Source organism: Gorilla gorilla, chromosome 9 (genome assembly GCF_029281585.2).
Source record: "Gorilla gorilla gorilla isolate KB3781 chromosome 9, NHGRI_mGorGor1-v2.1_pri, whole genome shotgun sequence".
Lineage (NCBI taxonomy): Eukaryota > Metazoa > Chordata > Mammalia > Primates > Hominidae > Gorilla > Gorilla gorilla.
Window position 1 is genome coordinate 61886163 of NC_073233.2, and position 72089 is coordinate 61958251.

At 37.0% G+C, this 72089-nt stretch overlaps 1 protein-coding gene and 2 pseudogenes across 1 annotated transcript; 1 reads left to right on the top strand and 2 right to left on the bottom strand.

The window, feature by feature from the left end:
• Positions 1 to 3671: 3671 nt before the first annotated feature.
• Positions 3672 to 43829, bottom strand: LOC115936225 (putative N-acetylated-alpha-linked acidic dipeptidase). Its single transcript, XM_063693704.1, is given in 16 exon segments — positions 3672 to 3839; positions 3842 to 3908; positions 5600 to 5692; positions 10744 to 10825; positions 11126 to 11390; positions 13602 to 13692; positions 14822 to 14913; positions 21903 to 21970; positions 26405 to 26468; positions 28435 to 28517; positions 30598 to 30717; positions 32174 to 32259; positions 33141 to 33239; positions 40403 to 40496; positions 42928 to 43114; positions 43722 to 43829. Coding segments are annotated over 16 exon segments (1725 nt in total). The 3' UTR covers positions 3672 to 3713.
• A 462-nt stretch (positions 43830 to 44291) lies between these two features.
• LOC101137394 (olfactory receptor 7E24-like) lies at positions 44292 to 46362 on the bottom strand (annotated as a pseudogene).
• A 24178-nt stretch (positions 46363 to 70540) lies between these two features.
• The window catches only part of LOC109023089 (tripartite motif-containing protein 51-like), a 6206-nt pseudogene continuing 4657 nt past the window's right edge, over positions 70541 to 72089 (top strand).

The following is a 72089-nucleotide window of genomic DNA, read 5'->3' on the forward strand; positions in this document are numbered from 1 at the left end:
ACACCAATAATAGACAAACAGAGAGCCAAATCATGAGTAAACTCCCATTCACAATTGCTACAAAGAGAATAAAATACCTGGGAATGCAACTTACAAGGGATGTGAAGGACCTCTTCAAGGAAAACTACAAACCACTGCTCATGGAAGTAAGAGAGGACACAAACAAATGGAAAAAACATCCCATGCTCATGGATAGGAAGACTCAATATTATGAAAATGGTCATACTGCCCAAAGTAATTTATAGATTCAGTGCTATCTCCATCAAGCTACCATTTACTTTCTTAATAACAGAAAGCTTTAATAATTTGCCCATAGCCATACTGTAAGTAAGTGGGAGAACTAGGGTTGGACCCCAGGCAGTCTGTCTCTAAAAACTCTGTTCCTGGTCAGGAGAGGTGGCTCTCACCTGTAATCCCAGCACTTTGGGAAGTGGAGGCAGGTGGATCACCTGAGGACAGGAGTTCGAGATCAGCCTGGCCAACCTAGTGAAAGCCCATCTCTACTAAAAATACAAAAAAATTAGCTGGGCATGGTGGCAGGTGCCTGTAATTCCAGCTACTCAGGAGGCTGAGGCAGGAGAATTACTTAAACCCAGGAGGCGGAGGTTGCAGTGAGCCAAGATCACACCAATGCACTCCAGCCTGGGTGACAGAGCAAGACCCTGTCTCAAAACAAAAACAAAAACAAAAACAAAAACAACTGTGTTCCTGTCATTGCACTACCTCTTATGAATGACAGTGACATTAAATATGTTGCCAAAGTATGTTCCTAAGCCACCAAATTACATATAATATTTTGGGGAGATGCTTATTGCATGCTTGCAGAACTGATTGAAAGTTGACAAAGCTTTCAAGTATTATGTAGGTGTTGGCCCATTTTTTAGAATAATAATATTCACCTTATCCTACATCTACAGTATTGTCCAACTCTCTAACACTGACATGACAGAAAGCCTGTTAGCATGCTCAGCCAAACCCTGTAACAAAGGCATTGTGGAAATCCTAGTGTGCAGTGCAGCTTTTATTTTCAAAGCACAGAATGTCTCAGAAAGTCTCATATGCACGCTACTCTGATTACTCACAAAATGAGTGTCATCTATGGACTCTCCATACTGGTAGAGATTGAAGTGAAAATAAAAAACAAGACTCAGTCTCTAAGGAGCCTATGGTCTAGTAAGGAATATAAGGGAAGGGGCAGTCATTCTGGAGGTATTCCTAGAAGAGATGACATGTAAGCTGAGACCTGAAGGATGAGGGTAGTCTTATCTTTTCTGGGGATAAAGGCTACATGGCAACTGTTGTCATGAGAAAAGATTTTGGGACCTGGCATGGTGGCTCCTGCCTGTAATCCCACCACTTTGGGAGGCCAAAGAAGGTTGATACCTTGAGCCGGAGAGTTATTGACCAGCCTCGGATACATGGTAAAACCTCATCTCTACCAAAAATATAAAAATTAGCCAGGCATGGTGGTGCACACCTGTAATCTCAGCTACTTGGGAGTCTGATGCTGAAGGATCGCCTGAGCCCAGGAAGCAGAGGTTACGTTGAGCTGGGATTGTGCCACTGACCCCAGCCTGGGTGACAGAGCGAGACTCTGTATTAAAAAAAAAAAAAAAAAGCTCATCTTTTGCTGGGTTGATGCCATTCTAATCCATCTAGGCCAGAATGCTTTCTGAAATGCAAATATGCTCGTATCCCTATCCTGCTTAACCTTATTATGGGCTTTTGATAAACTACAGGAAAGTACTTACACTCCTCTGGATGTCTTCTACGCCCTTTGTGATGTATTTAGTGCTCAATGTATGTATTGTTCTTCCCAGAAATCCCTTGAATTCTAGAAACACTGAGTTCCTTGTATTTCTTTAACATGCCACAATCTTCCGTACTTGTTTTTTATCTTGAATAACATGATTACTTTGCCAGTGGGAATACAAATAAATAAAATCACTTTGAAACAGGTTGGCATTGTAAAATTGAAGATGCACAAATTTTACAACACAGACATTCAACCTATAGGTAGATACTGTCAGGAAAGAGAATCTCTTGAATATTTGCATTAGGATACATGTTCACAGAAGCAAAATATAGAAAACATTCCAAATATACATCAGCAAAAAATGAATAAATACATTTTATTATTCACCAGTTATCCAAATTTGGGTTATCCACTCCAAACTCCCACTTGATTGTCGTCATAAATAGATCTGGGCCCATTAAATAGTTCTTCTTTGTCACATGTTAATGATGTTAAACTTTGTGAGTAGAAGGCATTGGAGAGATGTTCCAAGAAGGTGCTTTTCAATCTGCTTTCTGTGTGCACCCTTGGCAAACTCTGGCAATGCAAATGACATCTCCAGCATCTGACACGGAGGGCATACAGAGCTACACCAGTGCCCAGATTCTGGCCCAGCGGCCAAGAGCTTCTCCTGAAATTGTCCTTTGCCGAATTTGTAGTAGAGCCCCTCTGGCTTGACATTTCTTCATAAACAGCTTTACACAGTGGCCCAGAAGACAAGTTTCTGGGGAGTTCTGAAGTGTCAATTTGAAGCAGATTCTTCAAGGGCAACACTACAGCGACTTCTTAACATTGAGCGAGGCCACAATATGAGGGGACTCTTCATTGGCTGCTCCAAATTCACCATGGAGACAAGAGCAATTCCTTATATCTGCTCATCACATATTTTTGAGACTTCTCTTTACATATTACTAGACAATATTTCATTGTTCCAATGCTGTAACAATTAATTATTCTTTATATTAACTTTCCCTATTCACATTACTGTATGTTTTCTCTGTCTTGGTGGACCCTGAATCCTACCCTCATGTGAATGAATGCTCTATATCAGCAAAATACGGCAAACTACAGCCACAGTGATAATATATTTGAACCCTTAAAAGTCAATGAAAAACATCAAGTCCCTGAAAATTACACATGGTATGATTGTCTTTATAAAAATTTCAAAAATACATAATGCCAAAACATGTAAAGGATACAGCCATGTGTGATAAAATTATAAATAATGATAGAGGAAAGATAAATAAACATAAAATTCAAGAAAATGCAAAAGCATAACTGTCATTAGTACATGTGGCATCCAAAGATATTAGAAATGTTATTTTCTTCATATGGCTATTAGGTTCACAAATGTTCATTTAATTACTATACATATATGTTATACTATAGCCTTTTATATAAATAAAAAATAATTATTTCTTATGCTATAGAGTGATAACATTTACTAAAAGTGTGATTTGATCCATTTCCCAAATAGTGTGCTGAGATAGTGATCCTCTCAGCCCAGGGTAGCCAGGCAGGCCGTGAGGCCTCTGGCTTGGGATAATCTTGTGCATATTCCCCAGTGTGCTCTCTGACATACTGATGTTTTCTTCTATGTGAAGTGGCATGAATAGATTACACTTGATTCCCTGATAATGCCAGATGAGAGTTTTACTGTATTAGGCCATTCTCCTTAGATTTAATATTGAGTTAAATTTTTCCACTTCAGAATAACCTCTTATAATTATGAAATTTATGTTTAATCCATAGGGAGAAGATAAACGATATAAACACACCCATATATAAACACTCAACTATATATAATATTCAACTTTATTTCAAATATACCAATTTTAAAATTTATCAATATACCCATTATGATTCTTTCTGAGTGACATACCACACAAATTCAATACAGATTCTCTGAAGAATCCTCTTAGGCTACTTCACTCAAAGTCTCTGCAGCTGCCTGCACTGTGAAGGCTGCAACAGAAATCTGTCTCTTCACTTCTCCTCAGGCCTTGGAAGGGTCCACTTTGCTTTCAATATCAAACAGAGCATCCTGGGATAAATTCCTGGGAATAACTCCCCTGCATACTTGTTGTGGCTGCTTGGAGCATAGATGACATGCCTGTTGATAAAATCGTTTGCTGTTTATTAGGTGCCCAAATGATATACAAGAGAAACACAAGAGCACTCTGCAATTCCTGGATTGCATATTCCTATAACAATTTGAAAAAGCCACTTGTCAACTGAACTTTCAAGTTCAATCATCTCTGAAGATTATTATATGAAATCTATAGTAATTAATTATATTTTTATTTCAAACAAATAAATTAAAGTGGTTCAGTGCTACAAAACTAGCAATGATGATAGTAACCACAGCAATCATTCTTGGTATTTAATGTTTACTTACAATTTTTCTGATGTTTAGAAATAAACTCTACACAGTTGATATTAGTATTTCACAGAGGAGGAAACTGAGGTCTGAGAGATCAAGTAACTAAATGATTTGTCTCAAGGCACATGACAAGTAACTGCTGATTTTTTAATATATCATGCTACCCCCTACATTATAGCACAATTGTAATCATTACAGTCTTGTTTGTGATCAGCCAACCCTCTATTGTGTTTTTTTTTGTCTTTTTTTAAAAAGTCACACTACCATGTTAGAATACTTAATATAGAGTTTGAAGAATCATCAAAAACAATTTTGTAATGTTCCATGTGACCAAGGCAGAAAATGTTTTATAGAATGGGCTAAGACAGTTCATGTAATAGCCCACAGAAGAGAAGGATAAACTCCATAGTAAAGATGTAAATAAGGCCAGAAGCAGTAGCTCATGCCTGTAATCCCATATATTAGGGAGGCCAAGGTGGGAGGATTGCTTGAGGCCAGGAGTTCTAGACGAGCCTGCGCAACATAGGGACACCCTGTCGCTACAAATGAAAGTACAAATATTAGCTGGGCATGGTGGCATGTGACTGTAGTCCTAGCTTCTTTGGAGGCTGCTGCAGGAAGATTGCTTGAGCCCAAAAGTCTGAGGCTGCAGTGAGCTACAATTGCACAACTGAACTCTAGCCTGGGAGACAGAGTGGGACCCTGTCTCTTAGGAAAAAAAGGGGGGGTGGGGGATGGATAAAAATATGCTGCCATTGGTGATCTGATCCAGTCAACCTGCTTGGAAGATGCTCTTACTCCCAAGCCAGACCCTTTGATAATCCCTAGAAAGAAAGGTAGGGCCATTTCTGGCTGTCCAGTGATCTATCTCATTCTGCAATATTTAGAAAATCAACCTGGGGACAGTCAATATTTGGCAGAAAAAAATCCAACTGTCAGGATTTAGGAGGAAATAAAATATCTAAATATCAACATTAGGGAAAAGAATAAATAAATACATATTTATTATATACATTATATGTAGAGAGATGTTTGGGTCGTGTGTATACATAAGTAAAAATATATTTAAAATAGAAAAGGAGCTAAAATTATACACACAAGAATATAACAATGGTTTTACATTTTTCTGGTAAAATTGGGGAGATTTTTATTTTCTGTCATGGCTTTCTGGATCTTCTATATTTTCTAAAATAAATTTATATTCTTTTATAATCAGAACAAAAATACTCAAAATAAAGATATGCAAAAATCATATTACATTATATGAAGAAACAATACAACTATCACTTACTACATATATTTTGAAATTTTCTATTTGCTTGCAAGAAATCAACTATAATATTTTTTCCACAGTGAAAAAAATAAAAATAATTAGAAGAAAAAGTGATATTACAGAAAGGAGTCATATTTTCTTTTCTTACCTATAAAAAGGCCTGTCTGGTAACCCTAATGGATCAATAAATGATCTTTCCAGAAACATGAATTGATCATTCATCATTCTTAATAATATTGGGCTGAGAAAGAAAATGAATATAATTATAACTTCATTAAAATATGTTTCTACCCAGAAAATAAAAATTTAAGAACAAAACTGAATTTAGTTATCTCCGGGGATTGGTTTCAGGACCACCCTCTACACCAAAATTTGTGCATACCCAAGTCCTGCAAGGAGGACACATGTATGTGAAAAGTTGGCCCTCCTCCTCTGTGGAATTTTTTTTTATTATTATACTTTAAGTTTGAGGGTACATGTGCACAACGTGCAGGTTTGTTACACATGTATACATGTGCCATGTTGGTGTGCTGCACCCGTTATCTCACTCATAGGTGGGAACTGAACAATGAGAACACTTGGACACAGATTGGGGAACATCACACACCAGGGCCTGTCATGGGGTGGGGTGAGGGGGGAAGGATAGCATTGGGAGATATACTTAATGTAAATGACAAGTCCTCTGTGGAATTAACAGGGTGAAAATGAACAAACTACCAAACAAATTAAATTGATCTCTCGGTATAATGATCCAGATTTAAGTCTAAAAGTTACTTAAAATTATATCGTTTCAAGTGATTTTCAGAATGGTTTAAGTACAGCGTTCTTGGAGCCTGATATGACTTTCTGGATTAACTTGGTCTGCCTCAGTGAGGAAATGTAGCCGTGTATGTGGAATCTGAAGCCACATCTGATCTCCTTTGGGTTATCTGCCCCCAGTATAACTCTTACCACATGCTTAATCCCCCTTTCACATCTTAGTCTTCATATGGTTAAGACAATGAGATAGGCAATTATATAAAATGGAAAATGTTTATGGAACACACGGCTAGTAGTCGAAATGGAATGTAACAGTTTTTTTTAAGTTTCTATAATTCTCTCACTTTATATTTTTCATTAGTTTCTCATTAGCTACATCTGAGGTTCTCAGATTCAAGCTTGTAGAGTGAGCATCATTCTGTAATAAAAGTTCTAATATATCAAAGCTAAAAGAAAGATGACTGTTGAGATTTTTTCCACATAAATGAATTTACTCACTTAAAATACTTTTGTTCTAGATTTATGTCCATCCTACTTTTAGATATTTTTAATGAAATCATTTTATGTATGCAATGCTAATATTTTCAAATGTAAGCTTGAAAATAAAAGATTTAATTTGGCAAAATAAAAAGTTTTCCATATTTAAAAATAACAAGAATAGTCGGCCCTCCATATATGTGGGTTTTAGTCCTTCAATACTGTATTTTATTTTGTTTTCTTAAGAGATGGAGTCTTGCTCTGTTGCCCAGGCTGGAGTGCAGTGGCTTAATCATAGCTCAGTATAGCCTCAAACACCTGAGCTCAAGCAATTCCTCTGCCTCAGCTTCCTGAGTACCTGGGATTACAGTGAATAATACTGCATTTTCCATCTGTGTTTGCTTGCTAATGTGGAATCTATGGATAGAGAGGGCTCACTGTATTAACTGAAAAAAAATCGTATATAAGTGGACCTGTGCAGTTCAAATCACTGTTGTTCAAATGTCAATTGTAAATTTTAACATTCTGTAATATGCAAATTAAGAACAATAACATACATAGCTATGACATCTTTAAAATCTTATAAAATACTATACTGCTCAGGCTTATAAAAGCACAGAAACAGTTGTATGTGCAAATAGAAAAAATAATAGTGATTTTTATTTACATTGGCATAATTAAGTGATCAACCCAGATATACAAATATAGGCAAGATTTTCTTCACCTTAGGTATCCTAGCAATCTACTCACTGAAGTAATACCAATATTAAAATAAGATGACTTGCTAATGTTTAGTAAGATGCCTGGCAAATTATAAATATTTACCAAGTGATAACTAACAATATTCCTTTTATTTTTAAAGCTAAACCTATTATGAACACAAGAGATGATGATTACTTAAGTCTTTCAACAATATTTGGATACCTCCTATTTATCAAACACTCCCTGCTTTTACAAAATTTACATTCTAAAAGGAGTGTTGGGGTTGTTATTATAATAAGAATGATTCGATATAATTGAAAGTTTATCAGCAAGCTCTGAATACTTCAACAATGAGTCACTGAATTTAATATACCAATTATTTCACAATTTAACTGAGAAAAATCATTACAATAAGAAAGCATGAATCATCTTATTCATTAATTTACCTCTTGCTTTTCATAATTTAGTTTTACTAGAAGTTAGCATTTAGTGATCATTTCCTATGCGCCAATTACTGTTCTGAATGTTTATACAAAATGTGATTTTTAATTTTCGAGCAATTCCGCAAGTTGGGTAGGGTAACAGCCCCATTTTGTAGATGAGATAACAAAGGATCATGAGTTAAATAACTTGCCTAAATTCACACTAGAAAGTTTTAGAGTGAAATAGGAGATTGATATTGTTCTTTCAATGCACCTTGCCGACAAAAGGAAAATAGGAACAACTTAAACTCCCATAATTTGGATTTGAGCTATTTTTAACATTTATGTATTTGGCATCATGAATTCAGATTCTGTGATAGTATCAAGGTAAATGAAACACAGAATACCTGTTAGCAACTCCGATAAACAGTTGAGACAATCGAATGAAGGATAATTTCAATAAGAAGCTATGGGTTTTGGAATCAAATTCACAAAGCATTGCTACAAGTACAAAAACTCATGTGGCCACACACACGTAAATGCGCGCGTGCACGTGCGCACGCACACACACACACACATTCTCTTTCTCTGTATCCTGTGTTAACGTCTTGTATTCTTTGATGGGGCAAGAAGTGATACAAGAAAAGCAGGATAAAGTCATGTCTCTTCCTTAGATTTCAAAGTTTTGGTGGAGAAATTCAACATTCAGTTTAATTTACTTAGTCAGAATTTACTATTATTATGTGCAAAGCACTGCTCAGGTGTTTCAGAATTTGTAAATATCATATAGGGAACAGAGTGGATCTTTACTATCACTTAGAGAAAATAAAACAAATATAGAAATACTAAAGGGGAAGCTGAGTGTGCTAAACAATAAGTGTCCTAAACAAACCACAATTCAAACCATGAGGCATTTTGTCAGAGGGAGAAAACATTTTTTCTTTTAAATACAAAAAGAAAACCAGTTTTATAGAATACATGGTGTTTGGGATCTCCTTAAAATGTGTTTATTATTGTTGACTTTTTTACCCACATATAAAAATTATAAAGAATTGAAAAGAATAGGAAAACAATTCTTCCAATATTCCCTGAGGATAGCACAATTATTATAATAATTCATTAATTCCCTTTAAGTTTTTCCTGTATTTGTTAAATAAAAATTAATCAAATTATATTTACAATTTTACAACTTTTTTGCTTACTTCATATCTTATTCTAAGTATCTTCTATTATGTTGTATTTCTAATAATCCATTGTAAGGATTATAAAATGTTCAAATTAGTGAATATCAAATTTTTTAGTAATTTCTCTTCTCTTAAGCATTAGGTTATTTTGAATTACTTGCTATTATAATTTTATACTTCAAATCTTTCTCCAGGCAGCCTTTCTTTTCCAAAATTGAGACTTTTTCCTAAGAAATAATCCAAGAAATGGAAATACTATGTCAAAGCACAGGACTCTGTGACAGCTCTTGAACACATTAGCAATATGTATCTATCTTTTTCAAAAAGGCTAAAATAATTCATAATGCTATCAGAAAAGCATGGAGAGCATATGCTTCAGTGTACCAGCTACAGCAATGGGCAAACCAAGGTTTAAATTGTTATTAATGTGTTATAAAAATAACATCACATTACTTTCATTTGCACTTCTGAATTATGCCTTAGTGAACTGCAATATTTTGCTATGTTTCTTTACAGGTTTATCTTTGACAACATTTTTAAAATTATTTGTCTTGTTTCTTACCGATATTTTCAGCTGGTTCTTTTGGACTGTTTAAATTAATTTTCAAGAAATATTTTTATAATGTATATATTACTCTCCATTTTTGCTAGAAAATACGTTTTCAAATTTCTTAATTTTTCTTGTGAATATTAATTTTCGTATTCTGAACAATTTCAAATGGTCTCATCTAATTGCATCATTTCCCCATTGCTTTTAAACTTGGCATCTTTCAAGAAATTTCCATTTTTACTAAATAATTCTTCACACCTGTTGTTTATGTTAGTATACAGTGTGAAGTGCGATTCTGAATTTACTTTTATAGCAGGTACTAACATAGTTTATATAATATTATGGTTGAGTAATCTTTCCCCATTAATTTTTGCTGTATCATTTATTACTAATACTTCCTTATAGATCGCCAAGGCTATTTCTACATCATCTACTGTAATCATTTTATGTGTCCTTACATCAGCTCCTGGGGATTTGATATTTATATCATGATACTATATTTAATACACAAATCTGTGCCCTCAAAATTATACTTTAAAAAATTACCTTAGTATTCTCACCAAGTATTTTTCCTTCCATCTTAAAATTTTGTTCAAATTGTGTTGTACTTGTGTAATCTTACACGGAATTAATCCTAAATGTTTAACATTTCCAAAATTAATGGCTTCACAATATTTGCTATTCTGGATAAACAGAATTTTGCCAGATGGAAGTGGAAATAAGGAGCTCTATGTGGAGGTAATGACAAAAACACAAGAGGTAGAAAGAAATCATGCTTTGAAAAATAAATAGTCTGGCTGAGTTATGATGTACAGATACTGAAAAAGCAAGAAATAAAACTGGAAACAGCTGGGGTCACACAGTATAGGACCTTCAATGTTAAGGAGAGTATTTTGTAACCAATCAAATGGCAAGAGGGAGGGACTGACATTTCTGAGCAGCACAATTGCCACTCAGAATGTCGAAAGTAGGTCTTTTGAGATAGGGCAGTCTTACATAGAAGTGCTAGAGTGGAAAGACAGAAAACAGCAGGAAACGACACTTGTATACCTATGTAACAAACCTGCAAGTTCTGCCCATGTATCCAGGAACTTAAAGTAAAACAAATTTAAAAAAAAGAAAACAGCAAGAAATTCCCAAAGCTAGTTCAGCAACAGTGATGTTATCACACACACATGCACATATATGTAGAACATACTTGCTTTTGTCAAAGTCCTGGAGTCTCTCACTGAACTTGGAAGAAATTTCTGTAAAATTCTTTACTGCAGAAAAAAGTGAATCTGAAATAGAAATTGGGATCATCAAATGCTTAAAGAACATAATTTCTAATGGCACTGCTCTATAGTTCAAGAAAAGGAACAATATAGAAGCCATCATCTTTTGTGTTTTACAAGGTATTTATATTTCTATATTATAAGATGTGAGCATCCATAAAATGGAAAATACATTTATAGACATAAACAGAATATTGGATCACTTGAAATAGCAATAAATAATAAATGACCTAAGATAGCCCATTATATTTAGGAGATTAATAGAACCATACAGATGAGGAATTTGAAAAAGGAAGGGTAACGTACCAAATGATACACTGTATGTCTTCATTTCCTGTGGATGTTTCATAGAAATATTGTAGATTTTGTCAGCATACTTTCTTAAAACTACAGCATAATATTGACAATCAAAAGGGAGCACTATGGAATTGCCTAGCTCAAACACCATCCCTCCTCGAACCTGGGCCACAGTGAGGTGATATTTAAACATTGGATCATAAAACTTTTCCACCAACTCATATGTTTCATAGACACTGTGATACAGTGGATAGCCGCTGAATTTGTTTGTTTCCTACAGAAAAAATAACAAAACATATCTCTTATAGGATAGCCTACAAAAAAATGATTAGCACCATATTTACTATTAGTATTAGTAAGATTGGTCAGTGATGGATCAAGGAAAGTACTTAAGCATCTCAATAAGCTACATCCTAAATGGCTAATATTATGATACATAAACACACTCCAGGCTTGTATCAATTAAAATATGTGTATATGATATAACACATATTATTTAAAAATTATTTGAAAGGGACCAAACTGGCTTGCCTCTAAGAATGCAGAAGATTGCATTCTTAGATTCATGTTTTAAGAATCTGAAAAAAAAGACAAGACAATCTTGCATTTGGATAAAAATAAGAAGACGAATTGTTAAAGGCAAGTACATAAGTATTACACAATATTATATAGGAGAAGACACTAAATTGCTTAATCACTAAAATTCCATGGGTAAATGATTGTCTGACAAGCAGTGTGCTGAAGGCTGGAGAGTCTGAGTGGTGAGGGGTGCAGTAGCGGATCCAAAATCTCACTAAGGAGAGAGAAGGGAGGCCCAGACAGGTGTCAGGAAAACCAAAAGTATAGGTAGAAGGAAGGACTTTTCAAACTGTGAATTGCTGGTTTATCACTTTTGATCATCTTAAGATGCTTATTTTTATTATTAATATAAAAGAACATTTTATGTACTGATGTGTTGAAGAGACTGGGATTCTGGAATTACCCTGCCAGGGTTTGAATCTAGGCTTCAGGACTTACTACCAAAAACTTTAGGTGGTCATTTGACTTTTCTTTGTTGTAATTTTTTCGTAGTAAAATGTAGACAATATTAATATTTATCCTCACTATCACCTCCTACATAACTCTGCCTAACTTCCTACCTCACAGACAGGAGACTGAAGACTTTCCATCTGGGAAGAACAGCCCATGAGGAAAGGCTTACAGAAACTTAATGTCAACTCTAAATAACCAAATGTCTTTTCTGTATTTGGAGTTGAGCTCTATCTCTTATTATTGCAATATTCTTATTGGAATAGTTTTGAATGAACTCTTTCTTACCATTTTTTATAACTGTGAGAATGATTTTTCTTTATAACATAAAATTTAAAATTGAAAAAGTATCAGGATTAAAATATTACTTATAAATATGGATGTATCATAAAAGTTGACAAAGGTTTCATCTGATGAACAGAAATCAGGGGTGGTATGAATATGAAATGGAAATAAGAAACAACTGTTTTTAATTATAAACCAGTGTTCTCATAAAACTACTTGACATTTTATAAACTATGTACCCAATTTACTTTGAAGAAAATGAAAACCATATATATATATATATATAATCAACAACAAAAGAAAGGGAATCATGACTTTTACACTTACACAGTGTATTATACTGATATGATTTGACTCTGTGTCCCCACCCAAATCTCATCTTGAATTATGATAATTCCCACGTGTCATGGGAGAGACTTTGTGGGAGGTAATTGAATCATGGGGGACGAGTTTTCCTGCACTGCTCTCGTGATAGTGAATAAGTCTCATGCGAGCTGATGGTTTTATAAAGGGAAGTTCCCCCTGTATATGCTCTCTTGCCTGCTTCCAGGTAAGATGTAACTTTGCTCCTCATTCACCTTCAGCCACGATTGTGATGCCTCCCCAGCCATATGAAACTGTGAGTCAATTAAACATATTTCCCTTGTAAATGACCCAGTCTCGGGTATGTCTTTATTAGGAGCAGGAAAACAGACTAATATATATACCATTTTTCATTTGTTTAATGACTTGTTATTTGTTTAATAATTGGAGATACAGTAAGAGATGGAAATCCAAATACACTCATTCATTTTGAATGATAATGGGGAGATACTGACTAATTTTGAATAAGGAGGAGGGTGAAATCAAAGACAATTCCTACATTTCCAACTTAAATGACTGAGTGAATGCAATGCCACCAAATGAAACAGAAAATATGTTTAAAGGAGTACACGGAAGTTCACATTTGCAGGCATGAGTATTGATACCAACTGACACTTGAATTTAGGGTTGGAATACCAGATACAGGAGTTATCCTATGTAGTAGTGATATTGTCAACCACTGAGACTTCTCCCTCTGCTTTCAAATTTCTCTATTCCTCTAATGCTTGAGTCACTTTTTGGAGTCAGAATTATTTGTTTAGTTAAAACATATTCATAAATAATCTTGGATAATTTGAGATTCACTTACCCAATTTTTAGTATACCGTTCTCTGCCTGAAGCAATTCCAAGTTGTTGGAAGAACACCTCAAAATCATTTCCAGATCCCAATTTGCTTATCCTTGTAGAGATAAAACAACAGAATTATTTCAAAGTAATTTGTTCATTAAGCACAGATTACATGTCCATTAAACTAAACTCCATTCTTACTATTATAAATGTAATTATAAACATACAGCTTTAGACATGCAGCAAAAACATGAAAAGAATATTAATTTTGATCACAAAATATCTCCTTCTATGAGACTATTTCGTGTAGGAATGACTATTTTATGTCACATTTTGTTAAAGGTTTCTGAAATTGGAAAACATTTTCCTTAAGATTATTTCATTCCATTTATCATCTTTATTTGTTGTACATAATAGAGTGAAAAGCAAATATTTTTCAGATAATTTGGACATAAATTTTGCCCTTAATAATATAAATAGTGCTGTTGACATTGATAAACTCAGAGCACTGAGATATTTATTCTTCTTCCCTTGCTTGTGAAGATACAACCAACGTTGAAATGATGCTTTCATTTTTATTGCAATAAGCGAAATATTTGTTAACTATATGATATTCAGAAAAAGGATAATTACAAGGTGATGAGGTGGCAGAAAAATGAGGAAAATTACTTTTCACCATTATCTCTAACATGGGTTGGGTATCCCTAATCCAAAAATCCAAAATCTGTATCAAAACATTCCATGCACCCCCAAAATAAATACACCTACTACGTACTCACAAAAATTAAAGATTAGAACATTTTTAAAAATGCTGCAAAATCCAAAAGTTTTTAAGCACCTACATGACACTGAAAGGAAATGCTAACTGAAGCATTTCAGATTAGGGATGTTCAACCAGTAAGTATAATGCAAATATTCCAAAATCTTAAAAAAATCCAAAGTCCAAAACACTTCTCATCCAACACATTTTGTATTAGAAATGACCAATCTTTATAATCTGTTGAAGTGTTCCATATGTATATATTACATATTCTAAAGAGAAATCACATTTTGATATCCTGCAGATTTAACTACAAAACACACAGTAATATTTTATTTGTGAACCAAAGTAATGCTTTTCTTTATCAGATTTTAGACCATTTTGAAACTTAATTTTTCACTTAATGATTAAAAGAAAATATGCTTTTATTTTCAAAACAATCCCACACTGAATTCAGTGGAAACTTCATTCATTTGTTTACCTGGGCATGCCACTGAACTCTGGGGAAGGACTTTTTTTAGTCCAACTTTCATAAAGAGATTTGCCTTCAAAGCCTTCATCAGGGCTTTTCAGCTACACAAATTAAAAGAAAAAAAGAGAATACTTACAAATCAGATATATTAAAAACTAGATGTCCATTAACCAGAAGTGAGTAATTAAGCCACAATTTAGCAAAAACAAGGGATGCTATCCATACATTAGCAGTCATCAAGAATTATAAGTTTCTGGCCGGGCGCGGTGGCTCACGCCTGTAATCCCAGCACTTTGGGAGGCCGAGGCGGGCGGATCACGAGGTCAGGAGATTGAGACCATCCTGGCTAACACGGTGAAACCCCGTCTCTACTAAAAATACAAAAAATTAGCCGGGCGTGGTAGTGGGCGCCTGTAGTCCCAGCTACTCGGGAGGCTGAGGCAGGAGAATGGCATGAACCCAGGAGGCGGAGCTTTCAGTGAGCCGAGATCGCGCCACTGCACTCCAGCCTGGGAGACAAAGCAAGACTCCGTCTCAAAAAAAAAAAAAAAAAAAAAAAAGAATTATAAGTTTCTGACAAGTGGGAAAATATTCATGTGATTATATATAGGTGAACTATATTATAAAAATAAATGTATGAAGTGCATAGCATAAACAGGCTACACCAAATTCATACCAAGCCATTGTCTTTAGATGAATGGCATAGCGTATGATCTTTTTGTCTATTTTTCTGAATTAAAAGATACTACAGTCAAAACTATTTCTCATCTCACAACAAAGAAAATAAAAAGAAGCAAGCTGGTTAAGGGGAAGGATTCAATTTAATATTGTTTCTTGCCAGTAGGGTTGCCAAAGTCATTCAATAATATACAGTAAACCGCAATGTCTGTTCTTGTACCAGTATCATGCTGTTTTGGTTACTGTAGCCTCATAGTATAGTTTGATGTCTCCAGCTTTGTTCTTTTTGCTTAGGATTGCCTTGGTTATATGGGCTCTTTTATGGATCCATATGAATTTTAAAACAGATTTTTCAAATTCTGTGAAGAATGCCAATAATAGTTTAATAGGAATAGCACTGAATCTATAAATTACTTTGGGCAATATGGCCATTTTATTGATATTGATTCTTCCTATCCATGAGCATGGAATGTTTTTCCATTTGAATATGTCATCTCTGATTTCTTAGAGCAGTGGTTTGTAGTTCTCCTTGTAGAGATCTTTCACCTCCTGAGTTAGCTGTATTCATAGGTATTTTATTCATTTTGTGGTAATTGTGAATGAGTGTTAATTTGTGACTTGGCTCTTGGCTTGTCTGTTGTTAGTGTATAGGAATGCTAGCAATTTTTGCACATTGATTTTGTATCCTCAGACTGCTACAGTTGCTTATCAGCTTAAGGAGCTTTTGGGCTTTGACAATGGAATTTCCTAGATACAGAATCATGTCATCTGCAAACAGGGATAGTTTGACCTCCTCTCTTTTTATTTGAATGAGCTTTATTTTTTTGTCTTGCCTGATTACCCTGGCCAGCACTTCCAATACTATGTTGAATAGGAGTGATTAGAGAAGAATCCTTATTTTGTGTCGGTTTTGAAAAGGACTGCTTGTAGCTTTGGCCCATTCAGTACGATGTTGGCTGTGGGTTTGTCATATATGGCTCTTATTATTTTGAGGTTTGCTCCTTCAATACCTAGTTTATTGATAGTTTTTAACATGAGATATTCAATGTTATTGAAAGGTTTTTTCTGCATTTATTGAGATAATCATGTGGTTTTTGTTTCTAGTTCTGCCTATGTGATTAACTGCATTTATTGATTTGAATATGTTGAATCAACCTTGCATCCCTGGGATGAAGCCTACTTGATTGTGGTGGATAAGCTTTCTAATGTGCTGCTGGATTCTGTTTGCCAGTATTTTATTGAGGATTTTTGCATCATTGTTCATCATAGATACTGGCCTGAATTTTTGTTGCTGTTGTATCTCTGCCAAGTTTTGGTATTGGGATGATGCTGGCCTCATAGAATTAGTTAGGGAGGAGACTCTCCTCCTAATTATTTGGAAATAGTTTCAATAGAAATAGTACCAGCCCTTCTTTGTACCTTTGGTAGAATTAAGCTGTGAATCCATTTGGTCCTCGGCTTTTTTTGGTTGGTAAGCTATTTATTACTGCCTCAGTTTCAGAACTCATGATTGGCCTGTTCAGGGATTCAATTTCTTTCTGGTTCAGCCTTCAGAAGGTGTATGTTTCCAGGAATTTATCCTTTTTTTTCTTTTTCCTTTTTTTTTTTCTGTTTTTGTTTTGTTTTGTTTTTTGATGAAGTCTTGCACTGTCGCCTGGGCTAGAGTGCAATTGCGCGATCTCTGCTCATTGCAACCTCATTCACGCAATTCTCCTGCTTCAGCCTCCTGAGCAGCTGGGATTACAGGCACCTGCCACCACACCCAGCTAATTTCCATTTCTTCTAGACTCTTTAGTTTATGTGCATAGAGGTGTTTATAATGTTCTCTGATGTTTGTATTTCTGTGGGGTCAGTGGGAATATTCCCCCTTATCATTTCTGTTGGTGTTTATTTGAATCTTATCACTTTTCTTCTTTATTAGTCTAGCTAGCACTCTATATTTTATTAATTTTTTTTCAAAAAATCAGCTCCTGGATTCGTTAATATTTTGAAGGGCTTTTCATGTCTCCAACACCTTCAGTTCAGCTGTGGTCTTGGTTATTTCGTGTCTTCCGCTAGCTTTGGGGTTTGCTTGCTTTTGTTCTCTAGTATATTTAGTTTTGACACTAGGCTGTTAACTTGAGATCTTTCTAATTTTTTTTCTTTTTTTTTTGAGATGGAGTCTCTCTCTGTTGTTCCGGCTGGAGTGCAGTGACGTGATCTCAGCTCACTGCAACCTCCACCTCCCGGGTTCAAGTGATTCTCCTGCCTCAGCCTCCCGAGTAGTTGGGACTACAGGCACCCGCCACCACGTCTGGCTAATTTTTTGTATTATTAGTAGAGACGGGGTTTCACTGTGTTTGCCAGGATGGTCTCGATCTCCTGACCTTGTGATCTGCCCTCCTCGGCCTCCCAAAGTGCTGGGATTACAGGTGTGAGCCACCACACCTGGCCAGATATTTCTAACTTTTAATGTGGGCATCTAGTGCTATAAATTTCCCTTTTAATTCTGCCTTAGCTGTGTCCCAGAGATTCTGGTGTGTCATATCTTAGTTCTCACTAGTTTCAAAGAACTTCTTGATTCCTGCTTTTATCTCATTATATACCCACAAGTCATTCAGGAGCAGGTTACTCAATTTCCATGGAATTGCATAGTTTTGAGTGAATTTCTTACTCTTGATTTTGAATTTGCATGGCAGTACAAGAGACGTTTTTAATTTCATTTCTTTTGCTTTTGCTGAGGAGTGTTTTACTTCCAATTATGTGATCAATTTTAGAGTAAGTGCCATGGGCTGATGAGAAGAATGTCTATTCTGTTGTTTCTGGGTGGAGAATTTTGTAGATATGTATCAGGTCCATTTGATCCAGTACTCAGTTTAGGCCATGAATATCTTTGTTATTTTATGTCTTGAAAATTAATTAATATTTTCAATAGGCTGTTAAAGTCTACCACTATTATTGTGTAGGAGTCTAAGTCTCTTTGAAGGTCTCTAAGAACTTGCCTTATGAATCTGGGTGCTCCTGTGTTATGTGCATATATATTTAGGACAGTAAGCTCTTCTTGTTGAATTGAATCCTTTACCATTATGTGATGCCCTTCTTTGTCTTTTTATTATCTTTGTTGGTTTAAAGTCTGTTTTGTCAGAAACTAGAATTGCAACTCCTGCATTTTTCTGTTTTCTATTTGCTTGGTAGACTTTCCTTCATCTATTTATTTTGACTTATGTGTGTCATTGCATATGAGAAGGGTCTCTTGAAGACAGGATACCAATAGGTCCTGGTTCTTTATCCAGCTTGCCACTCTATGTATTTTAATTGGTGTATTTAGCCCATTTACATATAAGATTAGAATTGAAATGTGTGGATTTGATCCTGTCATCATGATGTTAGCTGGTTATTCTGCAGACTTATGTGATTGCTTTCTAGTATCACTGGTCTGTGTACTTCAGTGTGTTTTTGTCGTGGCTGGTGACAGTCTTTCCTGTCCATATTTAGTACTTCTGTCAATAACTCTTGTTAAGACATGTCTGGTGGTAACAAATTCCCTCAGCATTTACTTGTCTTGAAAGAATCTTATTTCTCCTTCACGTATAAAGCTTAATGTGGTCGGATATGAAATTCTGGATTGGAATTTCTTTTTTCTAAGAATGTTGGTCATTGGCCCCCAATCTCTTCTGGCTTGCAGGGTTTTAGCTGAGAGGTCCACTGTCAGGCTAATGGGCTTCCCTTTGTAGGTAACCTGGCCTTTCCCTCTAGCTGCCTTTAACATTTTTTCTCTCATTTTGTCCTTGGAGAATCTGATGAGTATGTGTCTTGGGGATGATCTTCTCAAGTAGTATCTTACTGAGGTTCTCTGCATTTCCTGAATTTGAATGTTGGCCTATCTAGCTATGTTGGGAAAGTTCTCATGGATTATATCCTGGAATATGTTTTCCAAGCTGGTTCCATTCTTCCTATCTCTTTCAAGTACACCAATCAGTCATAGATTCAGTCTCTTTACATACTCACATATTTCTTGGTGGTTTTGTTCATTCCTTTTTCTCGATTCTTGTCTGCCTGTATTATTTCAGAAAGACAGTCTTCAACTCTAAGATTCTTTCCTTTACTTGGTCTATACTGCTATTAATACTTGTGACTGCATTGTGAAGTTGCTGTAGTATTTTTCAGCTCTATTCTTCTCTAAACTGGCTCATTTTACTGTCAGTTCCTGCAATGTTTTAACATGATTTTTAGCTTCCTAGAATTGGGTTACAACACACTCCTTTATCTCAGTAAACTTTGTCCCTATCCATATTATGAATTCTACTTCTGTCATTTCAGGCATCTCAGCCTCAACCCGGTTCCGAAACCTTGCTGGAGAAGTGATGCAGTCATTTGGAGGAAAGAGGGCACTGTGGCATTTTGAGTTTTCAATGTTCTTGTACTGATCCTTTCTCATCTTTGTGGGCTTATCTGCCTTCAATCTTTGAGATTGGTGACCTTTGAGTGGAGCTCGTCCTTTTTTTTCTTTTCTTTTCTTTTTTTTTTTTAAAACAGTCTAGCCACTTTTCTGCAGGGCTGCTGTGTTGTGCTGGGGGGTCGACTCCAATCACTAGTTGCCTCAGATTTTACAGTACCTGGAGGAATCATCAGAGATGGCTGTGAAACAGTAAAGAATGCAGCCTGCTTCTTACTGTGGGACCTCCATCCAAGGGAGTTATAGACATGTTGCCAGCCTGAACAGACCTGTAGGAGGTGGCTGGAGACCCCACTAGGAGGTCTTACCCAGACAGGAGGAAAAGGATCAGGGACCCAGTTTAAAAAGTAGTCTGGCCACGTTTTTGTAGAGCAACTGTGCTGTGGTGAGGGTCCACTTCAGCCCTCGGTTGTCTTGGACACTCTGAAGTCTGAAACCTGGGATGGCTAAGTCACCCAAACAGCAAAGATGGTGGTTTGCCCCTCCTTCTGGCAGCTCCATCCCAGGGTGTCCTAAAACTTCTGTTAGCCAGAGAACACCAGTGGGGGTAGCCAGAAACCCTAATTGGGAGGCTCCACCCATTGATGAGGAACGTAGTTGGGGATCTGCTTTATAAGGAAATCTGGCCACGTTTTTGTGGGGCCACTGTGCTGTGCTGGGGTACTGCTTCCACCCCCAGTCATCTTGGGCTCTCCAAAGCCTAAAGGTGGGAATGGCTAAGCCACCCAAACAGCAAAGATGGCAGCCCACCCCTCCACCCCCACCTCCCTGCCCCCCACCACCACCCAAGAGCTCTTTCCCAGATAGGCACAACACTGCTACCAGTGGCTGGCTGGAAATCCAAGCCAGTGGGTCTTATCCTGTGAAGTGCTGTGGAAGTGGGGCCTGCAGACCATCACTGCTCAGGCCCTTGAATTCGGCCTCTTTTTTATGGGTATGTATGGGGGTCTAACCTCCTGCTGTGCTGGAGTTGCAGTTACTTTTGCCAAGAAGCCTGGAAAGCTGGTGTATCTAAAGCTCCTGTGTCTCCGTGCATGCCTGAGTGGCTGTTCTGCTAAGACTCCATGTAGCTGTGTATCAGACTGAAGGCCCTGGTGGAGTGGGTTCACGAGGGTATCTGCTGACCTAAGGGTTGCAAAGATTCATGGAAAAAGCATGGTTTCCTGGGGTTGCACATTCCCTCATCATTGTCCTGGGTGGGGGAGGTTCCCTTGACTCTGTGTCATTCCCAGGTGGGCCGTCGTCCTGCCTTGCTTTTCTCCATTCTCCTTGGGTTGGGTTGTTTCCTTGATTAGTCCCAATGTGAGTATCTGCTCGTTTCAGTTGAAGGTGCTGTATTTACTTGCCCCTTCAATTTCTCTTTGTGAGAGCCACACACCATAGTTGCTTCCAGTCAGTCATCTTGGTCACTCCTCCATTCCATTCTTTTGAAACCAAAGGTTAATGGCATTTAAATTTTATGTATAATCCCTATCTGAAAAAATGTAATTGTGATCTCATCTAGACTCTGTCCCTGGAAGCCAGCCCCTGGTATTCTTATGAATATTCTTCCTCAATCAATTAGAACATTTAATGATTCCTGTGTTCTGAATTAATTGGTATCACTATACTGAAGAATATAAACAATTTTTTTAGTTAAGGAGTTGAGCCATAGGACCAAGTCTTGGTTCGGCTACCGTACAAGTTGTGTGTGACTTTGGTGGCCAATGTTCTTTGAGCTCAGTTTCACTGTTTTAAGAATGGAGATGGTAGACATGATGCTACTAATGGGCTACCTCACAGTGGTGTGGTGAGAAATGAGGCAATCTGTGTAAACAGTTTCCTAGATGTGATGGTCTGTGAAGATGTGATGTCATATATGTTATATGAAAAGAAGACAAGAAGTTATAAAACACCACCAATGTTTAACACAATAATACCTCAAGAAAACATCATTTGTAGAACTTGGGTTTTCTTAAATTATGTGTAATTATATACCTCTTTTGTTAGGTTGTATACCAAGCTGTACATCAGCGGTGTACAATCAACTCTCAGAGTGTAGTTTCCTGAAAAATAAGAAAAGAATAGATTTTAAAATTTAATTTCTTTCTGTTATTATTTTCTTCAAAGACCACTGCTAAATTCCTACCAGAATGATTGTTTTAAAACCTGATTTCAACTGTAACTCTCCAATGGCTTCCCAACTAACTGTAAAGTCCATCATCCTCACCATGGCCCACACTGCCATATATGAAACCCTAGGTCACCTTTCAAAATCTGCATTTTACATTCTGCCCAACAATACTCCCTCAGCATCTTTGCACACACTGTCCTTCCAGCCTGGAACAGTATTCTGCATTATATCTGCATGACTTACTCCTCCTCCTCTGGTCTAATGTCATGTTTTTCTGAGAGATTTCCCCGATCACCCTACCTAAAATAGCACTCTCTTACCCCCTAATTTTAGCCACTCTCTCTTTTAACCTTGGCTTATGTTTCTCCATATTACTCATCTATTTAACATAAAACATATTAAGTACTTGTCTTTTTATTATTGGCCCTCCCACTAGACGATAAGTCCCCTGGGATAAGATGTACTCTCTTGTTTGCTGCCATACCCCAGTGCTTAGAACAATCCTAGAATTTGGCATTTAACCAATCAATATTTGTTGTGACAATGAATTTGTGAACCAGGTGCTCTTCTTAGAGTTTCAGTCCCCATTCCTCAGGAGGGGGCTGGTGGTTGTGACAATCAAGTGAAGCACCCAGGAGAGGTGTTCTTGGGAAGCCAAGACAGCACAGGGAGGGGCTGCTGACTCAGGAGCAGTTTTGGGGGAGGGAAGTCAAGACAACTTCACAAACTTGGAGAAGGGACTCTTGAACTGGGTTTTCTAGAACCAGGACACAGCTGGGGGGAAAAATGGTATTTTCAGCTAAAGGCATAGCCTGTGCGAATGCCCAGAAATGTGAAAGCACATGAAACACTCAGAGGATGGCAACTAGCTTTTATCCCGAAGCCTCAGATCCATGTTTGAGAACAGCAAAAGTTGAGGCTTTTAAAATAGTGACACCACAACAGAATTGTTTATGGAACTTAAAGATTTGATTTTAGATTCTAAAATTAATCTGGAAGAATAAATATGTACAAACAGCCAATGTAATTTTTAAAACAGAAGTGCTTATAAGAGTGGAAATTGGGGAGTGGAGTAGTTTGGCAGCATTTATTACAATTTAATTGCCCACATCTGAAGACCAAATAAATATACTTGTAGCTCTCTACCCTCTCCTCACATTATACCAAAAAAGCATGCAAATAAAATAATATTAACCACAACAAACTGAAGCAATCTGTCCAGCAGCTAGAAAATTGATACAGAATTTGTCCTATTGAATACAGTGTAGATTTTTGTTGTCTGGTGGTAGTGTTTGTTTTTTAAGTGAAACAGAGATATGTGCTGATATGGAAAGTTTTTCATAATGTGTTGCCGAATGAAAAAGGCAAGTTGTAGAACCATTTAGCTGTAATATGATACCAAATACCTGTATAAGGTGGTGAGAGACAGTAGAGTGTAGTGGTTAGAAGGGTAAAGTTGGAACAGACCAGTCTGATTTGAGTCTAAGCTCAACCCTTCACTAGCTGTGTGGTCTTGGGAAAGTTACTTAACCTCTCTGAGTGTCAGTTTCTTCTTTTATACAAAAGGGATAATAAAAATATTTACCTACTTATCTCAGAGGGTTATTGTGAGTACTGAATAATTTTTTTACGTGTAAAGCAACTGAGATAGCACCCACTACGCTCTTGGTGCTTTGTGAAGCTAAATTCTATATATTAATGCCAACATGATGGAAACACCCAAAACTGAGGACAGTAATACCTTTGGAGAGAGGACTAAGTTTGAGAGTAGTTTGCATTGGGGAGTTTTGCTTTATTTGTAAATTTTACATTTTAACATTAGAAATTTCAGAATCTATGATTATTTGTATTATTTGAGAAAGAAACATTAATACAATGTAAAAATATAAAACAAGTGAGATGAATCGTGTCCCAATCATATAGTACCTCCTGTCCTTTGTTCTCGATTTTGAAAATTATAGAGACACAATGAAGCAATTTCAAGCCAGGGATGACAAAAGTAGCAAAGCTTAATGAGTTTTTAAAATACATTAAAATATCAAATCTTAAAAAACTATGGCCAAGTATGGTGTCACACACCTGTTTTCCCAGCTACTTGGGAGGCTGACGGGGGGAGGATCAGTTGAGCTCAGGAGTTTGAAACTATCCTGGACAATACTACAAGATCTCATTTCAAAACAACAATAACAACAACAACAACAACAACAACAACAAAAGCAGAAAAAAACTATCAATAAAGAGAAGGTTATTCTACGTTTCAAGAAAATATATTTGGAGTATTTATTCTGGGTGGGCATATAATATACATATATATACATATATATATTTCACCTTATTATGTGTTTTAAGTAGGTGTAATGATACTAATCAAAGTTAACTTTTTTTGACATTTACTCTGTGCAAGGCACAGGTCTGGGAGATTTGCAAATGTAACTTTTTTTGCCCTTACAGGAGCCTTTGAGATAGGAGCTCTTAGAAGTTATATTTAGAAGTGAGAAAACTGAGGCACAGAAAGTAAATAGCTTGGGTCACACAAATAGGAAGTTGCAGGGCCAGGAATGAATCCAGGCATCTGACGCCAAAGGTCAAGCTCTTAGCCACTACCCTAAGAGAAGGAGAAAAGAATAACCAAATGCACTGTGTAAACTAACTTTCAGAACGGTGTAGCTCAGAGGCATTGACAAAGAAGAAAAGGAAGGTTGGGAGCTGTGGCTCAGACCCGTAATCCTAGCATTTTGGGAGAACAATGTGGATAGACAGCTTGAGCCCAGGAGTTTCAGACCAACCTGGGTAATATGGTCAAACGTCATCTCCACTAAAAATACAAAAATTAGCTGGACGTCTAGCGTTTGCCTGTAGTCCCAGCTACCAAGGAGGCTGAGGTTGGAGGATCACTTGAGCCTGGGAAATCAAGACTAGTGAGCCATGATCGCTCCACGCACTCCAACCTGGGCTGCGGAGTGAGACCCTGACTCAAAACAAACGAGCAGACAAACAAAAAAACAGAAGAAGAACAGAAACAGAAAAAACAAACAAACAAAAAACAGAAAAAGAACAGAAACAAAAACACACACACAAAAAAAAAAAAACAGAAAAAGAAAAAGAAAATGCCAACGTGACTCCATCAAGGTCTCATGTTCCGAGTGTTGACATGGCAAATTTACTAATACACTAAAGAAAATATTCTAAAAAATTCCCCTTTCATTCATTTAGTCCTTTTTTTTTTTTTTTTTGCAACCGTACCACAAATATTTATTGAATAAGACATTAGGAATCTAGGAGTGAATAAGCAAGATACTGTCTGTTCCTTGTTAAAGAATACAGTCCATTACTTGTAAAACAAATAATTACTTAATAATGACAGTGATGAGTGCCATGAAGACATGTCTTCCCTGAAAAAGTAACATTTCAAAGGAGGGTCTAAGGATAAGGATTAAACACATAAAGAGGTGTTGAAGCGCAATCTGAGTGTAGAGAAAAGGAGTGCAATGGCTGGGATGTTGCATATGGTCAAGATATAGATATATTAGTGGAGCTGGATTGTAGTGACAATGGACTCTTTCATTTTCATGAAAATCAATCTGCGATTTCCTTTAGTTTGGTCCTTTGCTTATTAAACGTATTTCCATTATTCAAAGTCAGCCTCAAATGCCTATCCCCTTTCTCAAGCCTTTCCTGAAGTTTCTATTATTCTTTCCTCTGAACTCCCAGAGTGGTTTTATCCTACCCTTTCTAAAGTACCTGCATACATTATAATTCAAGATTGATTTAGTATATTATCTATACTGAGTGCGCCACCACACCCGGCTAATTTTTGCATTTGTAATAGCTATGGGGTTTCACCATGTTGGCCAGGCTGGTTTCGAAATCCTGACCTGAAGTGATCCACCCACTTCAGCCTCCCAAAGTGCTGCGATTACAGGCGTGAGCCACCACACCCCACAAATGATACTTTTTTTCTACACCATTCTAAATTATAGAACTCTTTAGGTCCCTGAGTTAATCATTCAACAGATACTTACTAAATTCCTGCTGTATATAAAAAGAAATCTGCCAGATGAAGCTAATCAAAGAATGCTGCTTTTCTGAATTAGTACTCTATACTTCAAAGCAAAAAAAAGTAAGAAAAGAAAGAAAAGAAAAGAGAAAAGAAAACAAAAGGAAAGGAAAGAAGAAAAGAAACACCTGCTCACCTAGGGCTCACCCAACTCTCAACTAGGTTCACACACTGCTTCCTGTCAGAGGTTGCAGTAGATTCCCTAACCACACGTTAATACATAGCCTTCCTTGTTAGTGCGTAATTTATTAACTAGAGTGCTGCTCCTAGTTTAATCACATCTTTTCTTATGAGACCAACGATATTCACCTTCTATAGACGAGTCAGCATTAATATAAGCCACGCCACACTCTTGAAGGAGTCTTGAATTCTCCTATAATAAAAAGGAAAACTATAAATATAAAGTTATAACCCACTCCCCCTCCCCCACAAAATGCACATCTACATTTAATGTATGTAGATTTCTAATTGAGCTGACCCATATTAATGACAAATTTGACATAATAAATTCTCATAAAAGAGCTGCTTTGAAAGAATTTCAATAAAGATTACTGGTAGGAAACAACAAGCAAAACTTGTTAAAAGCTAATATTTAAGATGAAATTGTCCATATACTTATGGTAAGTGGAAAATGAGTTAATTTCTTAACCATACTGTAGTTTATCCTTCTAAAAGTTGTCTTAGCAAACATGAATGACCTAAGAGACTTTTCAGTGAAAATCTTCCTATAAACATCTCATTATTTAAGCAGAGAATCTTGTCTGATTCATATGGAATGAAGGTATTTTAAGTGTATGAAATTTTAAGTTAAATTTCATATTATGAAAAATAAGTGAAATTAAATCATCTCCTGACCATGAAGTCAGGCTCTCCTGTAGGATGGTACCATCTCCTGGTCAATAGTGATAATTGCACACTTTTAGAACAAAGCGTAGCGAAGTTTTTTTGAGATATCAGTGTGAATTCTGAGTCTCTAAAATACGTAATTTCCTAAGCATTGTGACTATAAGATAAAAAATGAAAAAAAATACAACTGTAAGTGAAAAAAATAATTTGAAAGACACAAATTACACCATCAAAATATTAGGTTCTTCCAGATAGTGGCAAAATTCTTTCTTATAAAACTTTGACTAAGTCTACAGGAGCACCATTTTTTTTTCAAAGAAAATTAAAGTCCACAGGGTTTCACATAATATTTGGAGTATGAAAGGAGCCAATAAATATTTACAGCATGACTGGAAATTAATGGAATAAACATTGACTTTGCATATATTTACTTTATAGCTAACGTTTCTGTTATATAAAGCCAACAATACATGCAGGTAAAATTACTTTTCAAATGGCTTAGTAAATATTCTGTGGCTAAGTAAATATTCTTAGTAAATATTCTTAGTAAAGTTTCTGCCTTACTTTTAGCATAATTTAACATAGAGCAGGTCATTATGAATTAAGAAAGATAAATGAAAAGTATACCTTATGGCCAGGCGTGGTGACGCACGCCTGTATTCCTAGCACTTTGGGAGGCCGAGGCAGGCATATCACTTAAGCTCAGGAGTTTGAGGCCAGCCTGGCCAACACAGCAAAACCCTGTCTCTATTGAACATAAAAAATTAGCCAGGTGTGGTGGCACATGCCTGTAATCCCAGCTACTCAGGAGCCTAGGGCAGGAGAATTGCTTGAACCTGGGATGCTGATGCTGCAGTGAGCAGAAATCACGTCACTGTACTCCAGCCTGGGCAACAGAGCGAGACTCTGTATAGTTAGCTTTAGGAGATATTTTGGAAAGCGTAATAGAATCATGATAGCAATCAAACATGATACAGGAGAATTTGGCTTCATTGTCAGGAAATAGAGACAATTTAACTTCATATTTTTCATGAATTTGAAATAGCTTAATTCCCTTTGAATCAGACAAGATTCTCCATTTAAATGACATGTTTATGGGAAGATAGTCACTGAAAAGTCTGTTAGGTCATTCATGTTTGGTAAGACAATATTTTGAAGAATAAACTACAATATGATTAAGAAACTAACTCCTTGTTTTGATGTTTGGTTTCTAGCATATCTACTTATTTACTCTCATACTCCCAGGAAATAAAGATAAATTAATTTTGACAATTGACATTAAGTGGCTCTAAAAGGTTCAAACAAAACTTAGTGTCTTAGCAACAGAGATTTTTATTGCTGATTTTTGAACAAGAATATGTTACTTCAGATTTTGGGGAAAAAACTTTGAATACTTTCTCATTATATTCACTTCTTATTTTTATGTGCTTGGCAAATAAGTCCTGGCCACTTTATTTTATAAAAATTTATATTATAGCAAATTACCAACTAACCTCTGCCCACTCAGCAGAACCAACAAGACCAAATTCTTCTGCATCCCAGCTTGCAAACAAAATTGTTCTTCTAGGTCTCCACCCTAAAATGTATGTGTATATATAAATGATAGAAAAAAAAGTCATAATATACCCAGGACACTACAAAGACCAGATTGGAAAAAAAAAAAAAAGTCATTGATGGTTTGGGAAGGGCAAATTGTAGTAAAAAATCTTTACTTATGTAACTTTCTTTTGTAAGATTTTAAAGTTGTCAATACAAAATAGCACAATTACATAGAAAAGGGGGGAAATGTGACAGTAAAAATCTTGCAAGATCATAAAACATTCTAATAGGTTTATAATGATTCGCTGTGCATAGGAAGTCATTGGTGGTCTGCAACTGCCTAGAACAAAGAAAGAAATTTCTAGATGCATTTGGTATTCTGAAAGCAGATATAACTGAAAGAAAATCCTTTAGAACTCTTTCCTGTTGTTCTGACATCAAATGAACAATTGTTCAATATCAGCTGGTCCGTATGATTTCACACCATTCTCTGCCAGAATTAATCAGCAAGGGCTCAGTTAGCAACAGCAATGTTTGCTGTTGCTGAAAACCACATAATTCAACAGAGGGGTGATGTGTCTCTGAGGTTATAAACACTGACCTTGGAGTTAAGGCAAGATCTTGTTTCAAACCCTGGTTCTCTCACTAGCAGCATGACTGAGGGAAAGTTATTCAAACCTACTAAACTTCCACTTCTTCAACTGTATACAAGGAACAAGACAGTAAAGATGAAGGACACCACTTGATTGTGGGAGGATTAAATGGAATAATGTTTAGAAAGCACTGAGTAGGTGCCCCCAAAATTGCGAGTAGTCATCATCTTAGTAAATATTCATGTGTGCTTAAGAATGGGTATACTATAGCTGTTAACTTGAGTCTTTTGTTTTTGTCAATAGTATTATTCAAATTTCCTATTATTATTCATCAGCATTCCATTTCTTTGGCATATTCTATAATTGTCACAGTGATGTTTTGTATAGTTACCACAGGAATTTCCTAGAAAAATCATGAAACATTTTTGTAATAAAATTAAACACTACCTACTTCATGAATTATGTAAATTTAGGTCTCCATTGTTTGTTTTCTTCAAATATAAGATAGCTGTGTAGAAAAAAGAACTGAGCGCCTTTACATTTTATTTTAAATAGAGACATCATGGTTTTGAGGACTGGTAGTGAGAAATTTGAGTTTGAGCCCTGATTCTGTTATGCTGCCACATGCTAGCTACATAATCCTGGGGAAATTACTTGATTCTCTAAACCTTGGTTAACTTATCTGTAACATGAGAAGATAAGTAATTATGTCTTCTCCCTAGTTGCTATGACTTCAAAGGGGATAGGACATATAAAAACAGTTTCTCAAAAAAAAAGTAAATACTAAGCAAACAACATACATTATTGTTTTTATTGTTGATAAAAATATATAGAGTACATTTTACAGCCCCAGACACCTTGTTTGCAGGGTCAATAAAGAGAATGAACTTCCTGCTCTCAATGTGTAATTATTATTTTAGAAAGCAAACATTTGAACTAAATTTTACTTTGGCTTTCATATGAAGATTCTAAAATGGCTAAAGTGGTGATGTTACGAGTGTAAACCTAATTTTTGTGAGAGCACACCAGGGCTCAGGATGTGAGAACACAGATTCCAAACTTTTGACAGAATCCCATTACACCTAAGACCAGTATTTCTCTGAATAGAGCATCTATCTCCTTAATTACTTTGTACACGTAATCTGAGGTCTGGGGTTAGAAGAGACGGAGGAACATCTGCTTACAGTCTCTGACTAGGAAGCTTTGGCTTATAATCTAATTTCAGTGTGTTTTCTCTAGTGATGTAACCCACCTTCATCTTCTTAGTTGCCAAGAACAACCATTAACAGTATAATTCCTTTATTTCAGATTATCACTTCATACAAAAATATCAATAATATATGTGTTATATAAATAAATGCAAAAATAAATAAACAATATAATTAACCAACCAACACTGAAAATTGTACTGGTATTTTTACCAAACACATGTAATGGTTGAGGTAGTATTTTTATACTCCCTTTACGGAAGACTAAACTGAGACTCAGATAGGTTGTTTTTTTTTTGCTGTTTGCTTGTATTACCTTCCTTTTTCAGTGTTCCAAAGCTCCTCACAATTTCATGAACAACAGCTTCTCCACTCTGAGGGTCAATACTACCAAACACCCATGAGTCCCGGTGACCTCCCAGAATGACATATCTGTCTAGAAAGCATAGATACAAGATTATTTGTCATTTCAGGTCAATAAAAGAAAAAATTGCAAACAACTCAATAGCATCTAAATACAAAGCACTCATGACTCAAAAAAAAAAAGAAGGCTTGTTTCCCCAAGATTTGTAAAAATATGTTATTTCTGATTTTAATATGTTTCTTCTATCTGAGAAAGCATAAATGTGATAAAGCAAATATATATTTCAATGTATTACTATAATTATAAGTACTACATTAAGTAATTAAGAAAGTTTAAGGTTATTCTTATTCACATTTTTTGTAATTCTCTATTACTCCTCTCTTACCTAACTTACCACTTTCTAATATATTCAGAGTAAGAGAACATAGTGGCCACATAGGAAGTTCTCCAATTCCTATTATTTCTATTCAGTTTTTAAGGTACAGCTCAAATATTTTCTCCCTCCATTCAGTTTTTAAGGTACAGCTCAAATATTTTCTCCCTCTATTCAGTTTTTAAGGTACAGCTCAAATATTTTCTCCCTCTATGCAGTTTTTAAAGTACAGCTCAAGTATTTTCTATAGAAGAGGGAATTTCTTTGCCTACCTAGCTCTCAGGAGTGATAAAGCATTGATCACCCTTAAGCATATGGCTCCCTTCACAAACTGTCAGTTTTTTGTCTCGGGTCTGTGTCTTCTTTTATCTCCCCATTTCCAATGCTTATCATGGAACTGGCACAAAATAGGTACTCGGTGTTATTCAATAGTAGCCACTTATATATTGTTTAGTACTCTTTAGAATATGCAAACAACAAGGATATCAATATTCTTGATCTAAAATAAATCACTAGCTGCTTGTAAGAAACGTGCAATTAATATGTTTAATATGCATTTAATAGTATCTGTTTTGGTAAGAAATACAGAACCAAATAGTTCATAAGAAACTGAGCCTTCATGAACTAAGACTATGTATAAAATGTATTAATCAGTAGATCATCTGAACTTCTATGGAAATCATATGTCCATATATTTTATCAGTGGCTTTAGTGGTAGAAAATAAAACTATGCAAAGGATTCATTAATACAAGATTATCTTAATTTTCTAAGAGTGTGATATTTTATATAGATGTTTATAGTTATCATGAAGATATTTCTCTATGCAAAAATATCATAAAAAAATTCAGAAAACTTGGAAGAAAACACATCTTTCCCTACCCTGCTTCCCTTGATCCTTTAATTGAGGCCTGCACAATTTATCATTCACCTTGGTCATCTGCCCAGCCTAGCACCAAACATTCACTTTTCTTCACCACCTGTACCACAATACAAAATTATTTCATACTTATTTCCTTTGTTTTTAGGTGAGTTCCACTGATTTTCTTCGTTTGTTTGTTTGTTTGTTTTGATTCACTTCGCACTCCCAGAGCTTGGTAGTATCCAGCACATAACAGCTACTTGATCAATATTTGCTAAGCAAACGATTCCTTTACCTGGTTCCACTGCTCCTCTGAGAGTACCTATCACATTGTAAATTCTCCTCACTTCATTGGTAGAGTGGATGTGCATCTTGACTTTTCTAATGCAAAAATAAAACACATTCTTTAAAAAAAAAAACTGGTTAACAGATTAACACTATAAGGGTTAAGGGAATTTTCCCCTCTGCCTTTGAAGGTTCAAGTCTGGTAAAATAAACTGAAAATTGATTAACAGGCGAAAAGGCATACAAACTTACTAACACACCAGTGTATACAGGAGCCAAACAAAATGTGAGACTCAAACAAAGGCCAAATGGCTGAAGTTTAACTAGCACCCTCTTCATAGAGGAGGGGGAAGTGGGGGAGTGCAGGTGGTTTTGAGGGGTGGTAAATGGTTTTCAAGAGAGTTAAATGGGCCCAAAGAGCAGGCAACAGTTTATAAATAATTCTCTTTGGAACTTGAATGGAACTAGAGAACAGTCAACAGCTTGTGACAAAGCCTGTGCAGATAAAGTGATTGCCTCAGCCTTCCTTCCCACTACATGAGTTCAATCTTCCCTGGTTAATAAAATTTAAGGGAGGGGAAGGAAAGTCATTGTCTTCCTTCTGCAGGAGCTTCAGATAAGGGAACTTCAGAGAGAAACTTACACTCTGCTCTTGTGGGGTGAAGTAGGAGGTCAGAATTATTGATTCTGAAGCTGCATCTAAGGACTTTTATCCTTTAGTTCAAAGTGCTCAGCATGTCAAAACACCACACTTTGGGTTATTCATTTTCTGAGTTCCAACAACACTCATAATTTTTAAATCTTCAATCTTGTTTAAAGATTTCTAATTGTTCACAGGCAAAAATTACACTGGTTCTAACTTGCACTTTTGTTTCCTGCTGGTATTACATAAATTTTACTTTTTCTGTCATCCTCTATAGTATTTTTTTCTTTAAGGCTTCCCCTTAAAGGAGTTAAAATTAAAATAATCTCTTAACTGTATAGAAAAGTTTCCAGTAAAGCCAGGTCCAACATTGCAGGGCACTTTGAGACTTCCTCTCCAGCTGCTATCTGGTGGTGCTGAGCCACCCATTTTTCTGTTGGACACAAAAACACATTATTAGCCACAAAAAAACCTTGAAGTAATGCATTAAGATGTTAATGGATTCACTTTATTGAGCATCTGCTCATAATATCTTTAATGAGTGCAAAGTGCTTTGAATATAATACGTCATTTAAACCTTACCATAATTCTGAGGAATTGCTACCTCCACTTCACAGATGGGGCACAGGAGGCTTAGATAACATGCCCAAAGTCATGCAACTAGTAAATGGTATAATTAAGATTCAAATTATTGGTAAGAATTTGATCTGCCTTACCAGTATCTAGTAGTAAATCTAAAAGTGCTTTCCAGAGCATGTGCTGAAGAAAGAGCTTGATGTCTAACTCTCTGAAATTTTCCATTCTTATTTGTCTCACTGGTATATAGTTATTTTTTACAAAGTACTTTCATACACACCTACTAAGAAGACAGGAGGATCAAAAGAAAGGATTTCATTGCAGAAGCTCCTAAAAGCTTCACGCTATTTTTTAAAATTCAGAAATAAAGATTCAGGCAGACCACCCAGTATATGCCATGGTCCCTGGTTATCTTTCAGCAGGTGACTGAGAAAGAAAACATGGTAATGTTTATGAAATGGTGGGGTTCTTGTAGTTTCACTTCAACATATCTGCCTTTACTGTATTAAGATGATGGATAAACTTATTCTTGATATGGGCATGTAAAACAATATACTTTTACTGAACAGCTACAGAGAGACAAATGTGTTTCCAGACAAACTTAAGAGACTGAGTGTTCAAACTGAATAATCTCGACCTTAATTGTAACTATATTTTTATGAAAATCCAGCTGTAAGACAAAAACAGACTTCTTTGGGCCTACCACGGGCATTTTGTTCCTGTTAAATGAGTATTCCAAACCTTAAACCCAGCTCCACTTAAATAATGGCCTGGAAAAATAAATGTCATTATCTGATATTATACTGAGATGTTTAGTTATGAAATCAAAAGTGGAGAATTTCAATCTGTCCTGTAAGGCTTTCTCTGTGGTCACGCACCCTCATGCACTCCAGGCTGTGCGGCGCAGCATGCTCTGTAGTGTCCTGTTTTCTTCTGTGCCTGTACACGGGTGCTTGTTCCCTGTCTACCTGTTTGAGGAAATATGAGTAGCTCAACTTAACCTAGAATCTACTGCACATGCAATAAGGAAACAATCAGTAAGACCACTTTCTCATGGAAAATTCATTAGAATTAACATCTCGTTTTAAAATGCTCTATCAAAGTGTAAATAATTCCTCTCTTTTTTCCCTTTCTCACTAAGGAGTTTGTATATTAAACAGAATTTCAAGTAATGTATTATAAAATTTATTTAAACTACTTACAATAAAATGCTACATATAAAGCATTAAGCAACATGAAGAGGCATTTTAGATTGGTAGAAAGCATAATACATAGTCAAAAGAGCAGAGTATTAAATAAACAGAAAATTTGCAAAAGGCAAGTAAAGAATATAAAATATTGATACAGGAGGTAGAAAGAAATTTAGTAAGCAGATAATGGGGGCAACAGAGTCCTCAGCAGAGCTTCCCTCCTAACAAAAAGCAGCCTAAGAAATTATTATTATTTTTTCTAACAAAAAGCAGCCTGAAAAATCGAGCTGCAAACATAGATTAGCAAGCTGAAAGTGCGGGGGAATGCTGGCAGCTGTGCCAATAGAAAAGGGCTACCTGGAGCTGGGCACAGTGGCTCACGCCTGTAATCCCAGCACTTTGGGAGGGCGAGGCAAGCGGATCACCTGAGGTCGGGAGTTTGAGATCAGCGTGACCAACATGGAGAAAACCCGTCTCTACTAAAAAAAAAAAAAAAATGCAAAAAATGAGCCGGGCATGGTGGCACATGCCTGTAATCCCAGCTATTTGGGAGGCTGAGGCAGGAGAATCACTTGACCCTGGGAGGTAGAGATTGCAGTGAGGCAAGATCACGTCATTGCACTCCAGCCTGGGAAAAAAAAGCAAAGCTCAGTCTCAAAAAAAAAAAAAAAAAAAGAAAAAAAAAGAAAAAGAAAGGCTACCTGGGGGCCAGGCATGTACACATGGAGGGTCCATCTTCCCTGTTTTTGTTATCACATGCACAGTAACAGAGAAATGAGCAATATGACGTAGCTCAGGCAGAGAACTCACCTGAATAATAAAAGATTAGGGTGGGGCCACCAGAAATTCACACCCTATGCAAGTGACACGTCTGGTCTAACCAGTTTGTCAATGACTTGTATAAATCAGACACTACTTCTTCACCAGCTCATCTATGAAACCCTCTGCATTTTGCAATGGACCAGCAACACACTTTTTTCCAGGACCTCTCTCTGCAGCAGAGAACTATGCTAATACACCGTAAACTAATAACATCAGTTGCTTTGGGGGTGTAAATTGATGAGAGGAAAATTTTTCTATAAATCCCTTTGAATTGTGCACGTTGTAAATGTATTTCCTTTTCAGAATAAAAATTAATAGTCCATATTTCCATAAAACAACACAATATAAAGCCATGATTGTAGTGTCCCCACAAGGATAGGTAAACAAATGACTAGAAGAGAACATAATAATAGTTATATATAAGAATCTAATATATCAATGAAAAAAATAATGCACATACATGGAGAAGTTTCAGTTGAAAAATGTTACTGAAATTTCTCTTTAGGTTCTCTTTAGAAATAAATCTCTTTAGGTCATTTTCTCACTTTATAAATAATAAATTCCACAAATATTTAAAAGTTGAATATTAAAATTTCAAACCACAAAAATATTAGAAAGTACCATTAAATGTTGGAAAATGTCTCCGAACATATTTGGTAGATGGTAGATGTCCAGTAATTAATGTATAGACAGTATTGAGTTTATAATTCTGTATCTTGTAGCATATTAATTTTGATTTGACCATTTAGAGAAGACTTGTTGTCTACTATGTTTAAGGCCCTGTGTTTTATTCACTAAAAAATATAAATATATACAAGACTCAGTCTTTCCACCAAAGAGTTTATAAATCACTCAGAAGAAAATACATATAAAACCAATCATAATATAAAACAGAACATGACAGAGCAAAGGTAAAATTCTAAAAAATTTGGACAAAAGAGAGCTTGAATTCTAAAGAAGTTTTCACTTGATCTGGATTTTAAAGATGAATAAGGGTCGGGCATGGAAAAATGAGGGTGAAGAGCCTTCCAGGCACAGAGGCAGGTAAGCACAGAGCAAGTGTAAGGCATGATGACTATTCTGGCTGGGATATAAAATGACTAAGATTCCTTGAGAAAGAAATTGAAAAATAGTGTAACTCAAGTGCACATGGAGCTTTTTTCATAATAAATCATGTCTGTAAAACGAGTCTGAATAAATTTAAAAGGTTGAAATTATACAATCATTTTATTACTCATATACTTCTTTTACTAATCCAACCACAATAAAAGGAATTTAGCAATCAATAACAAAAGTAAATTTAGGAAATTCACAAATATATGGAAATTAAACAACTAACTCCTAAATAACCAATGGGTCAAAGAAGAACTTGCAAATACTATTTAAAAATGCTTTGAGATGAATAAAAATGAAGACACAACATACCAATATTTATGAGATGCAGCAAAAGCAGTGCTTAAAGGAAAATACATAGCTGTAAACACCTATACAGAAAGAATCTCAAATCATTAAGCTAAGCTTTCACCTTAAGAAACTGGACAAAGAAAACTAAACTAAACTCTAAAGCATAAGAAAGGAAATTACAAAGATTGAAAGAGAAATAATAAAATAAATAGAGAAAATCAATGAAACCAAGGGTGATTCTTTAAAAAGATCAACAGAATTTGCAAACCATTAGTTAAACTGACCGAGTTTAAAAAGTAATTTCTAAAATCAAGAATACAAGATAGGACATTACTACTGACTTTACCTAATTCCTACTTCTACCACAGTGCCTGAAATATAAAAGTCATTCTATAAATGTTTCTTGAGTGAGTGGGCTGTGAGAAGCCATTAAAGGTCTCCCGAGCAGAGGCATAAGAATGAGACAACACCATAATCAACAGAGGTGGCTACTAAATGCTTGCGTTATTGAGTAGAGAGTAAGTAGTGTTTACCAAAGTGTCTTTTGCATCAGACATGAATTTGGGCCCCAGCTCTCTCACTTACTCTCTGAACATTGGTTACAATGAATATCACAATACTAACTCATATTGTTGTTTTATAGGTTAATTGAGGAGATGTGTGTAAAGCATTTAGCACAACAGTAAGTGCTCAAGCGTAATTAGCACTCCATGCAGGATACATGCTATTACTGTTACCGTTGGCACTATAATTATCATCCTGGAAGTTACTGTAGAAGGCAAATTAAAACCACATAATCACACTGTGTTCAGTATACATGTAAAGAAAAATAGGAAACAATATATATGGTGTCCCCTTTCTTTCCCACTCAAGTCAACATGAAGTTTTTACCATCACTCACATTTCATCAACTTTTTATTTAAGTTCTCAGCATTCTTGGGCCATTATATGACTTTATGTCTCTCCTTGTTTACTCACACATTTATTAATAAATGTTATTTCATGATATATTCCATTTGTAAAACACTGTCTTTTCTAATCAGTGCACAATGCTAAACTGCTAACCGCTTGAGAGAACCTGAGAATTGAGTATCTTGGCACACTCCCAAGGTACGTGTGCAAAGACAGTAAATTTTCACAGTGAAATTCATAAACAAACCACATGTTCTTTTAAACAATTTTTTAAAACTAAATTCCACTTACATGGACTGTTTCATTATGGCTTAGAAAGTATAGGTGGATAAATAGAGTGTCTATTTTTAATTATGAAATTTTGAATGTAAAATGCACTTTTCCATGAAAGTTATGTTATTAACGGTGATTGTATTTGTAAAATGGCTTACAGAGGCTGACACAGTAATGTCAGATGAATTGAGTTTGTTATTTTTCAATGAATCAGATAATTCCATTACACAATCAGAGCACAGCTGATATTGACCTAGTAAACCAGACCAAATCGTAGACGTTTAAATAAATCTCACATCTAGTTCCATGTTATTATGCATTCCTCTTTTCTAATTACAAAGATACTACAGGTTGATGTTTTAAGTTTTTTTTTTTTTTTTTTTTTTTGAGACGGAGTCTCACTCTGTTGCCCAGGCTGGAGTGCGGTGGCGTGATCTCAGCTCACTGCAACCTCTGCCTCCCAGGTTCAGGTGATTCTCCTGCCTCAGCCTCCCAAGCAGCTGGGACTACAGGCACACACCACCATGCCCAGCTAATTTTTGTATTTTTAGTACAGACAGGGTTTCACCGTGTTGGCCAGGATGGTATCCATCTCTTGACCTCATGATCCGCTCGCCTCGGCCTCCCAAAGTGCTGGGATTACAAGCGTGAGCCACTGCACCCAGCCCCATGTTTTAATTTTTTATATAACTGAGATAATGCTATATATATATATATATATATATAGTTTTGAAATTTGCTTTTCTTCACTTAATAGTATATCATAAGCATTTTTCTATATTATTATTTATTCTGGTACAGCATATAAATATCTTTTAATCACTTCATTTACTATCATAGTCATTAATGTATTATTTGAGTACATATAAATTGTTGAAGATTTGTGTTGTCTACAGTTTTCCACTATTACAAGTAATGCTAAAATCACTTTTATCTTTTAAATGTCGTGAATACTTAGTCTTTATTTATACATATTTTTAGGCAAATGCATAGTCTATGGTGCTATCAAAAGTTGTGCCTTGTCCTGAATCTTAAGCAATGTAGTAAATCTTATAGCCCCAAGGAAGAAAGACCAGGGTACTTTCCTAATCTGCCCTTAAATTGAACAGATGTGTCCTACTCCCCAGATGTCAGCCTCCTCACCTCTAAAAATAAGTGCCTTGCCCTTGGTCAAAAAGTGCTTCCTCATAGATACTGGAATAAAATGATTAAGAAAGGCTTGAACTCAAAGAAGAAAAGGGACCACCTGGCCAGACGCTTTGGTCTCTATCAATTTCACTTTTAGAAAAGCCAGTGTTCTCTCACCTCTAAAGAATAATGGTGGCTGGGCATGGTGACTCATGCCTGTAATCCCAGCACTTTGGGAGGCCAAGGCGGGCAGATCACCTGAGGTCCGGAGTTCGAGACCAGCCTGATCAGCATGGTGAAACCCCATCTCTACTAAAAATACAAAAATCAGCCGGGCATAGTGGTGGGCACCTGTAATCCCAGCTACTCAGGAGGCTGAGGCAGGAGAATCACTTGAACCCAGGAGGCGAGGGTTGCAGTGAGCCAAGATCACACCATTGCACTCCAGCCTGGGCAACAGAGTGAGACTCTGTCTCAAAAAAAAAAAAAAAAAAAAAAAAGGTGATGGGAGAAAGCAGCACAGGGAAGAGGAAATGGTTCCAATGCCAGGTTAAGCAGAACAAATCTGAGAAAGTTTCAATAATGAAAGCAGAAAGTTTTGACAATGAAAGCAGAAGGGGAAGAAGAATAGAGATAAAAACAAAATGGAAGTTGCTGTATAGTGTGTTATTCTGGGTCCTCCCGGACGTAGACAGTAAGAGGAATACATGAGTAAGAGATTTACTAGGGAAAAGCATGTGTGGAAAATGAGGAGAGAGCCAGGAAACCCTGAGCAAGTCCTTAGACTGCAAGGTAGGTCTAACATTGAATAAAGGAAAAAGGGAGGAGGAAAAGAAAGAGGAGTGTTGGGTGCAGCATCTATTTAAGCGAGGCTATCAGGGAGTCCCTGGGCCAAAGTTTTGCATCAGAGGAGTCCAGTGCCTTCCAGAAACAGGCCTGCAGTAGTATCCTTGCCACATTGAGTCATTGCCCGAGAACACCTACAGGAAGCATGGTCTTGACACATATATAGTGGGGTTTCAAAGCACAGTGTCTGGAGCAATTGATCAATTAGGCTCCCTGCAGTTAAATATCTGAAAGGCTCATTTTCATGGCTGTCATACACTAGATACTCATGTATATACTAAATTCCAGAACAGAACCACTATTCTATTTTATAGTGATAAAATTACAAGCAGCACCCATGTTGGAAAATGTAAGTACTAAAAAATAGAGATAAAAGCCTAATATTTGAAAACTGTCAATAATGAAAATTACCCAAATAGCCATCCATTGTTTCTTACAAAATTACTCTAGGAGCTTCTGTGCATCATAGCATCCAATTGTATGAACAGGAATACATGGAAGATCAACAGCCTCTGCAATTCCACACCTATAAGCATATTCTGAAAAAAAAATTGCCATATTTCCAGTAAAAACTCAGTTTCATTCAAACAGTTCTCTATAAATCACATTAAATACATTCTAATTTCACATTTGCTAGAATTGCTAAAGTAAAACAGATTAATAATTCAAATGTTAGCAAGAATGTGGAGCAACTGAAATCCTCATACATTGCTTGTGATAATCTAGTCTAAAATTATACAATCACTTAAGGTAACTCTTTTAAAAAGCAATGTCAAGCAGAAATGTGCACTATGGCACAGCAATTCCACTCCTGGGTATTTACTCTAGAAAGATGAGCACATGCCCACAAGAAGACGTGTACAAAATTGTTCATAACAGCCACATTTATATTAGCCAAATATTAGACAAAGTCCAGGTTTCTAACAACAGAAGAGTGAATAAACAATCCATAGTATAATCCCACAATGGAATGCTACTCAATCATCAAAAGAAAAAAACTAATACATACAATATGATGGAAAATCTCAAATTTTCCATCATTGGAATAAGCAAGGCTTTAAAAAAAATCTACTGTTTGATTCCACTTACGTGAAGTTCAAACCCAGGCAAACGAATACACAATGCTAGATGTTAGAAAGTGATTGCTTCTAGGGGACACAGAGAAAATTGACCAGAAAGGGGTACAAAAGAACTTTCCAGAGTGATGGAAATGTCCTTATATCCTATTTTAAGTGACATCAACACATGCAATTTGCAAAGTTTATTGAATGGAACTCTTGAGATCTATGCATTTTATTGCAGGTAAACGCTACCTCAAAATAAGCACACACATTCTATCATTTCTTCAGATTTAAGAAAAATTAGAGCTGTTTTTCCATTTTTTTCTCTGTTTTTAAAACAATCTAATAAGAAACTTAGGTAACTGCAAATCCTTGTTTTTACGGGTAAAATGACATAATGATATGTTGTGTGAGATTTGTTTTCAAATTCTCTAGAATAATAGCAAAAAAATTGGAGTGATAAACAAATAAAACAAGATTGACAACATGTTGATAACTGTCTCTACTTTCATATATGTTAGAATTATGCCATAATGAAGAGTAAAATTAGAAGGAAAATAAAAAGGTATAGGGCACAAAAAAATAATTCAATTCAACATTAGCCCCATAGAAATAGCATAATTTTCCCCCTAAAATACCATCATTCAAATTTGAAGAAAATCAACAGAAACAGTCCAGTTAATCTCATTTTATTTTCATTATTTTGACTTTGCATAACTAATAAAGCTTAGGCTAAGCTGCATTTTTTAAAACTTGGAAATAAAAAGGTGGAGCAAATAAAGTTCAGGTAGATTTATATAATTTTACTATAGGGTAATATGTATCATTTTTTAAAAAAGAAAAAAATTCTGACAATGTATTATGTTCTAAGAAGATTTACAAAGCCAAAAAAAATATGTAATCTTTATAGGAGTCTACAATTTAAGAGTAAAACCAGATGAAGACATAAATGTCATACAAAACTTGGCAAAGTATTTTATACAAGTTTTAAAAATTTAGTTAGCTTTAAACCACACAAACTTAATGATCACAGATTTTTGTAAACATCATCAAATAGTTGAGCATATTCGAAATAAATTGGCTCCCTTTGTTAATGTTTTACAGGGGAGCTTTTCAGCATAAGACTAGTATGTGGACTCTGTGAGCCAGACTGCCTGAATTTGAATCCAACTGCTCATTCAGAGGAGGGGTGATCTTGGGCTGACTTCTAGTCTCACTTTCCTCCCCGTCAAATAAGAGATAATAACACCCTCTAGCTTTAGGGTTGTTAATGCAAGTAAAATGCTGGCATTTAGGAAACACTCTTTGAAAGTTATCACTGTTATCTTACAGCGATGAAGCAATATGCATTTCCTGGGCTCTATATCCTAAATTGGCCATTTAAAAAGTTTATGGAACTTCTGCTCTCCTGTCCCTTACCCACACTGTGAAATCTGTAAATCTGGGGGAAATTTATTTAACAGCAAAACCTAATCTGACCTGAACTCATTTGAAAGCAAGATTTGACTTGAGTAGACATAAGTCTGTTTATATTCCTTATTCCCTGCCCCCCACTTACTACTTAGTGTAAGTATTCATACACTCTGCAGCAAAAATATTTATATGCTTTTTCCCCATATTCCATCCCAGCCCCCTATGCCACTGTTATGCAAGTTATGGTATATGTGTAACACCATAATGTTTTTTAAATAGCTGAAAAAGTCTGAATTTGGAAGCCCACCAGGCCCAAGTTTCAAAATAAGGGGGTAAGGGGCCTGAACCAATCATTTCAGAGTTCAAAATTCTTTCATTCTTAAATGCAAAGAGAATAAAAAAAGACATGCTTAGTCCATTGTGCCAAAGGAAATTCTTTAATAAAGTCTCTTTCAAATGTTAAGTTTCCTATGATATTCAAGAATTGATCGCTCACCATTTGCTGGGTAACCTGGTGTGAGAGGGTCTCCTGCACCATTCAGATTTAGGTTATTTCCATGCTGGACACCACCTCCAGGAAGATTCCAACTGTCTGGATAGGACTTCACCCCAGGAGCAAAGTAGTCAGCAGGGTCTGAGTAGAGAATAACTTCTTTGGCCCCTGCCAGCTGGGCATTTTTAACCTAGAAAACACAGTGTCTTTCTTTCCTTATCTTAAATTGGTTGTTCCAGATTTGGTAATATCAATTTTCAAAATTACACTTAAATGAGTAGTAGAACTTTATCTTCAACCTTTTGTCATTAGGCCTACAACAAAGGACATCTCAGAGAGAATTTCCTTTTTTTTTTTTTTTTTTTTTTTTGCTACTATAAGCTCCAAAAATCCTCAGAGCATCAGATTTGGAAATGTTCTTATTAATGGTAGTGAGTATTTGTTATTGCCTTCCACTAGCTTAGAAATATAATAAGCAAGTAGACCCCACAGGCCAAATTCCTATTTGTTCTACAGTCAAAAGGGAATTTTTTAAAATTTAATTTCCCACTAAAGACAAAAATATATTTATTAACAAATCAAATGAGAGTAATTTTTAAATTTGCTATGTGTAAATTGTTTTCCCTCATTACTTATAACAATTCATACTACAGTTTAATTTAGTAAATACTTTTGTAGAAAATATTTGAAACAAAGATACTGAAAGTTAATAATAAACCCAGTGTATGCATCTTTGTAGGCCACAGCCGTAACCTGTAAGCACAGAAAAATTTGTTCTGTTCACTCTAACCATCTACACTGGCCAAATTCCAATGATCAAATTTAGCCCCGGGATATAACCTAGTAAATGTGTCCTCTCTGTAAGGTGGGCACGTCACAGAATACAAGAAAATCGCGGTATTCATGAAGTTTTAAGAAAATGATTCTACACATGTAAAACCCACTATAAATTTTTATACTGGGGGAGAGAAAAAAAAGAAAAAAACTCTGTCAAAAAAAAGAAAAAAGGAAAAAAAGAAAATGCTATACGGTAAGAAAAAACAGCATAATAAAAATTTGTATGGTGTTGAAGAACAATGCATTTGAAGATAATATTTGAAGAAATTATATTACAATTAACTTCTGTTCTTACTCATTGGAGCTTGATGCCTCTAAAAACTTCATCATTGGAACCACCTCTGGTGCTTTAAAAAAAAAAAAAAAAAAAAAAAAAAAAAAACATACCCACACAGGTGCAAGTGAATCAGAATCTCAGGTAATGAGACCCAGGCCTCATCATTTGTAAGCTCCCCAGGTGATTTCATTGAAAGCCAAGATTGAGGACCGGTGACTTGGATCTCTACAAGTAACCTGCCCAAACAGATTCCCTAGAAGCAGTTCATAAAGAAATTCCACATGAACTCTGGAAGAGGATATGAATTTGATGCACAGTATGTCCTCACTTAACATCTTTGAAAGTCTCTTGGAAACTTCACCTTTAAGCACAATTATGTATAGTGAAACCACTTATTCCTCATCAACATTATAAGTAAACAACTTTGAACAAAACAATGGTGTTGGAGGACCTGCTGTACATTGTTTCTATAAAGTAAATTTTCAGGAATTCCAAAATGAAGTGAGGACTTCCTGTATATAAAAAGATGGTTGTGATTCTACCTGGATGACAGGGTTATTGCTCAGAAACTAAAAGAGGCCACCTAGGTATAGAGGATTCAGTCACGAGGTTTATGCTAAATAAAGGATCCCAGAATACTCACCCATTCCAGTTAAAGGCAAAACAAAGAAAGCCATATTCACATAGGAAATGTGGAAAAGAATAAAAACCATCAAGCAACAAGAACAACGTGACTAAGGGGCAGGATTTGCAGATGTAGAGATTTAATGTGGTTGCCCTTTCTCACCCACATACGAAAAAGGATGGAACAGATCATGAGATATGACTGTTCTGCTGTGCAGCCTCCACAGGTCACTTTGAATGTCCCTGTTCCTCAGGCTGTAGATGAAAGGGTTCAGCATGGGGGTGACCACAGCATAGATCACTGACGCCACCACACCATTCCTGGGTGGTGGTGACACAGCTGAAGTCAGGTACACGCCAATGCCTATTCCATAAAATAAGCAAACAACTGACAGGTGAGAGCCACAGGTGGAGAGGGCTTTATACTTCCCATCTGACGATGGAATTCTTAGAATGGAGGGGACAATTTTATAGTAAGACAAAAGGATCCCTGAAATGGGAAGGAAACCAAACATAGTACTATCTAAATATATGAATATGCTATTGATGACACTGTTCAGAACAGTCAAGTTTGAGAAGTTGAGATGGATCACATAAAAAAATAGATATTTCCACATTCTTGAAGCAAGTGAATTGTAACACAATCCAGCTGTGCAGCTGGGAATCCAACAGGCTAAGGAAAAAAGGCACAAAAACTAAGAAGACACAGAGGTGAGGATTCATGATGACTGGGTAGTGCAGGGGGTGACAGATGGCCACAAATCGGTCATAGGCCATCAGAGTCCGGAGCATGTCATCTATACATGCAAAAAGGACAAAGAAAGACATCTGTGTCAGGCGGCCCGCATAGGAGATGACTCTGCTATGTGACTGCATGTCCACAATCATCTTGGGAACCGTGACCGAGATGAAACCAATGTCAGCCAAGGACAGGTTGGAGAGGAAGAAGTACATGGCAGTGTGGAGGTGGGAGTCAGAGCTGACAGCCAGGATGATGAGCAAGTTCCTCAGCACCGTGACCAGGTACATGGACAGGGACAGCCCAGTGAGGACGGGCTGCAGTTCTGGATCCTCCTGGATCCAGGAGGAGGAATTCTGAGACACCTGTGAGATTCTGTGGCTCTGTGTGACTTGGACACCTTGAGAAGAACAGAGTATTGGAAAAATATAAGATAAGAACCAGCCTTTAATGCTGTGTGTATATTGTGGATACAAGCAATTCACAAGGAACATTTTCACACTTGAGGACCATACACCATCAGCAATATTTCTCAGTTGTGACAAACCCAAAAATATCAGAATTATTACATGATTTACTTTTTTGCTATTCAACTCTTTCCGTACATACCTACTTCAGAGAAAATCCACTGAAGAATGTTAGAAGACTAAAACGTAATATATAACAAATCCATGATCTCAGTAAAATACGGCCTACTCTTTTCAGAGAAAATAAAATCCAATAAAAATGTTATTCTCTCTTTAAGAAAAAAAATCTAATTGAAAGAAATTAAGAAGCAGTGAAATACACTTTATTTTATTCTGACACTCTGCTCAACAAATGCTTTGATGTAGAATATTTATAAGCAAGATACAAGAGCTGCGACCACATTATCTAAAAACCAAATCAAACCTTATAGTTCTTAATTAGAAGACCTTTTTACATGCCAGTTACTTTTCATCCTTAGGTTTTCTGACATCATTTCATCATAAAAGTACATGCACACTCAAATATGGGAGCTGTATTTCCAAATTAATTGAATATATAACTCTTGGCCGAGTGCAATGTCTGACACCCGTAATCCCAGGACTTTGGGAGGCCGAAGCTGATGGATCACCTGAGGTCAGGAGTTCCAGACCAGCCTGGCCAATATGGTGAAAATCCCGTCTCTAGTGAAAATAAAAAAAAAAAAATTAGCCGGGCGTGGTGGTGGGCACCTGTAACCCCAGCTATTTGGGAGGCTGAAGCAGGAGAATCCCTTAGAACACGGGAGATGGAGGTTGTACACACTGTGATATTATTTTTGATACCCTAGGGAGATATTGCTCCTGACATCAGAGTGGGCATACACCCTGTGATATTAATTGTAATATCCTACAGAGATATTACTCCTAATAATACAGTAAGTGTACACCCTGTGATATTATTCATAATATATTACAGGGATATACCTCCTGATATTACACCATGTTTGTACACCCTGTGATATTATTTGTAACAACTTAGAAAAATATTACTGTTAATATCAAACTGGGTGTACAACCTGTGATATTATTTGTTACATACTAGCTAGACATTACTCCTAATATCACAGTGGGTGTACACCCTGTGATATTATTTGTAATAACCTAGGGAGATATGACTCCTAATATTACAGTGGGTGTACACTCTGTGATATTATTTGTAATGTCCTAGGAAGATATTACTCCTAATATCAAACCAGATGTACATCATGTGTGTACACCCTGTGATATAATTCATAATATCCCAGAGAGATATTTCTCCTAATATCACAGTGGATGTACACTCTGTGATATTATTCATAATATCCTAGAGAGATAGTGCTCCCAATATCACAGTGGGTGTATGCCCTGTGATATTATTCATAATATCCTAGAGAGATATTACCTCTAATTTCACAGTGGCTGTAGACCCTGTGATATTATTCATAATATCCTAGGGACATATTATTCCTAATACTACAGTGCATGTACACCATGTTTGAACACCCTGTGATGTTATTGGTAATATACTAGGGAGATGTTACTCTTAATGTTACAGTGGGTGTACACCATGTGTGTACACACTGAGAAGTTACTCGTAATATCCTAGGGAGAAATTACACCTAATGTTACAGTGGGTGTACACCATGTGTTTATACTCCGTGATGCTATTCGTAATATCTTAGAAAGTTATTATTCCTAGTGCCACAGTGGGTGTATACCATGTGTGTACACTCTGTGATGTTATTCATAATATCCTAGAGACATAGTTCTCATAACATCACCGTGGGTGTACATCATGTATGTACACCCTGTGTGGTTATTGGTTATGTCCTGGATAGATATTACTCCTAGTATCACCATGGGTGCACAGCAAGGGTATGCATTCTGTCATGTTATTCGTAATATCCTAGAGAGATATCACTCCTTATTTCATAGTGGTTGTACAGCCTGTGATATTATTCGTAATATCCTTGGGAGGTATTACTCCTATTATCACAGCGGGTGTCACACTGTAATAGTATTTGTAATGTCCTAGGGAGATATTACTGTATACCCTGTGATATTACTTGTAACATTTTAGGGAGCTATTTCTCCTAAAGTCAGAGTGGGTGTACACCCTGAAATATTCTTCCTAATATCACAGTGGTTGTACACCCTGTGTGATATTTTTTCTACTATCCGGCAGGGGAGAGGATGATATTGCTTCCAATATCACAGAAGGTGTACACCCCCCTGTGATATTGTTCATAATTTCCAGGGAAGGAGAGGATGACATTATTCCCAATATCACTGGGGGTGTACCACATCCCGCCGTGATATTGTTCTTAATATCCGGGGGTGGAGAAAGTGATATTACTCCCAGTATCACAGGGGTTGCACACCACCCCTGTTTGATATTGTTGGTAATATTCTGGGGGTTAGAGGATGATATTACCTCCTATATTGCAGAGTGTGTAAACACCCCCTGTGATATTGTTCCTAATGGCCTGTGAAAGAGAAAATATTACTCCCATTATCCCAGGGAGTGTTCACCCCTGATGATATTGTTTCATAATATCCAGGGAAGGTGAGTATGATATTACTCCTAATATCGCAGGGGGTGTACACCTTTTCGTGATATTGCGTTGAATATCCAGGGAAATAAAGGATGGTATTACTCCCAATATCGCAGAGGGTGGACACTCCCCTTGGATATTGTTCCTAATATCCCAAAGGGGAGAGGTTGATATTACTCCCAATATCGAAGGAAATGTACACCACCCCTGTGATATTGTTCCTAATATCCAGAGAGGAAAAGAATGATATTACTCCCAACAGCGTAGGAAATGTGTAGCCACGCTGTGCCTCATATCCAGCGGGGGAGAGGATCATATTACTTCCAATATCGCAGGGTGTGTACACCCCCTCTGTGATCTTGTTGCTAACATCCAGGTTTGGGGAGGATGACATTACTCCCAATATCGCAGGAAGTGTACACCCACCCTGGGATCTTGTTAGTAACTTCCTGTGTGTAGAGGATGATATTACTCCCAATATCGCAGGGGTGTACACACCCCTGTGATATTTTTCTAAATATTCATGGTGGGAGAGGATAATATCACTCCCAAGATCGCAGAAGGTGTGCATCTCTCCTATGATATTATTCATAGTATCCAGGGAAGAAGAGGATGATACTACTCCCTATATCGCAGAAAGAGTATATTCCTTCTGTGATATCATACCTAGTATTCAAAGGGGGAGTGGCTGACATTAATTGCAAAATAGCCAGGGTTTTCCACGACACCCGTGCTGGGATATTGTTTCTAATATCCACGTGGGCAAAGAATCATATTACTCCAAATATCGCAGGTGGTGTACAACCCCCCTATAATGTTGGTCCTAATATCCAGGGAACGAGAACGATATTACTACCAATATCGCACCAGGGGTACAACCCACTAGGATTTTGTTTCTAAAAACCATGGAGGAGAGGATGATATTACTTTCAATATCACACGGGTGTACACCCCCACCCCATGATATTGTTCCTAATATCCAGAGGGTGAGAGGATGATATTACTCTTCATATCACAGGGGGTTTTACACCAATATCGCAGGGAGTGGACAACCCCTGTGATGTTGTTCCTAATATCCAGGGGGAGTGAGGATGGTATTACTCCCAATATCGCACGGGATGTAAACCACCCTTGTGATATTGCTCCTAATATCCAGGCAGAGACAGAAAGATATTACTCTCAATATCGCAGCAGGTGTACAACCCCCCATGATTTGGTTTTTAACATCCAGGGGGCAGAGGATGATATTACTCCCAATATTGCGGGGTGTACACACCCCTGTGATACCCTTCCTAATATCCAGAGGGAGAGAGGATGATATTACTCCCAATATCTCAGGGAGTGTACACAACCCTGTGATATTGTTCCTAATATCCAGAGCAAAAGAGGATGATATGACTCTTAATATCGCTGAGGGTGTACACCCCTCCTGTAATGTTGGTCTTAATACCCTGGGAGGGAAAGGATAAGATTACATTGAATATCACGGGGAATGTACACCCTGCCCCTCTGATACCCTTCCTAATATCCAGGGGAAGAGAGGATAATTTTACTCCCAATATCGCAGAGGCAGTACACCCCACCTGTGATATTATTCCTAATATCCAAGGAGGGAGAGGATGATACTACTCCCAATATCGCTGGGGTGTTCACATCCCCGGTTATATTTTTCCTAATATCTAGGGAAGAGAGAATTATATGACAGCAAATGTCGCAGGGTCTGTACATCCCTTCTCTGATATTGTTCCTAATATCTAGGGGGGAGGAGTATGACGTTATTCTCAATATCAAATGGGGTGTACACCACCCCTATGATATTGTTCTTAATATTCATTAGGGGAGACGATGATATTACTCCAAATATCGCAGGGGTTGTACACACCACCTGTGATATTGTTTCTAATACCCGGGGCGGGGGAGAAAATAATATTACTTCCAATATTGCAGGTGGTGTATACCCCACCTGAAATATTGTACCCAATATCCAAAGAGGGAGAGGATGGTATTAATACCAATATCGAAGTGTGTGTACACGCCCCTTGTGACATTGTTTTTAATATCCAGGGGGCGGGATGATGATATTAGTCCCAAAATCACAGAGTGGTTACACTATCCTTGTGATCTTGTCCCTGACATCCAGAGCAGAGAGGATGATATCACTTCCAATATTTCAGAAGTTGTACATCCCTGTGACGAACAATAGTTCGTCATATCCAGGGAGGCACAGGATGACATTACATTGAATTTCGCGACAGACACACACGCACACTGTGCTATTGTTCCTAATACCCAAGAAGGGAGAGGATGATATTACTCCCAATAAAGCAGTGGGTGTACATTACCCCTGTGTTATTGTCTGTAATATCCAGGTGGGGGGAGAGGATAACATTCCCTCAAATTTGGCAGGTGGTTTGATGCCCCTTGTGGTATTGTTTTTAATATCTAGCGGGGAAGACAATAATACTGCTCTCAATATCACAAGAAAGGTACATTCCCCTGTGATATTGGTATTAATATCCAGGGGTACAGAGAATGATATTACTCCCAATATCGTCAAAGTGTCCACCCGCCTCCCTTTGATATTGTTCTTATATACGGAAGGCAAGTATGATATAACTCCCAATATGGAAGGGGGAATACATGCCCCTGTGATATTGTTCCCAATATGCAGTGGAGAAGAGAATGATATTACTCTAAATATCGCAGGAGGTGTACACCCCTCTGTGATCTTGTTCATAAGATTCAATAGAAAAGGTGATCTTACTGGAAATATCGTACATACACTGTGTGTCCACAGCGGCTCCTAACATGCAGGGAGGGACGGGGTGTTGATATTACTCCGCGTATCAGCGGGGGGTGTCCACTCCCCTGCGATGTGGCTCCTAATATCCAGGGGGGAGGGGTGTAGATATTACTCCCCACATCACTGGGGGTGTCCACCCCCCTGCGATTGGCTCGTAATATCGGGGCGGGGGTGACATTACTCCCCGAATGGTGGCAGAGTCTATCACAGGTGGGGATATTATACACCCCCTGGGATATTGGGAGTACACCCTCTGTGATATTGGGAGTAATATCATACGCTTCCCCCCTGAATATTAGGAACAATATCATGGAGGGGGTGTTCACCCCCTGCCATATTGTGAGTCATATCATTTTCTCGACCACTGGACATTAGGAACAATATCACAGGGGTGGTGTACAACCCCTGTGAAACTGGGAGATATATCTTCCTCTCCACCTCTGGATATTAGGGACAATATCATAGGGGAGGCCTACTCCTTCTGGATTATTGGGATTCACATCATCCTCTCCCCGCCTGGATGTTAGCAACAAGATCACAGAAGGGATGTACGCCCGCCCACTGCGATATTTGGGCTAATGTCGTCCTCTACCCCTGGCTATTAGGAACAACATCACAGGGGAGCATACATTTTCTGCAATATTGGGAGTAATGTCATTCTCTACACCCTGGACATCAGAAATGATATTAATAATTATCAATATTAGTAACTGATAATAGAATGCTATGGTGATTAGCGTGGGAATAATAAGTAGGAGAGGATTAATTATGGGCATATTGTTAATAAGAGGAGGTGAACCTCTGACTATAAAGTTTTAAGTTTTATGCAATTGCCAGGCTCTGTCATCTTAACAAACCCTGTTCTTGGGTAAGGTATATAGTGATTTGCTAAATTGAGATAACGTCATTTAAGAGGCGAGGGCGCTTTATGAAGTGGGCCCTATTTCTCTTGCCCTTTCATACTGGGAGAAATCTTAAATAGATAGAAACCGACCTGGATTGCTCTGATCTGAATTCAGATCACCTAAGACTCTAATCGTTGAACAAATGAACCCTTAAAAGCAGCGGCTGCACGATCAGGATGTCCTGATCAAACATCGAGGTCATAAACTCTATTGTTGTTATGGACTCTAGAATAGGATTGCACTGTTATCCCTAGGGTAACTTATTCCGTTGATCATATTATTGGATCAATATATATTAATTCGCTTAGACTAGTGCAGTCTTAGTTTAGGTTGTTCAGAGGTTGAGTCATGCTCCGAGGTCACCCCAACCAAAATTTTTAATACAGGGATAGCAGGCTAGGGCCTGTATGCCTTTTGAGTTTTTATTTGCATTAATAAAATGAAGCTCCATAGGGTCTTCTCGTCTTATTTATTTATATCTGCTTCTCCACAGATAGGTCAATTTCACTGATGAAAAGTAAGAGATAGCTGAACCCTCGTGTGGCCATTCATACCAGTCCCTATTTAGGGAAAAGGGATTATGCTACCTTTGCATGGTCAGGATACTGAGGCCATTCCTGCATGAAAGTGCACTAAAAGCTTACCCCACATGCATATAAACACATATGAGAAATCCTTCCATCAACCTACTAATATTAACTGTAAAATACAAATGTAACCCAATTAGTACTGTGAATCCTTAGTATTACATAGTACACATATTCATTCATTGGCCATAGCACATCCCAGTCAAGAAATTTCTCATCAATATGGACATCCCCCAGCAAACTTGGGTCTTTTAATCTACCAGCCTCCAAGAAATCATCATCCTGCTCACGAGTGCTACCCTCCTCGCTCTGGGCCCATTACACTTGGGGGTGACTATATTGAAACTATACCTGTCATCTGGTTCTTACCTCAGGGCCATAAAATTAAGATCGCCCACACTTTCCCCTTAAGGAAGACATCTCTATGGACAAATGACGATCACCCTATTAACCACTCACGGGAGCACTGTCATGCATTAGGTATTTTTAACTTTGGGGGTGCTATCGCTCACCATCACAGAAGGCCTCGTCCCCTCTAAATAAGCTGTAGATGAACTCGGATATTATTTCTGCTGAATCATTTGTAGAAACTGAGCTTATATGGAATATTCCGCACTGGCATTCCAACCATAAGGTGCTTATTAATTCATGCTTGATGGACATAATTAATCAATAGGTGCATATGCTCACGCACATACACTCACTTCCAAGATCTACTTCCGATTAAATCCGCAAAGCCTCCCTCCCCTCATCTCTGACCTTATCACCAACCCAGGTAAATGTGCCCTTGCCAAACCCCAAAATCAAGAGACTAAATGCAACCCAGTCAGAGCCCAAAAACCTTATTTTAACCATGAATATCCCAACAGCTATCCTTCAATTGATGTAATTTTCCTAAAAAAAATCTTAAGACCCTCCTACTAAATTAAGTTTCCATTTCATATAATAAATATAATAACTAAACTTTCACCCTAATACTAGTATAATACCTTGAACATACCCCTCTGAAAGTGATACCCGACATATTATACCCTAAATCAGTTATATGCTAATTATGAATATTCTCTTAGTCAAGCCTCTGTCAATTCAACTTTAAAGACTCTAAATTTTCAGAACTCTAAATGACTATTTATAATTCCTTTTTCCCTTCACATTTTAATATTACACTTAAGTATTTTTGTAGTTAATGTTGCTTAATTATGAAAAGCAAGACACTGAAAATGTCTAGATGGGTCTCCACAAACCCATAAACAAGCAAATTTCATAACTGCCTGATCACATTGAGCCACCTTGAGCCCCAAGGCTCACAAAAAGTGCTATCAAATTATCTCAGTCAAACCATTTGCTTAAGCAAAAGTTAATATGATTCCTACACCTTCTTATCTGATAAATAGTTGAAAGAGATTTTGGCAGTAACCAGAATTAATTTTGTAATGAGGAAAATAAGTAAATATTTGAAAAATTGAGTGATGTTAGAGTCTGAACTTATATGTCATATTGAAAATTCTACAATAGATCAGATAATGAATAATGCTCCTGGGATAAATATTGTGGAGAAGTACTCTAGTTTGAAACTTAGTGAGAGTTTAAGAGTTTGGATTGTCATTCAATGTCAATCAATGCCATTCAATGTCAATTTGGTCCTGGCCTTTCTATTAACTCTTAGTAAGATTACACATGCAAGCATCCCCACCCTAGTGGAAATGCCCTCTAGATCAAAAGGAGCAGATATTAATCACGCACAAATGCAGCTCAAAACATTTTCCTCAACCACACCCCCAGGAGAAACAGCAGTGATAAATCTTTAGTAATAAACAAAAGTTTAACTATGCTCTACTGATATTGAGGGTTGGTCAATTTTGTGCCAGCCACCGTGGCCATGCTATTAACCCAAGCTTATAGAACTCTGCGTAAAGGGTGTTTAAGGTCTACCCTAAATAAAGCTAAACTCTAAGTCATAAAAAAAAAACTCCAGCTGAAATAAAATATACTATGAAAGTGACTTTAATATCCTGAAGACACAATAGCTAAGACCCAAACTGGGATTAGATAACCCACTATGCTTAGCTCTAAACTCTAACAGTTACATTAACAAAACTATTTGCCAGAATACTACAAGCAACAGCTTACAACTCAAAGGACTTGGAGGTGCTTTATATCCCTCTAGAGGAGCCTGTTTTATAATCAACAAACCCTGATATACCTCACCAACTCTTGCCCCCAGCCTATGTACCATCATCTTCAGCAAACCCTAAAAAGGTTATAGAGTAAGCACAAGTATTTACACAAAAATATTATGTCAAGGTGGAGCTCATGAGGTGGCAAGAAATGGGCTACATTTTCTGTGTCTAGAAAATCTTACAACAACCTTTAGGAAATTTAAAGGTCCAAGGACGATTGAGTAGTAAACCAAGAGCAGAGTGTTTGCTTGAATAAGGCCATGAAGCATGGACACACTGCCCGTCATCCTCCTCAAATATTGCTCTAGAAACTATTATCACTAAAAACTCTCTGTGCACACATAGAGGAGATAAGTCATAACATGGTAAGCATACTGAAAGGTGCACTTGGACAAACCAAAGCGTAGCTTAAATCAAAGCATCCGCTTACACTCCGAAGATTTCATCACTACCTGATCACATTGAGCCAACTTGAGCCCCAAAGCTCACTAAAAGTGCTATCAAATTATCTCAGTCAAACCATTTGCCTTAAACAAAAGTTAATATGATTCCTACACCTTCTCATCTGATAAACAGTTGAAAGAGATTTTGGCAGTAACCAGAATTAATTTTGTAATGAGGAAAATAAGTAAATATTTGAAAAATTGACTGATGTTGGAGTCTGAACTTATATATCATATTGAAAATTCTACAATAGATCAGGTAATGAATAATGCTCCTGGGATAAATATTGTGGAGAAGTAGTCTAGTTTGAAGCTTAGTGAGAGTTTCAGAGTTTGGATTGTCACTCAACGTCAGTTTGAGATAATGACTTCTTGGTCTGTATTTATAAACGTTGTTGTAGGGATGAGGCTAATGATGAAGGTGCATGCAATAGATATTTTTACATAATATGGATATAAACCTTTCTGCAGGGATTAGTTAAGGTAGTAATAACTGGTAGTATTAAGGGAGTAGGGCAATTACAGTAGTGGAAACACATTTGTTACTTTTATTTGGAGTTACTTTTATTTGGAGTTCCACCAATGTTTTTGGTTCGTAAGACCAGTGGATAACTCTAATCCTTTAAAAGCTGAGAAAGCCATGTTGTTAGGCATGGGTGCATGAGTTAGCAGCTCTTGCATACTTTCACGGTAGATAAGAAGTTGTAGGCTTCTATTATTAGATTCACAATCTAATGTTTTGGTTAAGCTATACCTATAGCATGAAAATCCCATAATAATTTTAGGGTATAAGGATAAAAGGAAGATAGGCGCAAGATGTATAAATATTCATGTATTTTCTCATGTAAAGGAAGGTTTAATATTTTTAATATAATACGTAAGTCTCCCTCATTGTGTTGTGGTTAACATATGTAAGGGGTAATTAGTATATTAAGTCCTATAAGCACAATAGTGATATTTGATCAGGAGAATGAAGCCATGGTTACAAAGAGTTCTCCTACTAGATTAATTATAGGGGCTAGGGCAAGGTCAGCGAGATTTGCTAGAAGTCATCAAGACGCTATTAGTGGAAGCAGAGTTTGAAGACCTCGGGTAAGTAATAAAATTTGGCTGTGGACTTGCTCATAGTTCCAATTTGCTAGGCAGAATAGTAGAGATAAAGTAAGTCCATGAGCAATTATAAGGGTGACTCCACCTGTAAAGAAAGCTTCAGGGGGGTTGAATAAGGACAGCTGTAATGACGAGTGCTATGTGACTTATGGAGGAGTAGGTGATAAGTGACTCTAGATCGGTTGGTCGTAGACAAATGGAGCTTGTCATAACTATTCCTCATAGGGATAGCATGAGGAAGAGGTAGGCTATATGTTCTGTTAGGGGATTGAGAATAAGAGGAAGCCGTATTATGCTGTAGCCGCCTAGTTTTAGGAGTATCACTGCAAGTGCTATTGAGCTGGCAATAGGGGGTTCTACATGGGCTTTGGGGAGTCAAAGATGAAGTCCATATAAAGATATTTTTACTATAAAAGGCATTATACATGCTAGTCATATAAGATTACTGGATCAGGAAGCTAATAGCTCCTGGGCAGTAAGTCTGATTACTAGTATATTTAGTGAACCTAATGTATTTTAAGAATGGATGAGTGTAGTAAGTAGGGAAAGGGATCCTACTAGTGTATGAAATAAGAAATATGAGCTTGTGTTGAGGCATTCTGGTTGATTACCTCAGCGGGTGATGATAAATAGGGTAGGGATTAGTGTAGCTTCAAAGAGAATATAAAATATAATTAGTTCTGTGGCTGTGAATGTTATAATTTTAAAAATCTGCAGTAAAATTAATATAGCTATATAGAGCTTTTTTTGTGGGGATGATCCATTGGACAGGTGATATTGGCTTGCTAGGATTACAAGAGGCAGTAGTCAAGCTGTTAAGATTAGAAGGGGTGTTGTCAGCAGGTCAGAAAAGAAAATTAATGAGAAGTTGAATAAATTATCATTAAACTGGTCAAAATATAGTAGGGTAATGAGGCTGATGATTAGGCTGTAGGTAGTCATGTAAATTCAGATTAAAGTATTTTTAGAGAATCATGTCATTGGTAGCAATATAATTGTTGGAATAATAATTTATAGCATTGAATTAAATTTATATTTTGTATGTAATCTAGGCTATATGTGTTAGAGATTGAAACTAGTAAGGCAAGGCCCACTACGGCTTCACAGGCAGCGAATGCTTGGAGGATGATGGGTATTATGAATGCTAGAGCAAAATGTGTATTTAAAGTCATAAGAGTAATTATAATAAATATTGACAATATTATACCTTCCAGGCATAATAAGGATGATATTAGGTGGAATGGATAGACTAATACTCCCAGTAATGATGTGGTGTATGCTAATATAATATTGATATAAATAGAGGGTATTTGGTAAATATGGTCTATCATAATCTAATGAGTCAAAATCATTTATTTTTGAATTAAACTATCTAACAATTCAACTCAATCTAATCCTTTTTGGGTTCATTCATAAGGCCAACCTAAGATTAAAATGGTACTGAGTATAAGGGCTGTGCTAACTATTAGTGTTATGTTGTTTGTTTGAATGGCTCATGGCCGGGGTAGTAGTAGAGCGATTTCTAGATCAAAGAAGTGAAAAGTGATGGCTACTAGGAAAAATTTTATGGAAAAGAGGAGGCAGGCGGCTGGTTATTGGGTCAAACCCACATTCATAGGGGCTGGATTTTTCTATATAAATATTAAGTTGTGGAAGTCAGAATGTAATTATAATTAGTAATCGGGCCAGTAGGGTGTTGGTTACTAGGGCTAGTGTCAGGTTAATTACTCTCTTTCAGGTATTATCGAAACTAATTGATTGGAAGTCAATGTACTGATTATACTAAGAGAGTAGGATCCTCATCAGTAGATAGAGACATAGGAAAAAACAGCCATACTACAGCTACAAAATGTCAATACCAGGTGGCGGCTTCAAAGCCAAAATGGTGTTTGGATGTAAAGTGGAATTTTAATTGGCGGAGGAGGCAGATAGTAAGAAATGTTGACCGCATAATAACATGAAGTCCGTGAAAGCCTGTGGCTATAAAGAATGTTGAGCCGTAGATTCCATCAGAGATAGTAAACGGGGCTTTGAAGCATTCTGAGATGATTTGTAGTAGGGTAAATTAAATCCCTAATGTAATTGTGATGGATAGTGCTTGAATTATCTGCTTTCATTTACCTTCTATTAGACTGTGGTGAGCTCAAGTAATTGAGACTCCTGATGCAAGTAATATAGATGTATTTACGAGGGGAACTTCTAAGGGGTTGAGTGGAAAAATGCCTGTTGGGGGTCAATGTCCTCCTAATTCTGGAATTGGGGCTAGACTAGAGTGGTAGAATGCCCAGAAGAAATGGGAAAAGAAGAATATTTCTGAGACAATAAATAGAATTATTCCATATAAGAGGCCTTTTTGGAAGTTTATTGTATGGTGGCCTTGAAATGTACTTTCACGCATAATATCACATCATCATTGATACATAGTTAGTGTGTTGGTTAATATGCCTAGGGTTAAAAGAACAAGAGAGTTAAAGATAAACCATATGGCTAGACCAGATGTTATTAGGAGAGCTGAAAGAGCTCCTGTGAGTAGTCAGGGGCTCGGTTTGACTATATGGTAGGCATGTGTTTTGTGGGTCATTATGTGTTGTCATATAGATAAAGGCTTACTAGAAGTGTAAAGACATAAGCCTGAAGAAGGGCTACGGCAAGTCCGAGAACGGTCAATAGTATCAGAATAATGAGAATGGCTGGAGCTGTGGAAAAATTAATAGTTGATAGTAGTAGTGTGGCTTCTCCGATTAAATGTATTAGTAGGTGGCCAGCTGTAATGTTGGCTGTTAATCGTACAGCTAATGCCATTGGTTGAATGGATAGGCTAATGGTTTTAATGATCACTGGTATAGGGATAAGCAGCATAGGTGTGCCTTGTGGTAAAAAGTGAGCTAAGGAGTTTTTCGTTTTAAAGCAGAAGGCTGTAATTACTGTGCCTGCTCATAATGGGTTCGCTATATCTAGCTTTATTGATAATTGGGTAGTTGTTGTAAATGAATGAGGTAGAAGCCCAAGGAGATTGGCTGAGGCAATAAAGAGACTTAGGGACATCAGTATAAGAGATCAGGTTTGTCCTTCAATGTTATGTATGATTATCATTTGTTTTAGTACAAGATGAACTAATCATTGTTGAATGGAAATCGATCGATTCCTAATTAGATAATTGGAAGGTGAACATTGAATAGTGGGAAATAAAATGATTGATGCTGCTTCGGGTAGACTTAGAATTGAGGGTTAGTAAAAGAGGTAAATAGATTTTTGTTCATTTTTATTCTCAGGGGGTTTTACGTTTTTGTGCCTTGATTATATGTGGTATAGGAGGTGTATAGTCAAAGTAATTTGATAATTTTAGCTGAATAATGAAGATTAAGGTTATGATTTTTGATAGGATAACAGTAGATCATGTGGCAGTGTCTAGCTGGGGCATTCACTGCAGAGAGGTGTAGGTCCTCTTAGTCTTTAACTTAAAAGATTAATGCTAAGTAGCTTGACAGTGATGTTATAGTGTGGATGTGGATCAGGTTTCGAAGTATTTTAAGGACGTTAGTTCTAGGACAATCGGTATAAAACTGATTTGATCCACAAATTTCTGAGCACGGTCCATAGTAAAGGCCTGTTAGAGTAGCAGTGAAGGTAGTTTGATGTAAGTGTCCGGGAATTGCATCTGTTTTGAGGCCAAATGAGGCAATAGTTCATGAATGCAGGATGTCTTCGGATGAGATTCATATACAATTAGGAATTTCTATCGGTAGGATTGTTCAGTTATGAACTTCTAGGAGTCAAAGTTCTCCTGGCTTTAGGTCTGCTGTTGGGACTACATTAAGAATTGAAGGCTAATTCTTCATAGTCTGTATATTCATAGCTTCAATATCATTGGTGGCCAATTGCTTTGACAGTAAAAGAAGGGTTGTTAATCTCATCTATTTGATAGAGAGAATCTCATCTGTTAGATACAGAATACATAGGGATGGGAGGGCAATTAACATCAAGATAATGGCAGGCAAAATAGTTCAGACAGTTTCGATTTCTTGGGCATCTATGATGTTAGTGTGAGTTAATTTTGTGTGAGTATTATGGAAATAATATATAGGAGTGAGGAGAGAAGCCATTTCTTTTACTATCTCCTGTCTCTGAAGAGGAGGAGGAAGTAAAAGTTGAAAAACAACAGGAATGAAGTCAGTGGCAAGACCAGCTGGTGCCACTGAGGACCCGGCCTGAGGTTAAAAGATTAACCCCCCCGCCCCAACTCTAACCACATGTGCTCTCAGTCCATCACGACCCTTTCACGTGGAACCCCTTAGAGTTGTAAGCCCTTAAAAGGGCCAGGAACTCTATCTCCGGGAAGCTCAGCTCTGAAGACGCGAGTCTGCCGACGCTGCCGAAAGAGTAAAAAAAACCCTCTTCCTTCCTTAACTTGGTGACTGAGGAGTTTTGTCTGCGGCTCCTCCTGTTACAGGACAAGGGAACTCTTAGGAAAATAATTGCAAGAGCGTGGTCATGGAAAGTAGCATCTTGAAGGCCTAATAGAACTGGATGAGCCATTAAGGCATACACTATCTAACCTATAATTTAACTTTGACAAAGTTATGTAACGATTTTACTAACACCTTATGGAGAAAGTCATAGAGGTTATGGGACTGGCTTGAAACCAGTTTTTGGAGGTGCGATTCCTTCCTTTTTTGTCCGGAGTTTAACATAGATTTGTTCTTCGAATGTGTGGTCCATGTGGTGTACAGCCGTAAATTCATTCTAAATTAGGACATGATTATTCAATTCTTAGAACTTTTACTTTTGGAGCAAAGGCTTCTCAGATTATAAAGATTGTTAATATAACTGCTGTTATTGAAATAAATGAGCCTACAGATGAGAGAATATTTCATGTGCTGTACTCATCAGGGTAATCAGAGTAACGTCGAGGTATACCAGATAGGCCAAGGAAGTGCTGTGGGAACAAGGTTAGATTTATACCTATAAATACAATGGTGAAGCGGATTTTAGCATAGGCTTGATTAAGTCTGTAACCTGAAAATATGGAGAATCAGTGGACAAAGCCTCCTATGATGCCGAATATTGCTCCTATTGATAGGACGTAGTGGAAATGGGCTACAAAGTACTATGTATCATGTAAGACAATATCTAGTGATGAGTTGGCTAGCACAATGCTGGTTAGACCTCCTACTGTGAAAAAGAAAATGAATCCTAGAGCTCAGAGTATTGCGGGCTATCATGTGATGTTACTGCCGTGCAGTGTAGCTAATCAGCAAAACACTTTAACGCCAGTAGAGATAGCAATAATTACAGTGGCAGAGGTGAAGCATGCTCGTGTGTCTACGTCTATTCCTACTGTAAATATATGATGGGCCCATACAATAAACTCTAGGACGCTAATTGATATTATGGCTCATACTCTGCCCATATACCCAAAGGGCTCCTTTTTTGTCCAGAGTAATACGTTACGATATGGGAGATTGTCCTGAAGCCTGGTAGGATAAGGATATAGACTTCAGGGTGACCAAAGAATCAGAATAAATGTTGATATAAGAGAGGGCCACCCCTGCCAGTGGGATCAAAAAAAGTAGTGTTAAGGTTACGGTCAGTTAACAGTATGGTAATGCTGGCGGCTAGGACTGGGAGAGAAAGGAGGGGAAGGACTGCCGTAATGAGAACTCATCAGAAGAAGAGGGGTGCTTGATACTGGGATATGGCTGGGGGTTTTATGTTAACAGTTGTGGTAATAAAGTGAATGGCCCCTCGAATAGAAGAGACAGCTACCTGCCAACTGGAGAGAGAAGATAGTAAGATCCACAGAGGCCCCTGCATGTGTCAGGCTTCCTGCTAAAGGGGGATAAACTGTTCAGCCAGTTCCAGCGCCGGCTTCTGCTGTTGAGGATGCAAGTAGGAGTAGGAAGGAGGGTGGGAGAAGTCGGAAGCTTATATTATTTATCCAGGGAAATGCCATATCGGGTGCACTAACTATCAGAGGGACTAGTCAGTTGCCAAAGCCTCCAATTACAATTGGTATAACTATAAAGAAGATTATAATGAATGCGTGGGCAGTAGCAATAACATTATGGATCTGATCGTCTCCCAGCAGAGTTCCTGGTTGACCTAATTCTGCTCGAATTAGAAGGCTTAAGGCGGTGCCCACTATCGCTACTCATGCACCGAATAGTAGATATCATGTTCCGGTATCTTTGTGGTTAGTTGGAAACAATCAACGATTGATGAACATAAGTTGGGCCGGGGGGATGAGGGCGTTGTAAAATGGCTGAAATAAGCATTAGACTGTAAATCTAAAGACACAGGTTTTACCAGCCCTAAGATGATTTCTCATGTTGAATTGCGAAATCAAAGGGGCAGCTTCAATCCTGTCTGGGCTTCTCCCGCCTTTTTTCCTCCAATGGGAGAAGTAGATTGAAGCCAGTTGATTAAGGTATTTGGCTGTTAAATAAATTCTCGTGGGTTTGAATTCTACCAATCTAGTAAGGGCTTAGCTTTGCGTTCAATTGATGCAGAATAGAGTCTTGCAGTCCTTAGGTCTGTTACAGAAATTAAGTGTAATTTACTTACTAAGGGCTTTGAAGGCTCTTGGTCTTTTTCAACGTAAATTTCTAAATCATATTTAGTGTTAATGGAGTGATGGGTAAGAGGAGGACGAAAAAATGGTAAGTGGGGAGAGGAGTAGTATGGGTTTTGCTTTTTTGAACTGTCATTTTATTTTCATGTTATTCAATGTGGGGAATATTGTCACTGAGAAGGAATAAATTAGGCATATATAAACGCATAGGTTGAGTAGACTTATAATGGCAATAATGGTTGGGGCAATAAGACTATTTTTTTTTTGTAAATTCTTGAATAATTAGTCATTTAGGCCGAAAACCTATTAATGGAGGTAAACCTCCTAGGGATAGTAGAATTAGTGGGATTATGAGTGGAGTGTTAACCATGTTAATTTCTTTCAGGCATGAGATAGTGACAGGGTGGTGGTGCTGATATTCGGGTTGAGTGCTAGAAATGCGGTAATTTTTAAAGTAAATAATCAGGTTTAGAATACTAATGTTTGGATTATAAATTAACATTGCTATTATTCAAGCTATGTGAGTAACTGAGGAGTAGGCTAGAATTTCTCATAGTTGTGTTTAAGTCCTCCACAACCGCCCATGATAATGGATAGGATTGTGATAGATAGGAGGATGTTCATGTTTATTGATGGAGACATTTGAAACACAGTTGAGATAGGGTCTAGTTTTTGTCATGTGAGAAGTATACCAGACATTAGGGAGGTTCCTTGAGTTACCTCTGGGACTCAAAAGTGAAAGGAGCCATTCCTAGTTTTATTACTAGGGCCATTATCATTATTAAGGGTGAAAATTTACTAATAGTGTTTATTATTGTTCATTGCCCAGAGAACAGGTTATTGAAGAGAATACCTATTATGAGAACTGTAGATGTGATTGCTTGTGTAAGGAAATATTTGGTGGCTGCTTCTGTAGAGCTAGGATTTATTTATTTTTTTAATTAAAATCAGGGTAAGCGCTAACATTTATTTCTAAGCATGTTCAGATGAGAAATCAGTGAGCCTAGCATTGTGATAGGAGTTCCTGTGAAAATAGTGGTTCTAGGGTAGGTAGAACCATAAGAGATGCTAGTCTTACTTTCTGCTCTATTCCTTAAAGTTTTTACACCCAACACTCATTAGTTCATAACCTGGAATCCAATGGAGGGAAAAGGCTAGGATCGTGAGCCCCTTTAGAATATCTATGGTTAGATTGGCAGGAGCTGGGAAATAAGATGGGAACTCTACTTTGCATTACTCATTTCACTATTCTGTGCTATGAAACATAAATGTTAAATTGAAAACAAACATTCAAATTTGGCAATAGGTTGTGTAAGAAAGGGATACTAAGCCAGATATGGGAAGAGTAAAGGACATTAATCTTCTACCTACCGAATTTAGAGATTAATATAGAAGAAAACGTTGTGTTAACTCTGCTATGAAAATGTTTTGAGGCCGGAAATGGTGGCTTACAGCTGTAAACCCATTGCCTTGGGAGGTATAGACAGGAAGATGTTTTGAGTCTGGAAGTTGGAGACCAGCCTGGGTGGCATAGGAAGGCCATGTCTCTACAAAAATTTTTAAAAAATAACCTAGAATGGTAGTGCCTCACAGTAGTTCTTTCTACTCAGGAGGCAGAGATGGAGGATGGCTTGACCCCAGGAGCTTGAGGCTGTTGTGAGCTGGAACCAACCACTGCACTATAGCCTGGGTGACACAGCCAGACCCTGTCTCTAAGAAAATAAATAAGAAGAGAAAAAAAAGTGTTTAAAATGTAGCATCTATGGTACTGTTTGCAATTGCTGCCTTCATTATTTTCTTAAGGAATGTAATCTATTTGATTCTGATTTTTTTATAATAATAAATTTAATACATTCTTACATTTAAAGGCATAACACTTGTAACATAAAAGCTATGGTAGCGTAAAGGAAGACATGCTGAATTGTTGTAGTATTTGATTCTGATTTTTACAGGCTTCTATCATGTTACGGTGTTTAACAACTGAATGCTTTACTTGTGAGATAAATAAACCTCAAAATGTAGGCTGAAAATCAGCTGGACATAAACAAAAGGAATCCTACATGTTTCTGTGGTTCTAGATAAGGCAATACATTGAAATATTTGAGGATTTATGGAGTTGGTGACATGGGACTGATTCCTGACTCCCTCCCATACAGGAAATAGGATGGAAAAGAGATTGCTTACTCCTTATGTGCTCATATATGAAGTTGGGACAATGGGACACATATTCTACATTTTCTGTTGTGATTATGGAAGGAGTGGGTAGGGAGAGAGCAAAGTATGTGGTACATCATAGCCCATGTAGTACATCGTTCCATTCCTTTTTCTAACATATTTATCTTAACAGAAACAAATAAGGTGTTTGAAGAGAAAATGACTGGGGTTTTCAGAAGAATATTTAATAAATGGGATTTTCAATGAAAGGAAATTTAAAAGATTTAAAAATAGTCTTGCACATTCAGAGGCCACAAAGCAAAATATAATTTATTATTAAATTAATGAATTTTTATTAGCATGGATAGAATTGTGCACATCTCTCCATCTGAGCAAATAAAACAAAGTAGCAATGACAATTTCAATGGAATTATAACTGTTGAATTTTATATAATATGCTATAATTGAATTTTCATTAAAAAATTAACATTTTCAAAATAAAATTAAATTTAGTTTTCTATGCATATTAAGAAAGCAGAAATAGATCCCCAACTCCTTATGAAAATTTTATAATGAGTTATGAAACCCAGGTGAGGGAGAGAGTCTCTTACCGGTTCTCAAAAATAGAATTGTAATTCAATAGAAATCTTTGTTGTAGAGGAAGGTTTCGGATGCTAGAGTGGAAACAGACCCTCAAGTCCAAAACACAGCCTTTTGTCCTGAAAGGGGATTCAGTTGGAAATGAGGAAATGATCAAAATTGTTTAGAGTGCTCTTTGTCCACATCATGTATTGTTCTTGCCCATACACACATCTATAATGTCCATACCCATCTCTAATCCTGCTTCTGGCTTGGTTAGGACTTTTACAACCTACAAAATGCCAACTCTAAAGGGACTTACATTCTCATATTTGTTTCATGGTTTGAGATTCATGTAGGAAAATAAGTTGTTTCATTAGTAATGCCACGGTAGACAGAAGTAGGTCTAGAATTGAGAGGTCCTAATTTCCAGGGCTCTAGACTTCATCTGCCTAAAGTTGACAGTTGGGATGAGTAAATTATGTGGTGCAAAAAGTTGTTGAAATTCAATTAGAAGCTACCCTTTTTCCTTTCTCTCCTTGCCCCAATTCTTTCCTGATACACATAGTCATCTGACCTTGTGATGGAATACCAGAGCCCCACCAGGGAGACCCTGAATCTCAGCAGAGGATGCCTGCAGGGTCCAGTCCATGAACTAAGGTCTCAAAGGCTTCCCACTCTTGAGTGCAGGGCTGAGCCCCCAGTAACCCCATGCACCCAGGGCAGATCTCACCTCTGTGTGGACATTTGGATTACCTCAATTTATTGAGTTACAGAATGTATATCCAAGGGCTTCAGTCTGTTGGTGGTCTTGCGCAGTAAACTTAGAAAGGAGCAAGCAATCCTATTTTTCTCTTCCTTAAATTTGTGGCATATAACCTCTTAATGATTTTTCAATGTGGCAAATTGGCTAGGTTTAACTACAAGGAGGGAAACGAAAACAGCATCAATTTGTAGCATACACACACCTCCTTCTTATTCAATGAAATGCTAACCTAGGCCCTGCTGGGAAGGCAGTTTTCAGATGTAAGTAAAGGTTCTAATTCTGGGACTTGGAAGTTTACCCAAGTATGTCTGACTTTAACAGTGAAAGTCCTCTGAAGGAAGACTTAGACTTTCCTTGTAAAAGGCTAAACTGTGAAGGGATCTCTATTGTTCCAGTTGATCCCTACTGATTGTGAACTAAAGCTTTATTCCATGACCATTGGGATCCAACCAGTAGAATTTGTTTTTTTTTCCTGATTGACTGTACCAGAGATCTTACACTTCCTTCATCAGCCACCACAATTGAGTAAGCTAATTCCATGTACTAAATCCACATATGAATCTTCCTAAGTGTACATATATCTTATGAGTTCTGCTTTTGTCTTTGAACCTTGACTAATATAAGGCTGATAGATATGTTTTCACTGTTCTGACAGTCTTGACCATAAACCTTGTGAGCCATTGGCAAATAATTCCTCTGTCAGAAGATATTTAGGTATCCCCTTCTGAAATCTTTTCATTCTTTTGGAGTTTCATATCACAAAACAAACTTTGGAATAGAAAAAAAACATACATGGTCTCTCCCCATCATTTGGATTCTGTATTCGTGAATTTGCCTACATCCTAATAGATATTTATAATCCCAAAATCAATACTCATCGTACTTTTCTAGCCATTCTAGGATATTATGCACTATGTGGAGGAAAGCAGTTAAAAGAGTAACTCATGTTTTATCCATGACATTGGCAAAGCTTTGGAAAATTTGATAAGATGCTAAATTATTATTTGGATTATTTGATTAATTAGTGAATTCTCTTAGAGTGCTAAAAAAGAAAAAAAGGAAGTTTTAGTTCCTGTTGGCCTACTCTGAGAATGCCACGTAGATAAAGGAGCATTTATGACTGGGTGATGTGGCGCACCCTGTATTCCCATCGTTTTGGGAGGCTGAAATCAGAGGATAACTTGAAGCCAGGAATTAGAGACTAGACTGGGCAACATAGCCATATCCTGTCTTTAAGAAAAAAATGAATGAAAAATTAGCTAGGTGCAATGGCATAAACCTCTAGTCTTTTTTACTTTGAAAGCTGAAGTTGGAGGATTACTTGAGCCCTGGAATTCAAGGCTGCGGTGAGCTAAAATTGTGCCACTGCACTCCAGAAGGTGAACCTTTCTTTGGCATAAATAAATAAATGTGCACTTAGAGGAATGCTTGTGCCTTGGAAGAAACTCAAGAAACAGTATTAATCAATTTTAGTTAATTTCCAGCATATGTTTACTTTGATAAGATTGATGATAGATATGCCTCATTCAGGCAGTGGTTTTTTTTTTTTTTTTTTTTTTGAGACGGAGTCTCGCTCTGTCACCCAGGCTGGACTGCAGTGGCGCAATCTCGGCTCACTGCAAGCTCCGCCTCCTGGGTTCACGTCAGGCAGTGGTTTTTACAATGAGAGTGTGATGCTAACTTAATCAGTGATGAAAAGGTGTGTACAAAATATTGCATAAACCTAATCTCTCTATCTCCACCTTTCTTAATACCCTAAATATCACTAAAGAGGTGGGTGTGGTCTTCAAAGATTCACATGAAAGGATGTAGAAGAGACAATCTCATATTTCTCCCGAGGAGGACAGTACTTAGAGTTAACTGCATTCAGGTGACCTCTGAAAGTCAACTCTGCAGGGAATGAGCTCCTGATCTTGGGGAGTACTTAAAAGAATTTTTTTTGGAAGAACGACTGCAGGAAACATTCATAGAACCTTGGGGTGAGTGCAACTTATATGGAGAAAATTATTTCTCTCTTCCTTTACCAAATAGTAAATTACAGTGATAAAAATATCTAACTAAACTTACTTAATGATCTTATTTGTAAGTCATATTATTGCTACTCACTTTATGACATGAGGTTATTAATTGTTGTCATTTTGTGTGTTCCCAAAGTGTTTAATATGTTTTTGAAAAATTTTAGATATCTAGTGTTTGCCGCAATAGATTTGTAAGCATCATGAATATATGGAATTCACATCAAAACATATATATGTGTACTGCATGTACTAATATTGGTACATTGAATTAAGAAAAAAGAGATAATTACTGAATGCTGTAAATGTTGTGCTTTCATAACCTTAAGCTTTTAGACACAATTTTAAGTTACTGAGGCAATGATGAGTTAAAAATGGTGATACTAAAGGAAATAAAAATGCTCTCCAAAATACCCTAGCTTAGAAATCAAAACACAATTGTTTAGCAGATAACTGTATAAGGAATGATTTGATACTTGATAATAGTTGTCATTTTAGTTGAGGCTTACCTCAGATGAAACTATGAAAAATTCCTTGAAATGGCTCAGATGACCTCTGAAAAATATTTGCAATTCTTAAATTTTCACTGTTGGCACTTAAATTCAGCAGTGTTTAGTAAAGGAGAGTAAGGTAAAGTACGTTAAACTGCCAAAGGAAAGATTACAGTTTGTATTGGTCAGGGTTCTCCAGAGAGACAGAACCATAGGATTTATACATAACTATACATATACACAAAAATACTTACCATTGTGATACAATTGCCTATCGTATACCATACAGGTTTGTATCCTAGGAACAATATGCTATACTGTATACCATATGTGTGTAGTAGGCTATACCGTCTAGGTTTGTGTAAGCATATCCTATGATGTTCAAACAATAACAAAACTGTCTAATGCATCCCTCAGATCATATATCTGTCCTCACTCTACACATGACACTGTACAGGAGAGGAAGTCCACTAGGGGAATTTATTCCCTTGATTATGGAGTCTGAGAAGTTGAACATAGGCTGTCATTAACCTAGTGTCCTGGAGATACCAATATCCTGGCTGAGTTAGAATCAGCTTCAGGAGAGAGAGAGGACATCGCCTTCTCTCTGCCCTTTATCTTCAGTCTGAGCTACCAGCTGATTGGATAGTGTCCACCCACATTGAGGGCTTCTGTTCCCCACTCAGCTCACAACTTACATGTCTCTCTGGAAACACTTTCACAGACTCACCCAGAAATAACGCTTTACCAATTCTCCATGTATTATTTAATCCAGTCAAGTCAACACCTAAAATTAACCATAATACCATAGTAATATAATTATATATACTTCAGTTTTTAAATAACTGACTATAAGTCAGTTCATAGTTTGAGTAGCCCAAAGAAGAAGTTAATTTAAGCCATAAGAAAAATAAACCCAATATTTTTCATTATTTATTTTATCTCCTAGTGATCCTAGACTGGTTTAACTGCTGTCTTTTTGTTTATCTGGTCGGTCGGTGTGTTCTGGGATTGTTTTTGTTTTAAAGAGTCGGCTTCTGGGTCCCTCTCTCTAAACATATGTCATAGCGCCCTCTGACCATCTTCTCATGTTTTGTTACCCAATGTAGGTTTTCTACTCCTCTCCCATAGTCATTCAGTAGTTATTTGAAAGAGAAATAGGGACAAGCATGTTTTATTCTAGACCGCTTAAGATTAAAACCCGAGTTTCATATCGACATCCAGGGAATAGGTTTTTGAACAGATTTGCATTATGTTATGGGCAGGAACTAGGAGTAGAAGAGGTTGTGAGTCATCTAGTCAGCAGTGTCTGCTATAAAGCCTAAAGACTCTCTTTGTGTGTGAATTTTTCATTTTTGTTACAGAGGAAATAGTTTGTTCCGCTTTAATGAGCACTGTCAAGAAGAAAATATAGCCATCACATATCGCCACATGTTCACAGGTTTTCACCAACCCAGACCCCAAAATGACATGCTGCTCTTTCTTCTTCAGAAATATGAATTCTGGAATCTTGCAAGTCTTCCAGAGGGAAATCACCTGTCCCATCTGCATCAACTAATTCATAGACCCCGTCACCATAGAGCGTGGGCACAGCTTTTGCTGGCCCTGTTTCTACCTCAACTGGCAAGACATCACGGTTTTTCCTCAGTGCTCTATATGCAAGAAGATAACATGGCAGGGAATCCTCGAAACTAACATTTGTTTGAAGAACCTGGCTTCCACTGCCAGAAAAGCCAGCATCGGGAAATTCTTTAGCTCTGAGGAGCAAATATGTGGGACACACAGAGAGACAAAGAAGATGTTCTGTGAAGTGGACAAGAGCTTGCTCTGTTTGCTGTTCTCCAACTCTCAGGAGCACCGGAATCACAGACACTGTCCCATTGAGTGGGCTGCTGAGGAACACCAGGTAAGTGATGGCTCTGAAGACGTATTTCTATACAGGACACATGAAAATCTTGTAAGTCTGTTTCCTTGCAGATTGGATGATACCATCTCTGTGTCCCCTTAAGCATGTCTGTTATAAGCTTCCTTGACTTCACACCTCTCAGATTTGACAAACATGAGGAGAAACAAAGCAAACTCTCTTTTCTGTGGGCTAATTTGTCTCTCATTTTGGGTCCTTCGTATATCAGAGTGTGAATGATACTTTATTGTCTTCACTTGTGCTTCAATTCATGGCTCTTTTGCAGGAGGAGCTCATTAAAAAAAATGCAGTCTTTATGGGAAAAAGCTTGTGAAAATCACGGAAACCTGAACATGGAAACAAGCAGAATCAGATGCTAGAAGGTTAGTACCATATTACTCTACCTTCTCCGGGAACTTATAGTGAACAAATGGGTGACTCTTAAAATAGGAACTTGATCTCAACCCATAATGTTTCTGGAATTCAATAAACAAGGAAAAAACACTTGAGAAAAAACACCCTAATTCTTTATATAAGTTAGTGTGACTCTTTGGTAGGATTTCTAATAAGACCACAGATGTTACCCAAGCATGCTCATCTGTTTCCTTACACACCTATAGCAATACCCCAACAAATACAACAAACTTGGCCATTTCACACTGTTTCCAATAGGCTGCCTGGATAAATTCTGGACACAAGAGTTGTCAGTCATGGAAATTTCAGGTGACCCTTCTAAGGCTGAGTCAGTATGAATTTGAATCCTGGTGGGCAAGTATATTGAAATGTGAGCTAAATTTCAGGCAGAAGGAGCAAGAGTGCAAACTTAGGGAAAGCATGAAATTAAATATCAGAACTAATTAATATTGAATAAGTCATAACACATAATGGGAAAAGTGGCGAGAAATGTAGACTTGTGTCTTGATGAAGACAGAAATATGTGAGAAATATGGGAACTAGTATTTAATATAATGAGAACTCTAAGGACTTGAGAAGAATTCTAGAAATGATTTTCTCTTTGTGGATGTTTATATTGAGGGTATGATATCTAATATTAATTCATTAATTTAGTCTAATATTAATTCATTGAAAGATATTTTATGAGTACCTAGTCTATGTAAAATATCAACTTAGAAAATTAAGG